This window comes from Vicia villosa, linkage group LG3 (genome assembly GCF_029867415.1).
Source record: "Vicia villosa cultivar HV-30 ecotype Madison, WI linkage group LG3, Vvil1.0, whole genome shotgun sequence".
NCBI classification, from domain to species: Eukaryota; Viridiplantae; Streptophyta; class Magnoliopsida; order Fabales; family Fabaceae; genus Vicia; species Vicia villosa.
Window position 1 is genome coordinate 178,856,252 of NC_081182.1, and position 72,089 is coordinate 178,928,340.

At 34.9% G+C, this 72,089-nt stretch overlaps 2 protein-coding genes and 1 long non-coding RNA gene across 25 annotated transcripts; all 3 read left to right on the forward strand.

Annotated features, from left to right (window-relative positions):
• Positions 1–9,247: 9,247 nt before the first annotated feature.
• Positions 9,248–30,573, forward strand: LOC131662624 (protein LEO1 homolog). 23 transcript variants are annotated; one of them, XM_058932467.1, is made up of 21 exons: positions 9,248–9,432; positions 9,648–9,946; positions 12,118–12,250; positions 12,343–12,528; positions 12,888–13,064; positions 14,140–14,271; positions 14,348–14,527; positions 14,607–14,735; positions 14,864–14,968; positions 15,098–15,343; positions 16,021–16,158; positions 16,355–16,515; positions 22,138–22,426; positions 24,107–24,667; positions 25,185–25,302; positions 25,385–25,577; positions 25,699–25,817; positions 25,931–26,100; positions 27,045–27,239; positions 27,316–27,945; positions 28,020–30,573. In XM_058932467.1, exons 1-11 carry the CDS (start codon positions 9,334–9,336, stop codon positions 16,150–16,152), a joined length of 1,818 nt encoding a protein of 605 aa, XP_058788450.1. In that variant the 5' UTR covers positions 9,248–9,333; the 3' UTR covers positions 16,153–16,158; positions 16,355–16,515; positions 22,138–22,426; positions 24,107–24,667; positions 25,185–25,302; positions 25,385–25,577; positions 25,699–25,817; positions 25,931–26,100; positions 27,045–27,239; positions 27,316–27,945; positions 28,020–30,573. The 23 variants fall into 23 exon arrangements, with proteins under 23 accessions (XP_058788450.1, XP_058788451.1, XP_058788444.1 ...); XM_058932468.1 differs by having other exon boundaries at positions 25,188–25,302; XM_058932461.1 differs by having other exon boundaries at positions 24,107–24,614.
• Positions 25,497–30,172, forward strand: LOC131659457 (protein LEO1 homolog). The gene is made up of 7 exons (XM_058928646.1): positions 25,497–25,577; positions 25,931–26,065; positions 26,925–26,951; positions 27,045–27,144; positions 27,295–27,482; positions 29,124–29,198; positions 30,038–30,172. The coding sequence occupies exons 1-7, from the start codon at positions 25,497–25,499 to the stop codon at positions 30,170–30,172; spliced, it is 741 nt and encodes a 246-aa protein (XP_058784629.1).
• A 25,636-nt stretch (positions 30,574–56,209) lies between the features above and the next one.
• On the forward strand, positions 56,210–59,423 carry LOC131656958 (uncharacterized). The gene is made up of 3 exons (XR_009300398.1): positions 56,210–56,665; positions 57,018–57,158; positions 58,979–59,423. It is a non-coding gene; the product is annotated as an uncharacterized LOC131656958 (long non-coding RNA).
• Positions 59,424–72,089: the final 12,666 nt, after the last annotated feature.

Genomic DNA, 72,089 nt, shown 5'->3' on the forward strand with positions numbered 1-72,089 from the left:
AGACTCCATGCTTCCTTTTTGTGTATCTTTGAGCATTTGAAAGTCAGATGGACTGAAATATGAATAAATATGATGGGCAAATTTTGGGGTATGACACCTGTAGAGTGAGTAAACTTGTCAAAAGCATGCATCATAATTTCAACTGATCTAGAATCTCCTCTTACAAAGAGGAGTATATCATTTGTAAAAGTCAAATGAGTTATCTTCATCTGCTTACACTTGGCATGGTGATTAAAATCTGGAACTTTCTGCATCTTCTTCATAAGCCTGGTCAGATACTCCATAACTATGACAAACAAGTAAGGAGATATGGGATCACCCTGTCTGATCCCCCTTTCTGCTAGCATCAGTCTAGTATGGCTACCATTAATGCAAGATCAATATGACATAGAGGTAACAGTTACCATGATCCACTTGGAAAACTGATCTGGTATACCAATTTCCAATAGAATGCTTTGCAATGAAAACCAATCCACCATATCATATGCCTTTTGTAGGGGAAGCTGCATCATACACCTTTGTGTGCCAGTTTTCCTGTTATACCCCTTGATCAGTTCATAGGCCAATAAGATGTGGTTGTGTATTTGCTGTCCTGGCACAAAGGCAGCTTGACAATTGTCTATAATACAACCAAGTGCCTTACTCAGTATGGCAATTAACACATTGGAGATGATCTTGTAGACTGTAGTACAAACTGAGATTGGTTTGAAAACTTTGATATTCTTTATTGTGGCTGACTTGGGAATAAGAGACACTACAGTACAGTTAAATCCTTGCATATTTTTCCATGTACAAAGAAGTCCATCACTGCAGCAATAACATCTTCCTTCACAATCTCCTAGCTAGCTTTAAAATTTTTCCCTAAAACCATGAAGCCCAAGTGCCTTGAGATCCCCTATATCCTTTAATGCCACAACAATCTCTTTTTTAGTCACTATTGCAGTCAATTCTTCCCTTTGCAGCATGTTGAGTTGGTTACCCTCTCTCATGTCCACCACATGTATGTGTTGAATGTTACTATCTTTATTCCCCATCAAGCCTTTCTACTAGGTCATAACGTCCTCTTCAATCTCATGTTGTTCAAAGATGCATGACCCATTGTCATACCCTAATTTTTGACCCCCCTGAGATGACATATCTTCAGGATTTTCATCAAGTCAAAGTAAGTACCCAGGGCAGTCTGGCATTCAATCGAGGGTGTTCAAAGACAAGAAAACTCAGGCAAAGGATCAATCAATAGAGGGATTAGTCTCTAATACAATCATAAGACTCAAAAGCTTCATTATTTCACCTATGATTGATTAGACACCCAGTCATCTAAGTACAGAATTACTCAGATCAACAGACTAGGGTTTGGAGCCTATCAAGGACTAAAATCAGGGATCACCTTTGGGAAACCCTAAAAAGCCCCAGGGAACCATTCAAAGACATCAATCATATTCAAATAACTCATATGACAAGATCCACTGGACATTACACCCCAGCTCAAAGTCTACAGTCATCATTGTCCTCTGGTCGACAATTAGGGTTTTTGACCTAATTCACCAAGATAGTTGACTTTTAATCAGGGCATGGATCCAAAACTCAAGACATGATTCAAGAGTCTCTACTACCTCAATATAATCCATTTACATCATTCATTTGAGGAGAAGATCTTGATTCTACACAAAAGTCCAAAATCTCACCTTACCAGGAAAAAGTCAACTGTACAGGATCACCATTGACTTTTGAGATTTTTGGTCAAACCATGACTTTCAAGGATCAATATCATCAATATATGGATATTAAAGTCATTTGACCAAAGAAATTCAAAGAAATTCATCAAGGAGCAAAAAGTCGGGAATTAGGGTTTTTTAAGGCATGGTGAGAACTCAAAATTTCACCTACACAACTCAAAAAACTTCCAACATGAAAGTTGTAGATCTTGCAAAATAAAACAACATCTTACAAAGGAACTTTTTTCAAAAGATCAATCATTTAAGAGTTTTGGAAATTTTGGAGTTTTAGGTCATAAATACTTAGAAATTTTTCTAAGTGTTTTAACCTAGTTTTCTTCCAACTTTGGCCTCATTTTTCACAAATTTGCCAAAGGATTCTGAAGAAACTCCAAACTAATGATTTGAAGTAGATGTTTAGGGCTTTCCAAATTGTGTTCAACCTTCTCCAAATTCAATTTGAGCTAGGAGTTATGCTTGTTCAAAGTTGGCCTCATGAAGTAAAATTATAGGTCATGTACAATTTGAAACTTTGCAATTTTGTGCATTTTGCTTCACTAAGTGATGCTACACGACCTCTAATGCATCTGAAACCATACCATACATCAATTTCCATCATTGCATAAGGATTAGAGAAGATTCCCAAAAACAAAGGCATGTGATTATGTAATGATTGCATTTTTGAATTTATGACAAATTGGTGATTCATCAAAGGAATCTTCTCCCAACCAATTGGAGCTCATTTCTGCAGCCATTTGGTCCCCTAAGATCAAGCAAAACCGATGGCTAGGGAGTGGTATCAAAGAGCTCATCATTGCACTTGGAATATTCTTTGAATTCCTTCATGGCTAAGAAACCAAACTCACTACACTAAGCAAGCTTACTATGATCAATTGCTCTGAACCAATTGCCTATAAATAGAGGCCTCTTTCTCGTTCAGAAAGCACACCAAAGCAACAAAATTCTTGCTTTCTCTCTTCTTTCTTCATACTTAAGGTTTTCAAAGGTTCTTTGGCAAGAAGACTCAGATTCTTCAAACCAAAGCTCTTCCTTTGGAATTAAGTATTCAAACACATTAGGGAAGTCATTTAGAGGTGATCCAGACCTCTGAAACACTTCTGTAAGTGAAGAATCATCATCTTCACCTCTCACTTGGAGCTGTTGCAGTTGGAGGTCCATAGAGTAATTCAGGAGGTTTCAAGCCAAGCCAATCATCCAGGCACACTCCTCAGGTCATAGTGAAGCTAACCAGATGGCTGCAGCTCGTCTGTAACTCCAAATTCAACAACCTCCATGTCTACTTGAAGCTCAAATCGAGGGAGGTCCACAGAGCAATTCAGGAGGATTCAAGCTCCAATAAGCATTCATTTAGCATCATTGAGTCTCAAGGAAGCTATTGAGATCATTCATTCAAGTCCAGGTGTTCTCCATCACCCTCACGACCTCCATTTTCAGAGGTAAGTCTCTGAACCTCACCTCTTTAATTTAAGCACTCTTTGAGTTAAAGCTCGATTCTATCTTGTTTAGCATCATCAGAGGATTGAAAACCCTCAGGGAGCCGCCAAAATCCGACAAATTCTTGTAAATTAAATTCTTGTTCCGACGTTTCTTACCCTCCTTTACCACTGTTACAGCTTTGTCGAAAGAACTAAGAATTCCCGCATTCGACGGAATATTGCAACAGATAGCGTTTCCACTTTCCACCGAGCACTGGCATTAACCGCTCCCCTTTCTGCAATATTCTTCGAATCTTCCAATAACTCCGAATTGCCACCAATGCTATCTAGAACAAAGGAACATGAAACCGCAGCCAAACCGTCCAACAAATCGACTTTGTTCACAGGAACAACATCCCCCACCGGAAACGTCATGCTATTCTGCTTTATCTGACCCAGTGAAGAAACTGATTCCTCCGAGAATTGGTGCTCACCCTTCTCAATCCTCTCAGGAGATAACACTTTCTTTCATGCCTCACCACTAACAGCCATATGACGAGACACCCCTTCGCCTTGTACCGCTGCTTCGCCTATACTAGACAAAACTTATATTTCGTCTTCCGACTCAGTTAAGAATTTTGTCGTGTTAGCCACCGAATCAAACGACACTGAACCAGAAAATTTGGATTATGAGTATACGTTAACCGAATGCTGACTACTAAATTCCTTCCTAATCACTAACTTAAAATCCTTATCATCTATCGTGACCATCAAACTCTCCTGCAGTTTGAAGTTGATGTGCACCAAAATTCTCATCTTAGCTACGTCATATCGTAAACAGAAACCATGACTTCATCTAAACAAACAAACTTACCCAACAAATTAGCTAACTGAACAAAAAAGTCAGCCTTCCAAGCTTGAGCAGGCACCCCAAAAATCCTAATCCACACCGATTTTTCAACATCAACCACACCTTCCTCCCATTTGGAAACTTTCTCAAAGCAATTGCTCCACCAAACTTCCCCTTCATTAACGAAATTGTCGATCACTCCACATTCATACTTTTCCAAAAGACATAACGAATCACCTAACGGGGTAACCTTGACATTGTAGTATTCCTCCATCTCCAGCTTAGTTTGCATATCATACGTAAAACCTAGGATATTCACCTTCCCCATATAAGCCTTTCGAAGCCTATCCTTGTCTGCCTTAGATGATGAATAACTCAGTTGGCTCCCATAATTCATCTCTACCTCTTTGCACTTGTTATTCACGACCTCCTCGAACGACCTATTCCAATTCCTAATCGGATTCCTGCGCTCCTCGAAGTGAACACTTCTATTCAATCCGACCGTGTTCCATGCTCTCTCCGCTCTTTCCGCGTGACCCCTCCATCCTCCTGCCATCCTTTTAGCCATCAATACCTTACGGTCAAACCTAGGCTCATTCGCGTGTATTTCCCTCCCCCTATTTGAACATTGTCCAAGGATATTGCCAACAACCTCGCATCTTTAACCTCGCGAAACCAAACCGTTTTCCCACCTTATTTCTTCTTGGGGCAATCGAGACTCCCACCATTTTTCCAATGCATCCGAATAGACCGTATAAATCCTTTGCCTTGGAAGAATCTGGGAACTCTAAGATGTAAAATGAAGAAACCTCCCCTGAGCCAGATCCAAAGTGGTTCCTGCTAACTAAAAATGTATCCCACAATGAAACCCAGTATCTAAAAGCTCTTCTCGTCACCTCCACCGAATCCTCCCCCTGTGTTGAACAACTCCCCTCATCCGAGCTTTAAGGTGACCCGAACAGAAAACCGGAAGACAACAAAGGAAACTTAGCTCGCAACACACACTGAACACTGAACAACTATCAAAAAGCGCAGGAACACAACATGCTAAAACTCAGAAAGCGAATAAGGCAGATCCAGGCACCTAAAGCCCAAAAACTACTCCTCCACCAAGGTCCCTGATCCTAAAACCAGAAGTTTAAACCAAAGATGAATGGGAAGAAATGGAAAGACTCTTGATACCTAGAAACAGAAAAAGAAAAAGATGAACCGGTTGGACACCACTAGCCGGAACAGGACTCACGATCTACATCACCGTGTTCGCCTTTCTCATCGCCAGATCCCGAATAAAACACTATTGTTTCATATTTTATTTCTAACAATTATTAACATTTATCTGTAAGCATTATCCATTTATTTTTTTCCCGATACAAAATGTCTATATCACTCAAATAAAATTCAAGTGTTTTCTTTTCAATATTTTTTTGCAACTAATATATTTTTCTCACTTTTGTAGTATGTTCTTATTCATTTAATACATTAATTTTAATATTTTGTTCTATACTTTTTTACACTGTTTTTTTTTTACAGTATTATTGTTGTTCTTACCACTCTTTGCAGCTATAATTTATTATATTATATTTAGTTTAATTGTATCAATCTTATTATTTTTCATTTATTTAAATATTTTTTAACTAATTAAAAGTTGTTTTTGATTTTTGACTAATTAGTTTTTTAATATTATTTCAGATAAATTATCCATTACTAATAAAAACTACTTACGTATACCTTATTAATAATTAGTTTCTGAAATATTTCATTATTTGATTTTTTATTTTATTTTCAATTGTATGATTTATTTTAGAACAATTAGTTTCCTTCTTAATACATTTTATTTTATCAATTATTACAAGAAATTATTATTTGATTCATCTAAAGACCATAAATTGGTTGTAAAAATGGCTGCCAAAATTTAGACCGTCAAAAATTCTAATTCTTCTGTGGGCACTAATTAGTAAGACCCATATTTTTTTAAAATTCAATATAACTTCAAATTTATTTATTATTAATTACTAGTAAAGGACCCGTGCGTTCGCACGGGTCGTGTCAATGAAATATTTTAAGAAGCATTTATAAAAAATATAGGGCCAACATAAAAAAATGATTCACGGCGTATGTATATAAATTTGATATTTTGGTGATTTATTATAATCAACTTGAAATGATGACAAAACAAACATTAAAAAGCGTTACAAAAAAAGAAAACTTAATCAGAGTCATCACTTATTACATACTTCACTTTGTCCTTTTTTACATGCTTAACGTAAAGCATCTCAGAATAAGAAAAATAATGAAAAAGCAAGACATCGCCAACACTTAAATTTCTTGAAGCTCCATACTCGTACCAACCCTTTCCAAGATACATCTCACTGTGTGAGTTTTCCTCTTAAGAACTTGACAATCAAGAGGTTGCAAATCATCGAAGTCCATCAATGTTAAGTTTGAATGATCAGCACGGAATCCCTTTCTAACAATGTCAACTGGAATATTCTACAACAATATATGTATTGTTAGTTGTGGTTACATAAAATATAGATATATAAAAAAATTAAGAATAAAACACAAAAATTCTAAATGAAAAATCACCATGCAATTTTTTCCTTTTTTATAGCATTTTGTGATTTTTTTTTCCAATGAAATTCTACATTGTAACCTAAACGATTGGGATGGGGATCGCTTGCTTCTCCACCATCATTTTTTTTCCATAGGTGCTGGAAAATAAAAGAAATATTATTAATGAAATATATTGGAAAACAATTTGTAGTGTGTAACTTATAAATTTTGAAAAGTACAATTAAAATATATAAAAACTTTTGAAGATGAATGTTCGTAAAAAGTATTCATGAAAAAAAAAACCTCTCAATTCTTAGACCAAAGATGTAGAGATTGAAAAAAAAACTATTCTAACCTTTGAATATAAATGAAATGTATTGGGAATATTGTGAAACTATATATATATATATATATATATATATATATATATATATATATATATATATATATATATATATATATATATATATATATATATATATATATATATATAAAAGAGGGCAAAATTTGTATATGTAATTAATATTTCTCTTTAATAAGGTTGAATTGATAAAATATATTGATTGGTCCTAAAAAAGTGGATTCTAAAAAAAGGCAGAATATAAATAAAAAATATTGAAACTTTGTTTTCTAAAACGTGGGAAAAAGAGTAAACAGCAAGCAATTAAAAAAATCAAAGAATAACTGAAATAAGAAACACTGCATGGTATCGGTAAAGCAACAAAAGAAATCTTATATGCATGTATGTTTGAAGTTAAAGATAACTTAAATGCATTTTTTATGTTACACTACAAAGCATTGTTTCAAAATGGTGTAGTAATTGCTTTGGTTACACGGTGGATCATGGGTAACAGTTTTGAGTGATTGAGATATGTGTCATTTATTGAACATGTCTAGGGAAAATGAAGCGTGCAGAGTTGTTAAACAAAATATTTCTGACTGTTCACTTTATCATTGCTCTCGTTTTCCTTCCTCTCGTTAGAAAATCCTGACATCACTACGGCCAGACGCAAGAAATGGCGACAATGAGGGGTGGAAGAAAACCAATGCATGGGTGGATATCAGACGACGACGAAGAACTCATGAGGTTAGAAACTGATTTCCGATTTATTTTCATTGTGTTGGGTTTTTCTTGATGTCCGATTTAGTTAGGTTTTAGGGTTTTTTGATTTGTGCTGCATGCTGAAATAGATTTGTGTAAGTTTTAGAGAATGATGTGAATGGAATTTTTTACTATTGAAAATTGTTGATTTCTTGAACTACACCAGTAATATCTACAAAAACAGAGTGAAAAATGAAGTTAAAATCAAGTTTTGTAATAATATAATAAATTTCATTAGGAAGAAAATAAATGGCCTAATATATTTACCTTCAAGTCGGTTCAGTTCACAGTTGCGTGCAAGTATATCAGAAAAGTCTTTGAAATAAAATCTTTTGGGAGGAAGGTTCTGAATATCAACTTCCTTCACAGTCGTACCACCAATAAACACAAACTTCTTGTCATGATCACAAAGCTTCCACTGGAAATCGTTATCATAAACAGTTCCATTGTTGATTATGCAAGACATGTTTTCACGTATTCGTTCTTTCCATTTCGGTGTATGGTCAGAACGAATCAAAACTTGTATCCTATCACCCTGATGATGACAAACAACAACAATATCATAACTGAAAAATATACTAAGCTACGAAACGATTTGAAAGAATACGAAGTATTACCGATGCGTCCATTATAACCATCTCCAGATGCTCCTTACCCTTGCTGTTGATAACACTCCATAGATCAACAACTAGAACGGCCAATCTCCATGTTTTCTTTGAATCGTTAAGCTCCTTAAGGGAGCTAAATTTTCGGCTCATCTTCTGTTTAGCAACAACATAGAAGACAAAAAATATCAGTATTCAGTTAAAGAGAGGAAGAAGGGAACTGGGGGAAGGAGAAACCAAATATACCTCAGAAGTATTGATTGAAAACGACAACTGGAAGGAGGAAGATTTTAGGCATGTAATGTTGGTTGCTTTGTATTGTACGACTATATAGCTGTAGGGAGAAAAAATGAAACGGTTTAAGATTTATTAAGATGAATGTTCCAATGTAATGAGTAGCATAGAACGTAGTGCATATTTTCCATATTCCAATAAATAATATTTGAATTAATCAAGTTGTTGGAATTAATTATATTTAGTTGTGTAATTACTCTCAGGGGTATGTAAAACTATCTTAAATTGACTTTGATTAAGGTAATTAGGGAAATTTGGTGGTAATTAACTTTTATATATTTTTTCAAAAAAAAAAAACTTTTATATATTAAAAGTAGATATATTAAAGTAGATTAATATAAATAAATTATTAATATTTAGTTCGTAACTGAACCAATGTCTGAATCGATATTATTACAACTTGGACAAAATAATTTGCTTAATCTTTTGGATAATGCTAAGATACGAGGACAAATGTTAAAAGATAAATGTAAAAACTTTTTAGGAGAAATTGTGTAATATTTTTATTAGAAATTTATAATTAATATTTTCGTTGTTTTGTTTTAAGACAATTTTCTATTAACGTATTTTTTAACACGTAAGCTTTACCCTAATTTTTTTTAATGAAATAACACTTCATACTTCATATCTGATGTGTTTTATTATTAATTAATTTATGTAACTTCTAGAAAATATAAATGTCAGTTGTTTTCGCTGAGAGCAACACCATCATTTTGCTTTAAACGGTGCTGCTGAAAAACCCCTCACTTTCCCTCCGAAACACAGAGCGCACAGAACGATGGCAGGAGAAGAAAAACGACACCAGATGATGCAGAATCTCTTCGGAGATGAATCCGACGAGGAAGATGAACTCGAATCCAATCCTCAACTCAATTCCGTAAGATCATCGTCCACTCCGTATTTCCATTATCAACTCACCATTTCCATTATCTCAATATTTTTTTCCATACCCTAGCTTAATTCCGTTTCTTCCTGAAGCATCGCTTAATCTATTTGCTTCAAATTCGATTGTATCTGTGTTGGAAGATTATATTCAAACTTTCGAAATTCAAAATTTTACAACTGAATTTTCTGGAATTTTGTTTTTTGCAGGATGAAGGAGAGGGAGAGGTAGGCCAAGACGGAGAAGGAGAAGGAGAAGTTGAAGGACAAGGAGAGGTGGAAATAGAGAGTGAAGGGGAGATGGCGCAGATTTCTCGGGAGATTGAAGTGGAGTTTGGTGATCAGAGAGAAGAAGAGAGTGGAGCTAGGGATTCGGATAGTGATGCTAAAGATGATTATAGTCAGCGCGTTGTTACTAGCCGGCGTAGGGATGTTGTTGAAAGTGGATCTGAGGAGAATCATTTCAATGAAAATGATGGCGAAGAAGTTGATGCAGCTAGAAGCCTAAGGTAATCCTCCATCTAGTTTTTTGAGGAGTTAACCACATTTTTGTGTATTTTTTTTTTTTTTTTATGGTTTAGTTAATCTTTGTTTGTGTGTTGTTGAATTTGTTTGTTTTTTATGGGATGAAATATTTTGTTTATAGCAATGATGTTTTTGCCACAATAGGGATCTTCCATAAGTTTATTTCCGAAGATGTATTTATTTGCGCAAATTTGTTGTCGGGATGTAAACTTTTGGATGATATTATGTTTGGAATTAAACATATGGAATGTACCGGTGTAGTGGCTAAAACAAGGGTGTCAAAAACTATGGGCCCTATTATGTTATGCTATTGAATGCGAGAGAATCCGTACTAAGCTTCGTTGGCGTTTATAAATCTACAATGAAATTGATGATTGACATAGAAGAAGATGGAGAGATGGCGGGCTACTTGGTTAATTGAACTAGGTTTTGTTACTCGTATATATTGTTGTTCTTAGTGTTTATGCAACTTTACGATGGGATCTAATAATGTTTTGTTATTAATCAAGACTTAGGCTTTGTTTGGATTAATGGGATCTGATAATGTTTTGTTATTGATGAAGACTTAGGCTTTGTTTGGATTGATGAAATCAGGTGGAGCGGGTGGTATGGAATGAAATGGAGTGGTATTCCATTGTTTGGATGGTTTAAAATCGGATGGAGCGGAACAAAATGAATTGGTATGCATTCCATTTCATTCCATCATTTATCACCATATTTCTTTCCCTTCGATTTGGGTGGAATGAAGAATTTGTCTCGTTCCGTCCTAAAATTTCCAAACAATGGAATGGAATTTTCATTCCGCGCCGCTTCATTCAACTCAGCTCCTTTCCATTCCGCTCTCTTCATTTTGTGATATCCAAACATAGCCTAAATTCAGTTGATTTTTTTTTTAAACAATTGCACGTATAAAAAAGAAAAGTTGAAATGTTACATTAACCAAGTCTTTTAAGATACAGAATTTCAATTTTCACACAAGTTGAAATTAGTTTTGAGCCCAATTTTTTCTAGAGTGCTATCTTATCGTAGAATAGAAAGTTGAAATGTCTTAAAACCACAATTAGTCTTCAAAAATATAGTGTTTGACATAAGTTGGAATCAGTTTCTAGAGCTCAATTATTTCTAAAGCGTTCTCATATTTTGAAATATTTAAGTTAATTTTGTAAGTTAGGAACTAGATATTTAAGAAGTTCCACAAATAAAAAACTGAGTATAAAAAAGAAGTGAAGTGATTTGGTCCCAATATTCCTTTTCCCCTCCTCAGCAAACTCTCAAACCCTAGTCGTTGTTTTGCTTCCCCGTGTCCTCTCTTCTCACCATCAGGAAAAAAATAACTTGCACACAATAGCTTTAGAGATTGAACACCCTGAGAATGAAAGATAGAGAAATAAACTTACGCGCAACACAGAGACAAAAGCCGAGAGGGGCTTCTGGGTTGCAAGGACTTGCAAACGCAAATGTAGAGAGCCACAGCGTCCGGCCCCCAAGGCTTAACATTACCAATAGTAGTCGATTCTATGTTTCCTCGAGGAAATCACACAAATTTCACCCGGGTAATCGCTCTTCTGCTGATTGGCCACGATCCTCGAGTGTGAGAGTTGCGCCTCAGAAACCCCCAACAAGAAGGTTTCACTTTGCGTCGAAGTTACAATCCTTCCAGCGACGGCGCGGGTATTAACTGTCTAGATTTTTATATGATTTCGATCAAGATAGATCTGATGACATTATTATTTTTGTAATGTGTAAATTTGCTGCCCCAAATGACCCATCAATTATTGCATTGAGATTTCTAATGGATGATGAAACTTCCTTTTCTGTTTTATATATTAGCAGAAACTCATGAATTTAATACCTAGTTATTGAAATTAAATACCAATGGAATCTATGATTTTGTAAGTGCATTTCATTTCAGTATTATACAATTTATAATTGATTATATCTGTGGGTGAGTCTAATTTGCAGGACGGGTTGGCTGTGTTGTTCTGTTTCTTATTCTTTGTGTTGATATGCATGTTTTAAAAAGTTATCCTGAATTAGAGGATCAAATAGAACATAGAAAATTACCGATGACCAAAAATTTATCATGCACAATTCTTTTATGTAGCACAACATTGACACTGAGAAATTGTCATTTTTTTTATCTAAAAAAATATAGCGGGTCACCTAGAGATGAGAATGATCAAACTCGTGATTTGCATTCTGCCCCGGAAATCCGTGATGTATTTGGTGATTTTGACGATGAAGAGGAGGGGTATGCAGCTCAGCAGGACATTGGACAAGATTCAAATGTGAGTGTTAGGTGTCAATATTGACGTATTTCATTTACATGCTTATTGTTCAAGTTATAAGAATTAATTATTTAGTTGATTTCTTGTTATAGAGATATCCAGCGGATGCAGAAGGGAGTTACGGAAAGAGTCTGAGACCAGAGGATATACTTGCTGATGAAGATCATCAATATGAATTAGAGGAGGAAAACATTGAAATGAAAACTAAAGATAAGCCCCTTGGGCCCCCCTTGGAGTTAGAGATTCCATTACGTGAACCACCAGCTCTTCCTAATAAGGTCTGCCTTGTGTGAGACCTGTGTTTTATATGTTATTTTTAAGATGAAGCTGGTTAAAACATTACGTTTCTACTCTTCTTTTGCATACTTTAAATTTTGTGTTAGTTTAAGGTTGTTATTTGTATCAATGAATGTATGTATTTTGAAATGTTTATAGGAACATCAAAGTTTTTTGATAAATTTCTGATGTTATGTTTGGTGAACGTGTCCCAAGTGATAAGAATTCAACAAGTTTCAATAAAAACGTTATAGTGAATAGATTTTGACATTTGGTATCATTCTATTGAGACCTAACTACAAATAGAACACATTTATTGTTTGATATGCATTCCTGTAAACATCTCTCATATCTGTGGCAGATGAACTTGATTAAAGTTTCCAATATCATGGGTATTGATCCAAAACCTTTTGATCCTAAAACATATGAGGAAGAGGATACCTTTGTAACTGATGAACTTGGAAACAAGAAGCGCATACACTTGGAGAACAATATTGTACGTTGGAGAGAAGTCAAAAATCCTGATGGCACAACTTCTGTAAGTAATTGTATACTATTTTAGTTTTTATATTTATTTTTATATTCCTTCTTTTACATCCATGGTAACATTTACTCTCTTAGTTGTAGCAAGAATTAGGTGGGGTTGGCTATATGGACTATACAATGCCACTGTGTTCTATCCCGGACCATTTCTAGATTTAAACCATTTAATTCCAAATCTTTTTTAGTGGTTTGGTCCAGTGTTATCAAATATCCGCAATTGCGGTGCTGCTATAGGTTGTCAATAGCGCGCAATAGCACTGCTATAGCGGCATAGTGTAACGGCACGGCCCCTCACGGATACGCTTTTGGTCTGCGAAGCGCTATTGACGATAGCGGTCATAGCCGCTGCTAAAATCGCTGTCGTAGTGGCACTAGGGTGGTGCAATAGCGGCGTCATTGTGATTTGATGGCTGCTATTCTCAATTTGGAGCAAAATCGTAAGCTCTAATATTTTGAAACATAATATTTTTTTTTTTTAGTCTTCACAATACGGTCATCCTGCTATCCACTATGCAACTATAGCATTTTAGGGGTTTGGCGCTACACGCCGCTATCCGAGATTAACAACCTAGATGCTATAGTTGATATACATAGCGGTTTTTGGCCTTGCCGCAATTGTAATTACCAGCCGATAATACGGGGTTTTCCGCTGTAATCCGCTATAACGGTGCCACAAATTGTCTGGTATGGTGGGATTTTGGCTCTCCGCCATCCGCCATGGACAACACTGGTTTGGTCTGTTTTTTTTAATAATTTTTTTATATTAATTATTCATCTCCCTTTTGCTAATGTTATAATGTCTTCTCACGAATCATATTTCAAGATAGTGACATAACAAATAGCAAATGGCATTTAATATGTATTACTGGTGATAATGGTGCAGAAAATCTACCTATTGAATGTGCAATACATTTTCTTTTGCATTAATGCTTTTTTTATTAGGAGTATTGGCAAAATGAGTTCATGTGTTCTTATTTATTGTTAAATGGTTTTCAACCTTTTAAGGGCAGCTTAGTTTCAGTTGCACTACATCACTTATTTTGTAGTAAAAAGATATTATTCATGATCAGGTTGAAAGCAATGCTCGATTTGTAAGGTGGTCTGATGGTAGTCTTCAGTTGTTAATTGGGAATGAAGTTCTTGACATATCAGAGCAGGATGCCCAGCATGATCAATCACATCTTTTCCTTAGACATGGAAAGGTGAATTTCATTTTTCTTATAACATGTTTGATGATTTACTTTTTCCCCTCAATGGACCATGTGTACTTTCTTACAGGGAATCCTGCAATCACAAGGAAGGCTATTACAGAAAATGAGATTTATGCCATCTTCCTTGTCCTCAAATTCTCATCGGTTGTTGACTGCTATTGTTGACTCAAGGCAGAGGAAGGCTTATAAGGTTAAAAACTGTTTTACAGACATTGATCCTGAGAGGGAAAAGGAGAAAAAGGAAAAGGTATAATCAATCATACAAATTAGTCACATACTTATATTTTGTCTCAAATACAATAGTCTAATTTCCCTATCATTTCCAGGCTGAAAGTCAAATTATTAGGGCTAGCGAACTGCTTAGCCGTAAGCGTGACAAGGTGAATAAAAAATATACTCCAACTGACAGGAGGCGTCAACTTTCTCCTGGGTTTTTAGAGGATGCATTGGACGAGGTATAAATTTAGGAATTGTTGCTGGAGACTCTACTGTCTTTTAGATGTTACATATTTGCTGCAATATTCTCTAAGCATCTACTTAAACTGTGTCAGTTCCATTATTTATCGACCTTCCCTTTCTTCAGGATGATGAAGCAGATTACTACGATCCTCGTCGTAAACAGCGTCACTTTGAGGACGAATTGGAAGCTGAAGTCCGGGCAGAGAAAAGGATTATGAATGCTAGGAAGGTATTATTATTGTCTTTCAGAGTTGTACTTTTCGTTGATGATATTTGTATTAACATTAGTAATGAGGGTTATATTGTTGATTATATTTGTATTAACATTAGTAACGAGGGTTAATATCTGGAATTCTAGTCACAGGGACCAAAGAACATCCCTCGTAAGTCATCTATTCCACCAGCAAAATCCTCACGGAATCCATTGGGTTACCCATATGAGAGAGAGGAATCTGAATATGAAACTGATGAAGACGAAGAAGAAGAAATACCTCATTCACGTACGAGGGATGATGATACTGAGCCGGAATATGAGGACTCCGAAGAAGATGATGAAGAAACCGGTCAAGCCGATGCTGCTGCTTCAGACGAGGAAGAAGAGGAGGTACTGAAATATTTTATTGTATAATAATTTTCTTTAATTTTGGACTCCATAGTTATTTCTAATTATTTTCCGTTTACTTCTTGTCAGTGCACCATTTTCCTTGGTTCGTAAAAACCAATTTTATCTTTGTTTAGTTGACTATTTTTGTATCTCCGGATAGGGTGAAACTTTTGTGTACATATGTTTGGATCCTTATGTGCCTTGAATCAAGTCGGGAACTTCAGAAGTAGGGGGTGGCCATGGGTTTGCATTGGCTTGGGTTACGGAAAACTCAGATCCAAACCAATCAAATTTGATTGCTTTTGATTTAAAAATGGGTAACTGACCCGCAAACTCAATATTCGAATTGGTTTGGGTCATCGGGTTTAATAATTTGAAGAGTATGATGAGAAACTGGCCCATACGAGATTTGCGATAGTATCAAGATATTATTATTTTTCTTTTTGTAAAGATACGTCAACCTTTGAATTAGGAAATCAATCAAAGGTTGATATATTAACATATCAATGATTTGTTAAGCATTAATTATTACACTATCCCTGTTTTTTTTGGTTCTGTTTAATTGTACATGTCTGTTAGGTTGCTATCTACAGGCATGCACTAATGCACTAATGTTGTAAATAAGTTATTAACTAACATTGTTATGGTTTTAATACTATTTTGATGGTTACTTGCAGGAACCGAAGCATAAGAGTCGGGATTTAAAAGGTAAGGTCAAAAGGAAGGGGTTTGGATCTGAAGAACACTCTCTTCCTAGAAAACCAACCAATCGGCGAATGACCATTGTGTCTGACAGTGACGACGAATGAAACTCTGTAAGTCAGGTTTTCATTCTGTGCTGCCTTAACATAATATAATTCATTATTGTGATTGCGTCCTTGCCGCGAGATGTGAACCATTTGTTTTGCTGGCATAAGAGAGAACCTTTTGCTATTTTCTCCTCCACATTTTCTATTCATTTTTGTCATCGATTTTCGGGTATGAAATTAGCTTCGCTGTTATTTGTTTCAGGTTATTGCTATTGGAATTTGGAAGGAGCAATGCTTTTTGCTGCAGCACAAGCTGAGATGACGACTCGTTTTGCTTTTTCCCTCTTCTATATTCATGCTTATACAAACTTAAGTTTTAAAGTTATAGACACATCAAGAAGAACCACAGGCACACATCAATTGGTAATTTGTCTCAGGTCTTGTTGTATGTTTATATTTCCAAAAACAATGGTCAAATCTTCTCCATAAAGTTGCTAAGCTATATGGAAAGTGATAGGGTGATCAAATCCAATAAAAACTGCAATCTGATAAAAAAAAACTGAATATTTTTTTATGTGTTTCGATTCTCTTTTATGAAAACCGTTTAGATCGGATTGGATTTTTGTTGTATGTTTGGATCCAGAAATGTAGTAAATCGGGGCCAAATTATTTGACTATATTTGTATGTATTTACATAAATGAGATGTGTTGAAATACGAGAGACTAAGAGACATTTGAATAAACCGTGTGTTTTGAAAAGCACTACGGAGACTTTATTATATATAGAGATTATAGCTAATTACATGATATAGTCGATGTGAGACTATTCTATATACAAATATTGTTAATACTATATATTTACAAATATCAACACTCCCCTTAAGCTTGAGCTTATAAGTCAAAAGCACCAAGCTTGTTACATATATAATTAGATCTGGGACTTTGCAGGGATTTTGTAAACACATCTGCCAATTGATCATTAGAGTTGAAAAAGCTTGTGACGGTGTCGTTTGATTCAATCTTCTCTCTGACAGTGACAGTCTATCTTAATATGTTTGGTCCTTTCATGGAAGACTGAATTTGAAGCAATGTGCAATGCAACTTGATTATCACAAACAAGTGTCATTGGTCTTGCTTCTTCAATTTGAAGTTCTTTGAGCAACTGTTTTTACCAAATGAGTTCACATGTTGCCATTGCTATGGCCCTATATTCTGCCTCGACGTTTGATCTTGCAACTACACTTTGTTACCTTTTTAGGATATAAGGTTTCCTCCGACAAGTACACAATACCCAAAGGCGGGTCGTCTATCAATGAGTGACCCTGTCCAATCAGCATCAGAGTATCCAACTATCTTAGTATGTCCTTTATCTTCATACATTAGACCCTGGAGCACATTTGATGTATCTCAGAATTCGGATAACAACATCCATGTGTTCCCGACAAGGAGAATTTAAGATTTGGCTTACCGTTGTGACAAATTTTCGGACGAGTGACTGTGGGATAATTCAACTTTTCAACCAATCTCCTATACCTTTCTTAGTCAGATAAAGACTCCATGATTGGATAGTAGTTTGACACTTGGATTCATAGGAATGTCAAGGGGTTTAACATTCAACAAACCTGTTTCTTTTAAAATATTCATAGCATATTTTCGCTGAAAAATCACCAAACCATCTTTATATTGGGCTACCTCAATACCCAAGAAATATCAGAGTTTATCAAGATCTTTTGTCTGAAATTGATTCGACAGATGCTTCAACTGGAGTATTTCCTACTGATCACTACCAGTTATAAAAATATCATCTACATTCACAATAAGATAAATACACCCTCGGGCTGAGTGACGATAAAAAACAGAATGGTCAGCTTCACTACGGTTGATACTAAACTGTTGTACTACAATACTGAATCTGCCAAACCAAGCTCTCGGAGATTGCTTAAGACCATAAAGAGACCGGTGTAGCCTACACACCATATTCAATGACTCCCCCTGAGTAACAAACCCAGGTGGTTGCTCCATATATACTTCCTCTTCAAGATCACCATGCAAAAATGCCTTTTTGATGTCAAGTTGATGAAAAAGTCAATGTCGAATGGTTGCAATGGCTAGAAGGTCTAACAGATGCCATCTTGGTTACAAGTGAGAAGGTATCACTATAATCCAACCCAAAAATTTTAGTGTAAGCGAGCTTTAAATCGATTAATCTTACCATCTAGACCAACCTTCACTGTATAAAGCCAACGACAATCTACTAAAAATCTCCCAGGGGGTAGAGGAACCAGTTCTAATGTACCCTTGCTTTGAAGAGCACACATATTATCAATCATTGCTTGCCTCCGCTCAGGGTGAGATAATGTTTCACCTATAATTTTAGGAATAGAAACAGAAGACAAAGAAGTATACTGCAAAAGGGAAAAATGATGATAACATAAATCAATATAATGTGGAGAAGGATTTCGTGTTTGATGCATACCTTTTCGAAGGACAATCGAAAGATCGGACTCAGGTTGTTGGATCGGGTTTGGTGATGGCGAGAACGTAAGTGAAGAGTCTGCAATGACCTCAGAGACAGGTACGTCCTCAGGGACATTTACGGCCTCAGGGACAGGTATTGGTTGACGATATGTTTGAAGTAGGCGAGAAGTGGGGGGGTCAACTGTAGGGGTATAGTGGGCCAAGTTCCCTAGTATGATGGGGAACAATGGCAGATGAGACTTCTAGAAGAGGCGTGGGAGTACTTTCTTGAAGAGGTTCTGAAGTTACTTGGCTTGAAATATGGAACCGACTCGAAGAAGGTAGCATCGGCCGATACGAGGTATCGTTGTAAAGTATGTTAATAGTAATGATAATTTTTTTGGGATCGATGATAACCAAGAAAGACACACTTTAGTGATCGAGCTGATAGTTTATCAAGATCAGGAGATGAATTATGTACAAAAAATGTATATCCGAAGACTCGGGGAGGAATTAGGTGAAGTGGAGAATTGAAAAAAAGGATTGAATGAAGGATTTTGTTGTTAAGGACATAAGAGAGCATGCGATATATAAGGTAACATGCCGTTAGCACATCATCCCCCAAAACCGAAGTGGAACATTACCATGGAGAAGTAGGGTCCGAGTGGTTTCTATGAGATGCCGATTTTTGCGTTCGGCTACCTTGTTTTGTTGAAGTGTATAAGGGAAAGATGTTTGGTGGAGAATACCATTGCTGGACATAAAAGTTTGAAATTGTTGGGATAAGTATTCACGAGCATTATTACTTCTTAAGGTACGAATAGACACACCAAACTGAGTTTTTATTTTCTTTATAAAATTATTCAAAAATAAAAAATAATTCAGATCTATTTTTCATTAAAAATAACCACATGCAACGTGAAAAATCATCAATAAAGGTGACAAAATACCTAGACTCTAAAGTGTATACGCGAGGGACCCCAAACATCGGAGTGAACTAAGGGTCCGTATGATTCAACGAAGGGGAGGTGGGGGGAAAGAATTTAATAGAGGGGAGGGGAGAGAATTTAATTAAATATATGTTAGGTTCAAAGAAGGGGAGGGAGGGGAGAGATTTTTAACAAATGTATGTTCGGCTCACAAGGGGAGGGGAGGGATTTTAAAATCAATTTACCTTTTTATTTTTATAAATATTGTTATTTGTACTTACTAAAAATAATTCTAAATAACGAGGAAATTTCACCAAATAAAAACTTGTTCATTCATAAACCATACTGTAACAATAAAAAACAATACACATTAGTTGATCGTGATGATTCATATAATCCAATAAAACAATTTCTATAATTAAAAATAGATAAAATAATATTAGAATGTTAAAAATATTGTACAAATAATATTAGACTTAAAATCTATATTTATAACATAAATATACTATATTTGTATATTATTATTACTATTAATAATATAATAAAAAAACCTTATTACTATTATATATTGTAAATAAGAACTGATATAAGTCTGTTATTATTATAAAAAAATAATAAAATATCAAAAAGGGAAATTCAACAAAATAAAAAGGAAAAAAATTCACCTGAGAGCAACGCACAAATAGCAACCGCACAATAGAAGAAAAATGAAACGTGAAATAACACGGAGAAAAAATTTAGTCTTTAATAATTCAATAAGGACAATCTTGAATTTAAAAAAATAATTGAGGATAAAATAGGGAAATAATAAAATTATGATTAATGAATCTTCCCTCCCCTCCAAATTCCTCCGATTTGGAAGAGAGCAAAAAGTGAGTTTAGGAGGGATTTTGCTCCTCTCCCTTCCACTTATAAAAAATGAACCAAACACATATATTTCTAAATATTTTCTCCCTTCCCCTCCCCTCCCCTCCATCTACTCCCAACCAAACAGACCCTAAAGCAAAAGAGGACGAAACTCGTTTATTGACTCGATTGGAAAATTGATTACGAGCGTATTTCCCTAACTGACAGGACTCAATGTAAGTTAGATACCTTCGATAAATTTGATACCAACTTATGTAGTTTGGGAAGATTGGAATGACCTAACTGAGCATGGATAGTGAGTGAAGATCTTTGGTTGAGCATGTCTGAGATGACACTGAAAGGTAATAAAGTTCTTGAGACTCATATCCGATGCCAACTGTTCGTCCCGAACTCCGATCCTGCAGGTTAACATTACTGTTAGTGAAGGTGACAATACAATCAAGAGAACGAGTTAAACGACCGATGAAAGTAAATTAAATGGACAATTAAGTAACATATAGAACAGAAGTAACACATAGAGATGATAGAATTTAAACATTACGAATTACTAGTGTGTGCATCAGAAGCAGTAGAATTTGAGTTCTAATATTCTGATACCACTGGGGGAAATCATTGTAGTTTGGCGTAAAGAGAAAATATCACGCGAAACGGGTGAAAAAGGATCTGTTTGAACTCGATTATAATTTTTCGTGAATCGAAAATAAAATCTGAGACTGGATCTAGAATAGTTGCACGGTGGCGAGTGGGGTGGTGGAAAAGTTATCGGGATTGGAGGAGGCGCTTCTGTCGGAAGGTCGCCAGAAATGATAGCGGCGGCGGCGGTAGTTTGGTGGTGACCGGAGAAATTCAAAAACTGATGCCGGAATGCGTCACGACAGTGTAAGGAAGGCAAACCGGAGTTATGACACAGTTTGTCAAAAATTTCTCACCGGAAGACAGTGGGTCAACCGGATAAAATACGGTGAGGGGTTGTCTCTCAATAATCTCTGGATACCATGTTAAAATACGAAAGACTAAGAGCTCATTTAAAAATATTCTTAAAATACGAAAGACTAAGGGCTCATTTAAAAATATTATAGTTAATTACATTCCGCATACAAATATTCTTAACTCTATATATTTACAAATTTCTAACAAAATGTATTTAATCTTAGTATTCTCTAATGATTTTTTCTTTTGAAATATTCATGGGATGATTTTTCCATAGTGTTCTCTAATAATTTTTTGATAACAAGTAACTTCAGTTCATGTCTCAGTTTATGTTTTTCTCTTTAAGCTTATTTAAATTGCGAGCTTAAATAAATAATTATTTCATAATGACCTCCTTAACAAATGATATCTACACATAATTTGCCTTTGCCCTTTTTTATTGTCAACTCTCCTTTAAAACTTTGTCTTTTTCAGTCCTACACTTCATTTTTTACACCATTCAGCTTTTAGCATTTAAAATAACAATCTCATTGTGATAGTAATAGTACAATTTGAGGCGTGAACATCTTCTATAATCTATCTTAATATAAGAAAAGGAAATGCTGTAGAAATTTCTATATTACCCCTTATTTGTTAAACATCATGTGTTTAAAATGGGAACATTTGATGTAATATTCTTACTTTTTGCCATAATCTCAGTATAGTTTTTCCACTACAAACTCACCATTTCCATAATCTCAATATATTCGCTTGATGTATTTGTTTCAAATTCAATTGTTTATTATGTGTTTCGATGATTATATTCGAACTTTCGAAATTCAAAATTCACAACTGAATTTTTCTGTAATTTTTTTTTTTGCAGGATGAAGTATTAGGGAGAGGTAGGGCAAGAAGGAGAAGTGGAAGGACAAGGAGAGGTGGAATTAGAGAGTGAAGGAGAGAGGGAGCAGATTTCTCAAAGAGATTGAAGTGGAGGTTGGTGACCAGAGAGAAGAAGAGAGTGGAGCTAGGGGTTCGGATAGTGATGCTAAAGATGATTATAGTCAGCGCATTGTTACAAGTAGGCGGAGGGATGTTGTTGAAAGTGGATCTGAGGAAAATCATTTCGATAAAAATGACGGTGTAGAAGTTGATGCAGCCAGAAGACTAAGGTATACCCATCTAGTGTTTTGAGTAGTTAACCAGATGGTTGTGTTTGTTGTTTTTTCTGGTTTTGTTACTCTTTGATTATGTGTTGGTGAATTTGTTTATTTTTTATGGGATGAAATATGTTTTTGCTACAACACTAGATCGTCCATAAGTTTACTTCCACAGATGTATTTGTTTGCACAAACTTGAGCAAGTCGGGGTAAGCAAAATAGCGCTGGAAGTAAACATATAGAAAGTGCTTGTGTAGTGGCCAAAACGAGGGTGTCAAAAACCGAGCCTCTATAATGTTATACTATTGAGAGCATGGTTATTAAAATCACGATCTAAATCTTAAAATCTTACGATTTTACGATCTCACTTACCCCCAACAACCTAGATCCTAAGTAGAATTGCGGTTGTAGTCAAATTATGAAAAAAAATGGTAGAACCAATGATTATGTGCGATTGACCAATCCTGGCCACCACCATTACAAGTCGAGAAGGATGACAAGATACAAAGGCGCAACAGTTTCAGTTCGGTGGCCTCCATTTTCTCTCGAATACACTTGCTTATGAAAATATCATGTAGAAATACTTCAAATATGTAGTATTATTTTCCGTTTAAGTAGCATCTTACGATTTTTCTTACCATCTTATGTTTTGCAATCTTGCTACCCCCTCTCGATCTTACAAAATTAATTGAGTAGGATATTCCGATCATAGTTACAATCTTATATTTTACGATCTTAGCATCACCTCCCGATCTTATGCAAGATCCCGATTTTGACAACCTTGATTGAGTGAATCCATGATAAGCACCGGTGGGATGGAAAAATCTTCAATGAAATTGACTATTGGCATAGAAGAAGATAAGAAGATGGGGAGACAACATGCTGTATAGTTAATTGAACTAGGTTTTATTAGTAGTATAAATTTGGTGTTCTTAGTGTATCTGCAACTTTATGGTGGGATCTGAACATGTTTTGTTATTGATTAAGATTAATTTCGGAGAGCCTTATTTTAACAATTGTATATATAAAAAAGAAAAGTTGAAATGTTACAATAAGAATAAGTCTTCTAAGATACATTTTTTTTTCAATTTTCACATAAGATAAAATTGGTATTATGAGCCCAAATTTTTCTAGAGTGCTATCTTATTGTAGAAAAGAAAGTTCAAATTTCTTAAAACGGCGACAAGTCTTCTAAAATAAAATGTTTGACATAAGTTGGAATCTGTCTCAGGAGCTCAATTTTTTCGAAAGCGCCCTCAGTTTTTGAAATACTACATTTAATTATTTTTGTAAGTTACAAACTAAATAAGAAACTGATCCAAACTGGACTAAGTTACTTGGCTGTGGGTTTGTGAGTCAAACACGTCCGATAAAATGAGAGAATGAGAATTTGTGGTATCCACTTCAATGCTAGTTGGATCTCTTTGCAAATTGCAACACGATACCAAACCTACACTTGGAATTTTGGTTTTGTGGTTAATGTGATTTAGACATCTAGTTAAATATTCTCGATTTCCTTGTGGTTTTGTGATTTTCTTTGGGATGATTTCTCTTGCCTGTGCAGTCCTTCTTGATTCTAATGTCTTTGCATGAATAAAATGTTATTTCAGTGATGCTGTAACTATGAGAATGTGATTTACTTTTTCTATTTGTCCCACCAAGTTTCTTATAGACGATGCCCTTTGTATGCAGGGTGTCTAGTCTATACAAATATGTCTTGTGTAGATTGTACAGATTGCATTAAAAATTTCCTTCAACCAAGTTGTCTGTGCACTTTTTTTCTATCATTGAATTTCAAATCCCACAAGCTTCAGATTAAGAGTATTAGAGTAATCCTTAGCAGCAGTGAAGTAAAAGAGTATAAAAAAGCAGCATTGATCTAATTTGGGCCAAAATACCCCATATTCCTTTTCTCCTCTTCTTTTGCTAACTCTCTGATCCTAGTCACTGTTTGGCTTCCGTATGCTATTTGGTCTCACCATCAAGAAAAAAAACAACTTGCACACCCAGAGAATTAGAAAGAGAAGGAAACTTGTGCAGAACATGCAAATTTCAGGGACTTGCAGACGCAGACACAGAGAGTAGCCACGTCCAGGCCCTGAGACTTAACATCACCAAACGGAGCCGTTTCTGATATTCTGCTGATTGGCCGCGATCCTCGGCCGTGAGAGTCGCCCCTCAGAAAACCCCCTGCAACAAGGTATAACTTTGCGTGGAAGTTACAATCCGCCCAGCAACGGCGCGGCCGCGCGGGTATTAACTGTCTAGCTTGATTTCAATCAAGATAGATCTGATGACATTATTATTTTTATAATGTGTAAATACAGAAAATATAACATGTGTATTTTGTCAATTTGCTGCTCGAAATGGCCAGTCAATTATTGCATTGAATTTTGTAATGAAAGATGAATTTCCTTTCTGTTCTGTGTTATATATATTCACATCATAAAAAATTTCATGAATTCAGTACCTAGTCATTGAAATTAAATACCATTGTAACCTTTGATTTTGTCGGTGCATTTCATTTCAGTATTTTACAATTTGTAATGATTATATCTATGTTTGACTATGATTTACATGACGGGTTGGCTGTGCTGTTCTGTTTCATATTGTTTGTGTTGATATGCATGTTTTAAAAATTTGTCTTAAATTAGAGGATCAATTAGAACATAGAAAATTACCGATGATCCAAGATTTAGCATGCACATTTTTTTATGTTGCACTACACATAGACTGATAATTTGTCCTTTTTTAAAATAAAAAAATATAGCAGGTCACCCATAGACATATATAAAACTCATGAATTGCATTCTGCCCTGGAAATTCGTGATGTATTTGATGACGAAAAGGAGGATATGGGGTATGCAGACAATGAACAAGATTTAAATGTAGGTGTCAATAATGCCATATATTTTATTTATACTTTTTCAAATTTTAAGAATTAATCATTTAATTGGTTTCCTGTTGTAGAGATATCCTGCGGATGAAGAAGGGACTTATGGAAAGAGCCTGAGACGTGAGACCAGAGGATATACTTGTTGATGAAGATCATCAATATGAATTAGAGGAGCAAAACATTGAAATGGAAACTAAAGATAAGCCACTTGGCTCCTCCTTGGAGTTAGAGATTTTATTACGTAAACCACCAGCTCTTCCTAATAAGGTCTGCCTTGCGTGAGAGACTTGTATACTTAAGACATTTGGTTTCTATTTTTCTTTTTGCATACTTAAGTTTTTTGTTAGTTAAAAGTTGGCATTTAAATCAGAGAAAATGTATTTTGAAGTGTTTACAGGAACATCAACATATCGTTTTGGGAGGTTTTTTGATAAATTTCTGATGTTGTGGTCGGTGAAAGTGAACTAGATGATGAGAATTGAGCTTGAACAAGTTTTGATAAAAAGGGTATGGTGAATAGGTTTTGGCATATGATATCACTCTATTGGAACCTAACTACAAATAGAACACATTTGTCATATGACATTCATTCATGTGACCGTCGCTCATATTTGTGGCAGATAGACCTGATTAAAGTTTCCAATATCATGGGTGTTGATCCAAAACCTTTTGATACTAAAACATACGAGGAAGAGGACACCTTTGTAATTGACGAACTTGGAAACAAGAAGCGCATACGCTTGGAAAACAATATTGTACGTTGGAGAAAAGTCACAAATTCTCAACTTCTGTAAGTAATTGTATACTATTTTTAGTTTTTTTTTAATATTCTTTCTGTGAGTATTGTATACTATTTTAGTTTTTTTGCATGCTAATACGATCACCCATTTTCAATTAACTCTTGAGGATTGGGATGATGAACATCCTGAAATTCTTGTGCATACTTTTTATTTTCTTCTTTTACATCCATTGTAACTGTTAACATCTTAGATGTAATAAGAATCAAAGCTTTTGACAATTATTTGGGGTTAGCTATATGGATTATACGGCGCCATTGTATTCTATCTTGGACCATTTCTACATTTGAACCTAGGAATGTTAAAAAAAACGCTGAACCAAGAACCGAACTAAAGTTAAAATAATCGAACCATTATGTTTGGTTAGTGAACCGAATCTGTGTTGAACTAACACTTCTAGAACCTTAAAGCAGATGGCAAATAAACCGAACTGGAATTGAAAATGAAAAATGCTAAAAACAAGTTTAAAATTTTGTACTAACAAAAGGTATAATGGTTTGCTTCTTTAACAAATGGTTCGGTTTGGAAAAAACTGTCTTCTAACAGTTTTGTACGGTTCGGAATTCCAAATAGATATACCAAACCAACAAGTGGTTTGGTTTGGTTCTAGGTAATTTGAAACGGTTCGATTCAGGTGACCTTTTACTATGATTCGGTTTGATTTGGTTTTGGTAATATAATATTTTCTCATGAATCATTTTTATAGATAGTGCGTTTAACTTTAGATCTTTGTTAATGGTTTGACTTATTGTTTGAGGCATCAAATAGCCTAATTATGAAATGGCATTTAATGTGTATTACTGTTGATATGATGCAGAAAATTTACATGTTGAATGTGCAATATGTATTCTTTTTGCATTACTGTTTTCAATTAAGAGTGTTGGTAAAATGAGTTCTTGTATTCTGATTTATTGTTAAATGTTTTTCAACCTTTTAGGGCATCTTAGTTTCAGCTGCGCTACATAATTTATTTTGTAGTAAAAAATATTGTTCACGGTCATGTGAAAGCAATGCTCGTTTTGTAAGGTGGTCTGATGGCAATCTTCAGTTATTAATCGGGAATGAAGTTCTTGACATATCAGAGCAGGATGCCCAGCATGATTAATCACATCTTTTTCTAAGACATGGAAAGGTGAATTTCATTATTCTCATGACATGCTCAATGATTTACTATTTCCCCTTATCAGACTATGTGTACTTGCTTACAGGGAATCCAGCAATCACAAGGAAGGTTATTGAAGAAAGTGAAATTTATGCCATCTTCCTTGTCCTTGAATTCTCATCGGTTGTTGACTCAAGGCAAAGGAAGGTATATAAGGTTAAAAACTGTGCTATAGACATTGATCCTGAGAGGGAAAAAGAGGAAAAGGAAAAGGTATAATCAATCATATCATTTCCAGGCTGAAAGTCAGCCTATCAGGGCTAACGTAATTGGGCAGGGATTAAGTAACTTTACTGTTACCGTGACTTTGTGACTTTAGGCGATTATAAAGAATGGAAGATTAAAATATCTTATTTATTGAGAGAGAAAGATTGATTTAGTGAAAGATAGAAGAAAAGTTATCAAAGTTACAAAATGTCAAAGTCACCCAAACCCGGCCAGGTAGGGCAGCTGCCCAGGCTCCGCCCAACCTATTCCTTTATCGTCTGTCTTGAAGCAGTTGCCAATAGCTGTTAAGTAAGTCATGCTCGTCTTTTTCCTACCAATTTCATGAACTTTCAAAGATTCTTTGTTGCCGAGCTATTTCCATCGAAAGCAAAGATTGGCGTAAAATGTTTAAGCATCTTCTTTGAAATTATCTGATCACAATGACTAAAGCAAGAGTGGTGTAAATTGTGTAAGAGTCTTCTTTGTGTATTACTCAGAAAGATTTTTAGCTTAACAATCTAAAAATTGTCTCTTTTTAACTAGGGCTGGATGAAAAGCAAATTCAATGAAAGATTTTATAGCTTCAATCAGAGGTTCTTTGCCTTGGACGAATTGATGGAGAATTGGTGCTGAATTTGTCGTTTCGCGCTATATATGCCCACCAAGTGTTTGATAAAAGTTTTGAACCAAGGTTCTTCTTCTTTTATTTTGTTTTTGCTTTGCTGTATTTTTGATAATTGAACCTTGATTTGGGATGGTGCTTTTGGTATTGAATTCTTGAATTGCCACACTTGATGGATGTTGCTTTTTTTTGTTGATTTTTGAAGGTTATGTGAATTTGCTTATGGAGTGCTATTGCTATTTATCTTAGTAACATGTAGTTATAATTGTTGTAATTTATAATTCTTTAAGATTAATAGTGGATAGTGATTCAAGTTAATTGAATAAATGTTTCATTATCGGCCTACCAAACATAGTTTTGCTTAAAAAGTTGGCAATTACAAACAGTAGGCATTAGAACATCACATTAATTCATTAGAACATCACATTAATTCTTGCCTTGATGTAAATGACTAGATGTTCAGCATGATTTTTATGGTGTGTGTGAGATATGTTTCAAGCCCATGAAGGTTTTTAGTGCTAGAAGAATGCAGTAAAATATGTAGATTGTTTTGTACCTCTTTATGAGAATGTCAATTCTGGAGTGCAGAACTTTCCTTCTGTCGAAGAATAACCGTGTTCCTACTCCCTCCCTACAAAGATCATTCTCAGCTGAACCATACCTTGTGAAGCTGCAGATATAACATTAGATAAGGCTCATTTAATTCAAAATGCACCATATTAGGAAACAAAGAGGGCATATATCAAATACCGTCTTGGTCGAAAATTATGAAATCAGTAGCGGAGCCAGTGAAAACTTGCCCAGACTTTATAATTTTTCTAGCTTCGCCACTGGTTCCAACTGAGAAGAGGCGCCAACTTTCTCCTGGGTATTTAGAGGATGCTTTGGACGAGGTATAATTTTGAATTGTTCCTGGAGACAGTGCTGTCTTTTAGGTGTTATATAGTTGCTGAAATATTCTCTAAGCGTATCTTCCTACTTAAAGTGTGTCAGTTCCATTATTTATTGATGCTCCATTTCTTCAGGACGATGAAGCAGATTATTATAATTCTCGTCGTAAACGTCACTTTGAGGATGAGTTGGAAGTAGGGCTGTTCATGGTATGGTTCATAAGAAAAATTGAACCTAACCGAACCAAACCCTAGTAAAAATTAACTCGAATTGAACTGAACTGTTTCAATTTACTAAGAGCCGAACTGAACCAAAATTATTGGTTTGGTATACCGTTTTGAAATTCCGAACCGTACCATGACTCAATTTTTTGCACAGGACTTGCAGTTTTCTTGTCAGTTGTTACAGTGCGAGATAAAGATTTTTGTACATATATTGGGATCCTTATGTGCCATGATTCATGTCGGGAACTTCGGAAGTAGGGTGACCATGGGTTGGTTTTGTTTGGGTGGGAAAACTCGTATCCAAACCAAATAAATTTGACCGTTTTGGATTTGAAAATGGGTGATTAACCCACCAACCCAATATTCGGGCTGGTTTGAGTTGGGTCATCAAGTCTAATAGTTTTAAGAGTATGATGGAAAACTGGCCCTATGAGATAACTTCTGATAGTAACAAGATATTATATATATATTTTTATTTTCAAAAGATATCTCAACCGACGATGAGAAAATCAATGGTTGATATGTTAAACATATCCATAATTTGTTAAACATTACCTATTATCGACGGCTGATTTATTCATCTATCGTTAAGATTACTTTATCCTCTAAGTGAATTACTCCCTTAGCAAAATCACTTTATGTTATTGATACGGTAATATTCACGTGGGAGTATGGTTATATAGAATAGGAGAGGTATTTGTTTTGTTTATTTTTGGTAGAGTGACGAAGGACCACCTTTCGGCCATAACTCAATTTAATGCATGAATATTACTCAGCATTTCCATTTTGTTCAAATTCAATACTAATTCGATGGTTACTTGCAGGAAATGAAGCATAAGAGTCTAGATTTAAAGGGTAAGGTCAAAAGGAAGGGGTTTGAATCTGATGAAAAATCTCCTCCTAGAAAACCATCAACCAATCGGCGAATGACTGTTATGTCTGACAGTGATGATGATTGAAACTTCGCAAGTCTGATTTTCATTTTGTGTAGCCTTGACCTTAAATATATTGCATGAATTTGTTCCAAGTTAGTCATTCACTTTTTGATTCATATGTAAATTCCTCTATGATTCAGGATCTTGCAATTGGAATTGGAAGGAACATTGCTTCGGCTGCAGCACAAGCGAGACGACTCATTTGTTTTATCCCTCCTTATATTCTTGCCTATACAAACTAAAATTTTGAAGTTTTGGACACATCAAGAAGACCTTGAGGCACACTTTAATTGGTATTCTGTCTTGGGGCTATGTTGTTCACTATATTTGTAATGTTGATTAGAATAGCAGTGTAAATATATTTGTTTTCTGCATATTTTATTCCAAGGGAACCAGCTATAGCTGAGGAGTTTCTCAGTTCATCCCTTCCGCAAAAATAATTTACAAAAAATAATGCTATTAGTTTGTAAATTTCTATGGTTACATATGGTTTTCTATAGACTAAAGAATTGGTTTGAAGAATCTTAAAAAGTTCATATTTTTTGAAGATAAGAAGATACAAAGTTTCGTACGTTTGTTTCCAAAAGATGGTCGAATCCTCTCCATAGAAGTTACAAATTTATATGGAATTGCATGCCAACTTTTATGAAATTAAAGGGTCGCTCTAGTATGAACCATCTCAAAAGTGGTTTATATTTGACTCTTGATATTTAGATGAGTTTTGAAATTTTTTATTTATTTAAATTCCAAGTGGTATTTTATAATATTATTTAATCATTTTGGTGTTAATGGTTAAATTTCAAAGCTTAAAAAATTGGTCTCATGGGATGTTGAACCTAGGAACCAAAGCAAGCATAGAGAACCCCTTACCGCAAGGCATGTATCTTGGTTTTTGTCGTTGGCATATCTTTTAATTTTGACATTTAACACCCAAACAATAATTTTTTTTTACAGGGGTGATTTTTCAAAACTGAGTTCTGTTAAATAATTCATTTCTTTTAATATTGATGGATGCTTCATTCTTAATGCTTGTTTTAGATTAACTATCTAATTTTCTTAGTATGACATGATATTTGAAAGATATTGATATCAATAGATACAATGATTACATCTTTTAGATATAATAAAGTATAGACGTAGATTTAGGTTCAATATTCATTTCAAAGGTTGAAACTTAATGCTGACGTATTGATCAATGTGCTGAGAGATTGTCTATTATGCAATACGACTGATTTCATGTCGTTGACTCATACATGAGTTGTGATAAGAGCTTCGGGCAGTAATATTAATATCTGATTAGAATTGCATATTACTAGTAAAGAATTTTACATGTTATTAAAATCTAACCCTAATAAGTTTCATCACTATTAAATACCGAGAATTCAATTTTATGTTATGTTATTTTAAATTTTAGTATTCACAAACAATAAACCATATGATAAATCAAGCTTAAAGTAATATAAACATTGAATGGTCTTCAAAACACAACCAGGTCTAATGGAGACGATAAAAACTACACTTACTATCTTTACTTCCAACATGATCCTCGTTGCAAACTAAGGATCAAAAGATCCTGATAAGCTTCCACAGAGATGTCTTCTACTTAATTCATCGTGTTAAAATCATAATTGTGGTACATTGAGTAAGCTGGTGCATGAATCTGTTGATCATATCCCATGGGTTAGGAATCTTGGAGTCATTGCACTCCTTAATGGATTAGTAATCCCTCTAGGTCATGGAAGCCTTGTTGATGACCATCTTAGAATTTGTCATAATGTGGCTGACTTCGAGAGCTACCTTCTTCTTTTTGCAAACGCAACATTTAATACCTTGGTAGTTGAGTTTTCAAGAGAGTTAATGTTATATATTATCAACCTTTTAACATTAACTCCACCTCATAATATCCAAGAGATTCAAACACTATATCCAGGTTGTAGTCAGAATAGTTGGAAGAACTCTCAATGTTGAAGATGAAAAATAATGCCCAAACCTTTTGATATCGTTTGAGGTGAGAGATAATGAGCTTAATGGGGTGGGTTCTTAAGTGATTTTATGATCCAAAATACTACTTCCTATCTATTTCTACCAAAATAAAATCCCATTATTCATTGCCTTCAATTTTTATCAACATTCTTCTTCAATGCATGACACACTTAGTTGGGGCACCTAAGCTTAATGATGGTTAATAACACCGGGGCTGAAATCTATAGCCTTTGCCTCACATAAAAGACCTTTATATGAATAGAGAATTGTGAGTGTTATCATATAAATCAAAAGCTAGGTATGGTTTCACCACTTCTACTAACTCATTTATTTGTTTTCCATTTCCTACTTTAAAATTCTCAAACAATACTAGAAAATGCCACAAATTATCGATTTCAAACCATCTCTCACCATTAAATGTTTTGTTTCTAATGGCTTCCCAACTATTGGTAATCTTTTGAAAACTGGTTTGAAGCAAACGACTGGTTCGTACTAACTTGGAATCTGAGGGGTAATTGGTTTGAGTTGGCTATTGACTCAGTCATGTAATAAAACCGGTGAAAACTGGGGAACGAGTTTTCATTTTTTATTTTCCATTTCCAACTATAAAAAGTCTCAAACAATACAAGAAAATGCCACAAATTGTCGATATCAAACCTTTTTTCACCATTGAATGTTTTGTTCCTAATGGCTTCCCAACTAGTCCACTTCAGGTAAGTTTTGAAATCTGGCTTAAACCAAACGACTGAACCGTACTAACTTAGAACCTGAGGGGTAATTGGTTCGAGTTGGCTATTGACTCAGTCATGTAATCAAACACATATGATTGGTCAAACACATTAAAATTTGTTTGATTTTTTATTTTTTCGTTTATTAAAATTGTTTTTAAAAACTATCACTAAACACAATCTCTTTTTAAAATTTTGTTCTTAAAAATACTTTTTAAAAGTGATTTATTAAACTGATTTTAAAAACTAAATATGAAAAATCATTCAAAGGACGTATTTAACCACTAACTAGAATTCAAATTTTTGAACTTTAATCATTACTCCCAAATTGAAAAGTTTGTTTCTTTTTCTTGTTGTCCATTTGCTCCCTGCCATGGTATCCATAAAAAACCCACCTCTGATCCCAAGAAGGTTCCGAAAAAGAAAACAAATCAACAAAATCGTGCTTTGATGAAACGAGCAAGAAAGAAACGCAGTAAGCAAACTCCTGGTCCCAGAAGGGAGGGACGAAAGAGAAGAGCTCGTAATTAATGAAGGTGGCGGGGAAACTCAGTCTCGTTTGACATACTCAGAATGGAACATCTTGATTCAGAGTGTTCTAAAGTAAGATTACTCTCTCTCCGGATGTTATGGTTTTACAGCTGCTAAGATTCGAAAGTGATTGTCAAGTTGAATGACTTAGTTAACTTCTTCACCAGATTTGATATAAGCCATTACACGTCAGCCCACAAGTGAGTTCCTTTACATTTTTGTTTTACTTATAAAAGTTGTGATATTCTAATCATGGTGAGTCCCGATGTTTTAATCCAGGCTACATAAACTTTTCAGATAAAGTCCACCTACAAAATCTATGCGATTATGGAGCATAGGAGACATGAGTTAGAAAAGTGGTCACTACATGGCATATATACAGTGTGATAAGGATGGGTGGTTTTTATTCGACGATCATCAAGTAAGTCCACAACATTAGAGTCAATTGACATTTAACTATATAGTCTACTAAACAATTCTTTTTTTAAGGTTTCTCTGGTATCGATTGAAGAAGTGATGAACTCTAAGCCCTATGTCATGTTTTATGCCAAAGAGCTTAAAGAAACTAAAAACTTATTGATTTGACAAAGTGCACAGCAAAAGAATTTCCAGACTCTGAAAAAAATCATTGATTTGACAAAGTGTGGAGCAAAAGAATTTCAAGACTCTAAAAAAATCATTGATTTGACAAGGCGTGGACCAAAAGAATTTCCAGACTCTCAGACATTGATATCACAAAATGCAGATCAAAATGCAGACAAAAGAGTCCGACAATCGATTTAGATAAAATTATAGATCTAAAGTAAGATTATGCTAGAGTCATTGACTTGAAAAAAGAACAGACAAATAAAAATTATGAATATTTAGATTAAGATACTTTTAGAGCAACTTGAATGTATAACTAAATCAAGTGGAATACTATTGGGCTAACACTTTGTGTATTACCGGCTGAAGAAGTAACAATGCTATGAATTATCAATGAGACAATAACTCATAATTACATGTTGTTTATGCAATACATGCATAAACAATGAAGCAGAGAGAATGAGAATAAACTGGTTATGTTATTGTTGGTGTTCATATGTTTTGTTGAGTGTGGATGCTTGCTTGAGTATGTCCCACTTCGTTTTGTATACAACAAACAAACTTAATTTTTATAAAGCAATTAGTTACACCTCTAAACTGAAAGTAAGCCACAAATACATTGCCTTTAGACATGTATTTCTATTTAAAATTAAAAATGCAAAGTTAAATTTATTTTTAAAAAATTTAATTGAATTTATTTTTTATTTTGTAATATAATTATTTATAATATAAATAAAAATATTGATTCATAATTTTTTTTTTTTGAATTTTTTCTCCCAATCAACAATGTCGCCTCAATAAAAATAAATAGTTTATTAAATATTAACAATGAATATCTAGAGTTATTAAATATTAAAATTAATATTTTAATTTATAGCAAATGAATTTGAAATGATTTTTATTTATTTTAGTTAGTTTTAATAAAATTTATTTTTAAATTATATTAAATTAATATTTTTAAAACTATAAATAGACTGTTTATATTTTCAGTCTCAACAAAACCATGACCTTTTAAGTTTAAATCTTTCAAAAAAAAAATTGTGTGTTATAGGAATTAGTTTGATGATTAAAATAACCCTCTTTTCATAGAAGAAAAAAAATGAAAAGTAGTTTAATATTACAACTTGCATTAACATAGACGATAATATTTAAATTTAACTTTAATATAAACTAAATTTCAAAATTTAGTAGAAAATAAAAACATATTTAATCTTTTAGGGAAAATTTAGTCATACAGCTTTTGGTTATGAGATAATGTTTTTGAATGAATGAGACTTAAAGACAAGGAAAGTGACTAATAAAATACAACACTTTGATTCGTTGGTGTTGATAGATATAAAAAGGGAGTCTTTATAATTAACAAGGCAATGTGATGAGTTATGAATTCTAGAACAGACTCACTCATTTGTATGAAGTTGTATATCAGCATGATCCACCTTCTCAATTTAACACTAAAAACTCTTCTCTCTTAATTATTTAATTTCTTTTTCAATTATTTTCATATCAAAAACATATTTTCTCTCTCTATTTTTAACTTCAATTAATATATGCAGCTATTGAGCATGGTATAATTTAAAAATGACAAAAATGACACATATAAATTAAAAAAAATTCTAATTCCTCAAAAATAAAGAGTTAAAGAAAATTTTATAAGTTGTTTCTGTAAAAAAAAATTGAAAACATTTTTTTTTGAATTGTAATTTGGAAAAAGAAAAGTAAGGGTATTTTCTTTTTATTATTTTTCTTTTATCATACACTACAAAGTTCCAGTAAAAAAATTGAAAACAATTTCCTTGACTGAATTTCAAGAAAATAAATTACAAATTTTTTTTTCATTATAAATGAATGTTATAAAAAATAGAGGTTAAAGGTAGTGCACTGACAGTGTAAAAAAGTTTTACACTGTCAACCAATAGAAACAAATCGTTTTGCCATGTCATATAAATTTTTTAAAAATTAAAGTCTGATTTATCCTGATTCATGGTTGTGATTGGTTGACAGTGTAAAACTTATTTACAGTGTCACTGCATCAACCATTTTCTCTAAAAAATATGCATTAATATAATTACAAAAATGTTTTTGTCAAAAAATGAGAATGAATAGAATGGCAATGAGCAACGTTAAAGTATTTTTACACGCGCACCAAATTGAAGTTAAATGCCAAATAGCTGCATAGCTGCATATATTAATTGAGTGCAAAATAGAGAGAGAAAATGATATATATATATATATATATATATATATATATATATATATATATATATATATATATATATATATATATATATATATATATATATAAATGCACGTTTGATTCTTGTAGTTTTGAAAGTTCCTCAACTCACTCCATAGGTATCTTACACACCACACAAATTTTCATTTTTACCCCTGCTTCCGTAGATGCATATCCGGAAGCACCCCATTTAAAAAAAAATTAGATTCCTTCCGTAGATGCATCTACAAAAGCGTATAAAATAAAAGAAAATACAGTTAATTTCACCTTATTTTCATTTTTATAATACTTCAGTAGATGCATATACGGAAGGAGGTGAAATATAGTGTTCTGTAAGTGCATCTACGGAACAATTTGTTTTTTTTAATTCATGTCATTTTCATGACGAAAATCCATGTTTAAAGGCACACATTTTCAGATTCAGTAACGCAATTTAAAGACAACAGCATGTAGACCAATAAAAATACAATATATAAATAATGTCGGTTAAAGTGTTGAGTACATCATGAAATACAAACAAAAATAAAATATAAATACATCATCAAATAAAACTACTGAGTATGTCGGGCGTCCTCCTGCGTACCATCAGGCCCATCCCCTCCGAATCCACGAAGGGATCTGCTGGCCTTACCCCTAGCATCAAGCGTCCCACGGATCCTGGCACGATGTTGACGATACAGAAATGCACTCTCTGCCATCCTGATCATATCATCCAACACACACCTAGAAACAGTACCCTCAGGGAATAAACCCTCTGCAATGGCTTCGATGCCCCTGTCAGCTATCTGACGACACAGAGGAAGAAGATCCTCAGTATGGTCCAACTAAGCCTGATGCGCACAGAGTATCTCCTCGTGTGCTGATCTGGAGGACCTCCCTCTGCAGCTGGAAGCATGTATGGATGTGAGACTCTATACTACCATGTGATGTACCCCTCGACAAAGCTCTAGTCGTGCTCTGCTAGCGTTGCCCGTGCCTCCTCAGGGACCATGTGATGCTCCCAGTCTGCAAATATCTCATCTAACTGCCTGCGGGTCATGGCGATGGGAGCTGAACATGAGGATCGCGAGGTACTGTCTGCTTATATCCAAACTGACGCATGACGCGCTCTAGAAGGTAGCGTACAACAATGGTCGAGCTGGCGTCCAACCATCCAGAATATAGACATATCTCGTCAAACGGAACCGCCTCCCGGTGCTCATCATAGCAGCAGTACCTGATGTCCTCAGCGGCCATGCCGTCAAGAGAGCGCCTGTAGGGATCTGGCACATTGTTCCCTCTAGGGGGTGAAAGCAGTGGCACATGGCATGACCTATGTGTACTCCTCTACCTCTCCCCAGCCAATAATGTCTGGGAAGTGTTGTAGTATCCAACCCTGAGAAAAATACAGCTATTTTCAAGTACAATAAATAAACTACAAAAAAATAGAAAAGTGTAAGATTGTTACCAGCAAAAGAGTACAGCTTCCGACAACTGTCATTGCCTTCCACATGCATCCCTCTCCAAGTCTATGATAATTGTACGCCAGTACAGCCGTTCCCCAATTGTACTCATGGATACGTGCTATATTAGATAAGAACGTCAGATAGACGACGTTTGTGTACGTCGAGCTCGTGTCCACAAAGAGCTGAGTGCCTATCAAATATAGGAAGTAGCGTCTCAGCGCCCGCTCTCTGTGTGTAGCTTGCTCCAACTCATCCCCCTCAACCTGCTGTGCCGCAGTGAGCTCCGTATCATACTGTCTCTGCAGGAATCTAAACCTGACGTGGGCCCCTTGTGTCCTCTCCACCTCCTCAAGGGCGTCATCAGGATCAGCCCCCAGCTCAGCAGTCAGCAGCTCCTGAGCTTCCGCCTTCGTTAGCCTACTGTGACAAAGGAGGGTACTCATGATAGGAAGATGAAGTAGGCATGCCATATCATTTAGGGTGATGGTAATCTCATCATGGAGTTGATGAAATGAGAATGTGTCATACCCCAAAATTTGCCCATCCTATTTCTCTTAATTCAAATTCAAAGTCAAGGCACAATGCTCAAGGACACTCCTCCTAAACAATGGTTCAAATAACTAAGGTTGCTGATTTCTCTGAAGAAAGTGAATGAATAAAGAGCTCCAGGGCACCTCATATGGTTTATGATATTTCAGACTATCTCCATGACAAAATTCAGGCTCTAATTCAAAAGGTTTCCATCTCAAGCATGTTCATGACCCATTATAAGACTCATGAAGCCATTCCTCTATTTTTTTATCATTATTATTTTATTTTTATTTGGAATTTATATATTTAAATTCTTAAATAAAATAAACGAATAATGAAAAAACATAAAAGATACAATATTGGTTTGTTTTGTGATCAAATCTCGGGTAAATATCTAAGTTTATTAGAGGGAAATGCGTGAGGAATGGTTGGCACAAGTTAGGCTATCTTGAAAAAAATAATAATAAATAAAAATGGAGCAATATTGAATGTTTGAGTAAATGGGCCTAATTGATGGGGTGTAAACATGAATTTGAATAGCAAGAGACCTCCAAGCCCATTTGTGCATAATTTTGATCTTGGTTCTATTTATTTTGATTTTTATTTAAAATAAGTCAAAACAAATCAAGTAAAATATCAAATGTGGAGGTGATACGTGGATTTGTTTTCCTAATCAATAATCAATCAAAAAAAGTCAGACCTGAGAATCAAAGAGTGATTGGTACATATTTGGGTTCAAAATGGCAAATAGAAATCTTTTCCAAATCAAATCTCCAAAAGATTCAATCACAAGGATTCACTCAAATCTTCCTGACCTAAATGGTGCCATTATAAATTCCAGACCTGAAGGCAAAGAAGGGGACGGAAATTCGCAGAGGGTGCAGCCAAAACCACCGTGTGACGCTTGAAAATTCAAGAAAAAAGTGATGGATCAAATTCAGATATAGAGGCTAATTCAAAGGGATTTGTGGATCTGAATACATTCCTGATAATTCACTGAAGCTGTTCCTAGCGTCATTCACGATCAAAGCCGTCAGAACCACCCCCATGTGCCTTACGGTTTGCATCACCTTTTTTAGTTTTCGATTCGGATCAAATACGCATCATAAATCATGTGTGAATCCGCGTTTGTGTTTAGAATTTTGTTTGAAAACTATCTGTGCCGTTTAATTTGATTTTGATTGCAGATTATGGGATCCACCATGTTTAGGTTTTGTAAGCTTCGAATTGGGGTTTGTATTTAAGGACATAATTATCCCAAATCAATGATATTTGTGTGATCAGGAGGTGATGTTGGACGGATTAGAACCCCTAATTGCGATTTATTTGGCTTGTGTGATGACATTGTTGATTGCAGGAATTAGTTATGAAAAAACTGTGGCCAAAACATGGTGAAACCGTGGGTAAAACGCGCAGAGCCACTGGGGAAGATGAACAGTAGTTGGCGGTTTGTTTTGAATTTGTTTCTTGAAAGCGTTTTATTATAATATAAATTATGGTGTTAATTTTAACAGCGGAGATAAGATGTCCCAGTGGAGGGAGCGTGTCCTGAGTGCGTATACGCAAGGGAGGGAGTTCGAATCCAACTCCCAACGTTTATTTTGATTATTCTGTGACAAACCTTGCATGCTGATCGCGTGCATACAGTCTCACGTATGCTATGGTGCAACCTCTCCATCTACTATCAGATGTACGTATTGATGAATCTAACACCCACCAGCTTGCAGGATTATCATGGACCCTCGAGCCGCGCCACACCGGATCCACAGCTAAGTCCCTTCAATTTTTTTTTATTTATATCTATTTTGCTATATATTATGTATTTGTTTTATTTTATATAGTTTCTTTCTAAAAACCTTTTAATTAAACATTTTTCTAAAATAATTTTTTTTTCCTTCATAAAAAATATTAAGAATAAAAATGTTTATTCATTTTAAATGATTTTATTTTATTTTTAATTGTTAAAATTAATTTAAATCATTTAATTAATTATAAAAATATTATATTAATTGATTAAAATATATCTTAGGTTTAGGTAATTTGCTCGAAACCTGATTTTCACTGATTTAATTAATTGGGCTGAAAACCAACGATTAATTTGTTTTATTCTATTAATTATGGCTAACTTGTGCCCTAATCAGGGTTTACGAGGATCGTGCGTACACTCAGAATCTGCTCTTTTCTTTTTGTTCTGTTTGTAGATTCAGGGTTACTATCAGGTTTTCCGACTACACGCCATGCCAATCCAAAAGCTAAGTTTTAATCTCCCTTTTTATTTAAATATTAATTTTGCCTTATAGATTAATTTAGGGTTTACTTTCAAATGTCAATGAATCCCTCCTACACTCACCGTTATCATTTTTCATTTAATTCATCAGGATCAATCGAAGGTTCGAGGAAGATCAAGGCTGAAGACTGTTAGAACAAGATTTGTTCTTATCAATTATCTTAGTTTTGATGATAACAATATTATGAATTTTGCTTAAAGATAATATGGTACTCTAATCCAATGCAATTTCCTTTTCAGGAAATATATAAAGAGTACGCATAATTCAGCGCTCAGAAGTTGTGTCTCAAATGGTTCAGCATGCAACATCAGAACATGGTCTGGCAAGACATCAGAAGATGGTCGAAGCAGAATCAGAACATGGGTCTATGAAAGCATCAGAAGAACATGAGATCAGAAGCACTGAAGATCAGAAGATGGTATCACGCTCAGAAGCACTTCAAGGTCAGAAGATCAGAAGATGCTGTGCACCAAGCTGTTTGACTCTGATGATATTCAAACGTCGTATTCACAAACATCAGATCAGAAGGAAGTACACGTGGCAGACTACGCTGACTGACAAAAGGAACGTTAAAGCTACTAAAGGCTACGTCAGTAGACACAGCGTGAACAAGGCTCGAGGTAGTTGACAAAAGCGTATAACATTAAATGCAAAGCTGTACGGAACACGCAAAGCATTAAATGCATTCAACGGTCATCTTCTCAACGCCTATAAATATGAAGTTCTGATGAGAAGCAAGGTTAACGATCCTGAACAAAGACAATTCAAATTAACTTGCTGAAACGCTGTTCAAATCTAAACTCAGAATCTTCATCTTCATCAAAGCTCACTACATTGCTTTTGTAATATCTTAGTGAGATTAAGCTTAAACGTTAAGAGAAATATCACAGTTGTGATTATCGCTTGTAAGAAGCATTTGTAAACTCTTGAATTGATTACATTAAGTTGTAAGGAACTAGAGTGATCGGTTGATCAGTATACTCTAGGAAGTCTTAGCAGTTGGCTGAGCAGAAAGTCTTAGGAGTGAACTAAGCCTAGAGTGATCGTGTTGATCAGTAGACTCTAGAGAAAGTCTTAGGAGTGAACTAAGCCTAGAGTGATCGTGTTGATCAGTAGACTCTAGAAAAGTCTTAGGAGTGAACTAAGCAGTTGTTCCTGGAGTGATCAAGTTGTGATCAGAAGACTCTGGAAGACTTAGTTGCGGCTAAGTGGAAAACCATTGTAATCCGTGCGATTAGTGGATTAAATCCTCAGTTGAGGTAAATCATCTCTGCGGGGGTGGACTGGAGTAGCTTCGTTAACAGCGAACCAGGATAAAAATAATTGTGCAATTTATTTTTATCGTCCAAGATTTAAAGTCACACTTATTCAATCCCCCCCTTTCTAAGTGTTTTTCTATCCTTCAATTGGCATCAGAGCGCCGGTTCTAAGGTGCAAGCACTTAACCGTGTTTAGAAAAGATTCAGGAAGAGAAAAACGCTTCATTTAAAAGATGGTTGATGAAAGTGAAAAGACTACATCTACATCTGGCTCTGCTGAGCAATACAACGGTAACAATGGTTATACTAGACCGCCGGTATTTGATGGTGAAAACTTTGAATACTGGAAAGATAAACTGGAAAGTTACTTTCTGGGTCTAGATGGTGATCTATGGGATCTTCTGATGGATGGTTACAAACATCCTGTGAATGCCAGAGGCGTGAAGCTGTCAAGGCAAGAAATGAATGATGATCAGAAGAAGCTTTTCAGGAATCATCATAAATGTAGAACTGTTTTGCTGAATGCTATCTCTCATGCTGAGTATGAGAAGATATCTAACAGGGAAACGGCCTATGACATATATGAGTCCTTGAAAATGACTCATGAAGGAAATGCTCAAGTCAAGGAGACAAAAGCTCTAGCCTTAATCCAGAAGTATGAAGCCTTCAAGATGGAGGATGATGAAGACATTGAAAAGATGTTTTCAAGATTTCAAACTCTGACTGCTGGATTGAGAGTACTTGACAAGGGATACACCAAGGCGGATCATGTTAAGAAGATCATCAGAAGCTTACCCAGAAGATGGGGTCCGATGGTGACTGCATTCAAGATTGCAAAGAATCTGAATGAAGTTTCTCTGGAAGAGCTTATCAGCGCCTTGAGAAGTCATGAAATAGAGCTGGACGCAAATGAGCCTCAAAAGAAAGGTAAGTCTATTGCATTAAAATCTAATATCAAGAAATGCACTAACGCTTTTCAGGCTAGAGAAGAAGATCCTGAAGAATCAGAATCTGAAGAAGAAGATGAACTGTCCATGATTTCCAGAAGGCTAAATCAACTCTGGAAGACCAAGCAAAGGAAGTTCAGAGGCTTCAGAAGTTCAAGGAAATTTGAACGCGGAGAATCTTCTGATGAAAGAAGATTTGACAAGAAGAAGGTCATGTGCTATGAATGCAATGAGCCTGGACACTACAAGAATGAATGTCCAAATCTTCAGAAGGAAAGTCCCAAGAAAAAGTTTCATAAGAAGAAAGGTCTTATGGCAACCTGGGATGAGTCAGAAGATGATTCAGAAGATGAGCAGGCCAACTGTGCGCTGATGGCGACAGAAGATGACGGATCAGAATCTACATCAGAATCAGATTCTGAAGAGGTATTTTCTGAACTTACTAGAGATGAGTTGGTTTCCGGTCTAACTGAACTTCTGGAACTCAAGTCTCAAATTAGTCTCAAATACAAAAAGCTGAAAAAGCAATTTGAATTTGAAACAAAGAAGCTTGAGTTGGAAAATTCTGAATTAAGAGAAAAACTTTTAAAATTATCCAATAATGTTGGATCTCCTTCTGATTCAGAAAAATCCACTCCTAGTCTAAACCATATTCTGAAAGAATATGATTTAAGTTTCAGGAAGTTCTTATCTAGAAGTATTGGCAGAAGTCAGCTAGCTTCTATGATATATGCCGTATCTGGAAACAAAAGAGTTGGCATTGGTTATGAGGGTGAAACCCCATACAAACTTGAACCTGTTGATGAAATGAAACTCACATACAAGCCATTGTATGATCAGTTCAAGTATGGCCACTCTCATGATATTAGGCACACTTCACATGCACAAAGTTTTCACATTACACACACTAAAAAGCATGTGACACAACCTAGGAAATATCATGAAACTCATATTAAAAATTATAATGCTGTTCCTCCTATTGCTTATAATGTCAAACCCAAGTTCAATCAGAACTTGAGAAAATCTAACAAGAAAGGACCCAAGAAGATGTGGGTACCAAAGAAAAAGATTATTTCTTTTGCAGATTCTCTTGATAACAAAGAAGACAACATTCAACATGACATGACACCTGGACTCAAGTTGCTCTCAACACTTGAAGGGAAGAAAGATTGTCTTCCAAGTTCTGGTTCTTAAATCTGTTGAAGAAACTATGTTTGTAGGAATTCTGAAAAGAAGCTTATTAGTCTTGGAACCATCTATGATGTTTGCCTCTAAGGCTTTGATGTTTCTTTCTTGTTTATTCTGAATGCTCTAAATGCTACAGAATATACAACATTGAAACATTGATTGTGGACAAATCAATAAACATCTGTTTTGATGATAAACTTGTTTCTAATGAAACAAAGAGCTTAAGAATTTCTGCAGATACAGTTGTGTCTTATCAGAAGCTGCAGAACAAAGAAGTGAACCTCCAGAAGCTGTGTACATCAGAAGTAATGGATCAGAAGATCATTCAGACTTATATCAGCACACTTCAGAAGGAGTATTTCCAGAAGAGAAACCTGATCAACTCAGAAGCAGTGATCAAAATCTGAAGGCATAAAATCTCTCTGATATTTACAGCTGTCATCTATTATCTGATGATGAACACGTATCTGTACGGTTAGTACAAAGCGTGCAGTTGAAAAGACGCCGACCTAGGTAACTGTATTAAATCATTTCATTTACTGCGTTCTCTCTCCTAATGTCATTTCTCATTAAATGCATAATGATTTTTTTTTTTAAAATCTTTTGAATAACCCGCTTCATCTTCATTCCCATTTTTTCTCTCTTTCTCTCTCTTTTGTGCATTCACCTCGTTGCATCTCTCTTCAAACCCTAGTTCTTGATTTGATCTCAAAGCATTATCATAATGAATCCATCTTCTCGTTCATCAATCTCTAAAGATAGTATCACTTCCACACAGAACCGTTTAAGCAAAAATGATGCTCCGTTGAAAACATGCTTAATACCCACGAAAGAACTGGAAGTTCTATGTGAATCGGCTGTGGACGTCAACAACCTTAAGGCAAATGGCTTTCAGTGTGATGCAAGAATCTTTGAGCAAGGATGGTCTAAATATCTTGATAGATTGGTTGGTCCAATTTATCCTGAACTTGTAAAGGAGTTTTGGGTACATGCAACAGTTACCCCAACTGCCATCATCTCATTCGTGCTAGGGCATGAAGTGACTATCACTGAGAAACTCATCAGAAAGCTGTACAATCTTGATGATAAAGAAGGTTGGTCTGAGTTTCAACCCCATACTGTTGACTGGACTTTAGTTGAAAAACAAATCTCTACGGTTGTTGGAACTGACTCTGCTTTTACGGGCAACTTAAAGCCTTTTTATAAAGTATGGGCTGAGATTATTCTGGGTTCTCTTCACCATAGAAAAAAGATGCGCTGCTCCTCCTACATCAGTCCGACTCACAAGTATACTCTTTTCTGCATTGGCAAAAAGATAGAGATCAACATCTCTCATATTCTATTTGAGAATCTGAAAACCTCTATCTTTGAGTCAAGAGAAGATGAAAGGGCGAAGTACCCTCATATTCCAAGAACAACCATTCCTTTCGGAAGGATGATTTCAGACATTCTGATTGAAAGCAAAGTGGTGGACTCCATCAGAAATAGTAATGCCTCGCATTTTCTTGGAGTAACTCAAGGTCCCATCTTCAATGGTGTTGATCTGTTCGGACTGGAAGTCATTAAGAATGTACCTGTTATGTGCACAAGCTTTCCTGACATTCTGTCTAGAAGAATTGCTGTTAAAGGGTTCATCTCTCTGTTTCATAAAGAACTTGATCAAGTTGTCAAGTTTTACTTGGAAGATTGCGTGAGGAAGCAATCAGATGTTGATCCTGCTTGGATCCGTGGCAGAGTACTTCCGTCTAAAGAGGATATTCTGAAGAAGGATAAGAAGGAACGACAGGCGAGGTTAAAAAGAAAGGCTGAAGAAGATGAGGCTGAAAGAGCCAAGAAGTTAAGGGTCACCTATGATCCTGACAAGGTGGGATCTTCTGAATACAGAAATAAGAGGATCAGAGACTCCCTACACAGAACCAGATCTTCAAGGCAGGTTTATACTCCACCTCCTTCTGTCCCTAAACCTTCTCCCCAATCACCTCCTTCTGGACCAAAAGTAAACTTCACTTTACAAAATCCTTCTCCATCATCCTTCTCCTCTCCCATTCTAAACCCCACACCGTTGAGCATTCTTCCACCAACTCCTTCTGATAATTTCCCCTCACCAATTCCCTTTACAAATACTCCACCCTCTCCTCAATCCATCCCATCTGACACTCCAACCTCATCAATCGTTCTCTCAGATATCCCCTCCTCCTCAACCACCGCACCTCCACCTTCTATATCTCATCCATTACCTACCAGAAAATCCCAACCCTACTGCCTTCTCTATCCTGACTACAAATTCACCTTCAATCCGCCTGAACCTGAACCTTCTTCATACCTGGAACTCTTCAGACATGAGGTGATTAGCAGTCTAGACCTTCTGAAGGATGCATTCCTAAATGGTCTGGATGATGTTTCTACAAGAAATCTCTGGAGAAGATTTCGCAAGGATTTTCAAGTAGAAGCAATGGGAGTTCAGAAAAGACTAGTGGCTGCTGCCCCTGGTTACCCTGGTTACCTTCTGGAGGAAGATAATGGTATATACTACCATCCTCTCAGAAATTGTGTTGCTGCTGAGGAGAAGCCCTTTGTGGATGAATTGGAAGTATTGAGACTGGCTGCTGCAATGGAAGCAAACCCATGCAGGGATATGGTTATCTGGATTCCTGAGTATCCTGTTCTGCTTGGAGACTTCAAGACCTTATTTGACTTTCTGAGGGAAAACCCTTCTAAGAAAGACCCTAGCTTGGTCATTCCAGAAGTTGTTGACCCACCAGAAGCTGAAGGTCCCTCTGCTCCCAGGAATTTAGCTGCCATTCTTCAGGCTCTAGAGAATGGAGACTCTGAAATTCCTGCTGCAGAGTATGGAGATGCTTCTATGCAAGAAGCAGATGCTGAAGATCATGTTGCTAAATCAGACCCTGTTGAGGATATCCCAGCAAATGATACTTCTATGGAAGTTGCAGATCAAGTTGTCATTCCTGTGGTGGAAAGCGGTGAAGCTTCTTCTGATGAACCTTCTCGTCTTGCAAGGACTCTAGAAGCGATTCAGAGGAGACAGGATGAGCAAAGCTCACTCAATGACAAGTATGATGCTTTCATTGAAAGGCAAGAAGGACACAACAACGATGTTAAAGAGATGCTGGCCAAGATCTTGTCAAGACTAGGGCCATCTTAGATTGAGTCTATGTTGTTTCTTTCTTTTCTTTGCATCTGTTTTGTTTCTGTGCATCTGATTTTTTCATCCTGTACTTTTGTACCCATTGGTTGAACCTTAATGAAATCATCTTCTTCCTCCATGTGTTCTGGTTCTATTCATCTGAATCTTTTCTATTTTTTTTTTTTTTTTTTTTTTTTGATGATATGACAAAAAGGGGGAGAAATACTGTGATAAATGATTTGATTTAATCAGTTGCATTCACTAACAAGAACTGCAAGTTCTATATGGTTTAAGTGTTTTGCAGGAACAGAGAAGTGAAGTGAATCTTCAGAAGCAAAACCATAAGAAGCGTTATTCTGTAAAAGGAATAAGCTCATGGAAACTGAAGCAAGCTGAGTGCTGTCAAGCTTCAGAGATCAGAAGCAAGAAAGAAGAATGAATCAGAAGCACTGATAATAGAATTTGAATATCTTTGTCTATCCTGTTATGACAAAATTCTATTTGCTTTGATACATATAATGTTATGGCTCTGATACATTATTTGCTCTGATACATTATTTCAGCCTATATGGCTCTGATACATATAATGTGTTCAAACATACATTTTATGTTCTAACTCGTTCATGCTGACTTTTGTCGTTTAGTTTTTGTTCTGTAACATTTCAGGATGTAGAGATGCTCAGATGATGCTCTGGTACATTCAACAATGTTCTGATACAAATCTAGCATGAAGTGATGTTGGTAGACATTCAAAGTTCTGAAGCTATCCGAGGGAAGCAGAAATCAGAAAATGTGAATGTCCTAGAAGATCCAGAAAATTCAAGTTCTGAAGCTGTCCTGAATGGAAGCAGAAATCAGAAGCTGTGAATGTTCTGAAGATCAAAGAAATTCAAGTTCTGAAGCTGTCCTGAATGGAAGCAGAAGTCAGAAGCTGTGAGTGTTCTAAGGATCTAAAGAAATTCAAGTTCTGAAGCTGTCCAATGGAAGCAGAAGTCAGAAGCTATGAATTCTCTGAAGACAGAAGCTTATATGATCGTCTCTACCGAAATAATCAGGGAAGTCTTTTCTTAAAGTTCTTCGAGTATTTATTTCAGGGGGAGATTATTTATCTCAGGGGGAGATTGTTAATCTCAGGGGGAGACATATTCATATGCTTATGCTATAGCTGTGTAATTTGTCTTTTGCCGTCTACTCTTTCTGATCGCAAATTCATATCATTTATATATGTTTTTGTCATCATCAAAAAGGGGGAGATTGTTAGAACAAGATTTGTTCTTATCAATTATCTTAGTTTTGATGATAACAATATTATGAATTTTGCTTAAAGATAATATGGTACTCTAATCCAATGCAATTTCCTTTTCAGGAAATATATAAAGAGTACGCATAATTCAGCGCTCAGAAGTTGTGTCTCAAATGGTTCAGCATGCAACATCAGAACATGGTCTGGCAAGACATCAGAAGATGGTCGAAGCAGAATCAGAACATGGGTCTATGAAAGCATCAGAAGAACATGAGATCAGAAGCACTGAAGATCAGAAGATGGTATCACGCTCAGAAGCACTTCAAGGTCAGAAGATCAGAAGATGCTGTGCACCAAGCTGTTTGACTCTGATGATATTCAAACGTCGTATTCACAAACATCAGATCAGAAGGAAGTACACGTGGCAGACTACGCTGACTGACAAAAGGAACGTTAAAGCTACTAAAGGCTACGTCAGTAGACACAGCGTGAACAAGGCTCGAGGTAGTTGACAAAAGCGTATAACATTAAATGCAAAGCTGTACGGAACACGCAAAGCATTAAATGCATTCAACGGTCATCTTCTCAACGCCTATAAATATGAAGTTCTGATGAGAAGCAAGGTTAACGATCCTGAACAAAGACAATTCAAATTAACTTGCTGAAACGCTGTTCAAATCTAAACTCAGAATCTTCATCTTCATCAAAGCTCACTACATTGCTTTTGTAATATCTTAGTGAGATTAAGCTTAAACGTTAAGAGAAATATCACAGTTGTGATTATCGCTTGTAAGAAGCATTTGTAAACTCTTGAATTGATTACATTAAGTTGTAAGGAACTAGAGTGATCGGTTGATCAGTATACTCTAGGAAGTCTTAGCAGTTGGCTGAGCAGAAAGTCTTAGGAGTGAACTAAGCCTAGAGTGATCGTGTTGATCAGTAGACTCTAGAGAAAGTCTTAGGAGTGAACTAAGCCTAGAGTGATCGTGTTGATCAGTAGACTCTAGAAAAGTCTTAGGAGTGAACTAAGCAGTTGTTCCTGGAGTGATCAAGTTGTGATCAGAAGACTCTGGAAGACTTAGTTGCGGCTAAGTGGAAAACCATTGTAATCCGTGCGATTAGTGGATTAAATCCTCAGTTGAGGTAAATCATCTCTGCGGGGGTGAACTGGAGTAGCTTCGTTAACAGCGAACCAGGATAAAAATAATTGTGCAATTTATTTTTATCGTCCAAGATTTAAAGTCACACTTATTCAATCCCCCCCTTTCTAAGTGTTTTTCTATCCTTCAAAGACGTGTAATTTAATTTTATGTTTTATTTTTCCCCATCCCCGCAGGTGTTTATTGTAATAGCGTAGGGCTTTAATTCTGCTTTTACTTTTCTGCTGTGGTTAGTAATCCTAGGGAGTGCAAGTTTCGTTAAATTAATTAGATCACTAACAATACAAGATAAATATAATCGAATTGAACCACGTGATTGGTGCACACACTCACCTTTAGGGTAATCCCTCTTGTTGCCTTATTGTTGCCTTATATTGTTGCCTTGTTGCCTCTAAGTGTACTAAATAGTCAAAGTCCCTCGATTCCGAGGATACCTAAAGCAATGCTACCTCAAAGTTATTGAAACTCCCTCGAATTCGCCTAAGAAAAAATAAAGATGATTGTCCTATTGCTAAGGTATCCTCGCATGATGCCTAAACTGATAAAATGACTATTATATCCTTCCCTTAGACTACCTGCCCTCTTTATGGCAAGGGACAGTCTTATGGCGAATGATTACTCGATGACCCTTTCAACATCCAATTGAAAGACTTCCTGCCCTCTTATGGTATGGATAGATCCTTTCACTCGAAAGACTAAAAGAACAACTTTTCTAACTTAGGGTAGTTGCTATTAATTGCTTGCTCTAATTCAAATTACTTTTCACACCTCTTTTCAAAAATCAGATTCAAAAAGACTACGCTTATTTACAAGCTAAAGTTCTTCTTCGAAAATTATTTCAAACAATTCAAAAGTGAGCTAAGCAATTAAGAGCCCATGGATAACCATGGATGCAAAGGGTGCCTTACACCTTCCCTTTGTATAACTTACCCCCCGAACTCAAAATCTTTCAAAGGTCTTTCCTGTACTTTTTGCCTTTCCTAATTGGATAAAATAAAAGTCGGTGGCGACTCTTGCTAACCGCGACATTTCGATATAAAAGTCAGTTCACCGTATTACAGGATGTCTCAGGATGCCATCTCTCCGCAAAGGCCGCAAGCATACCATTATGTATGGTATCGTAGCCGAGCATGCAGAGGTCCCTCATGCCTGAAGCTGCTAGTACCTCCTGAAACCATGCTCGTCAGGCTGTGCGAGATCTTTAATCTTCCGCCCATGGTTGTAGAACCTCTAGGGATCCCTACTCTAAAATTTTTAAAAACTTAAAACAATTAGTAATAAGCAAGGTAAAAAATGACGCAAATAAAAAGTAATTAACAAATAAAATGCACCTCTCCATCCCATATACGTCTAGCTGCATGCTCGTCATACCTTGTCAAAAGGGATGCGTCTACAAGACTCCCATGGTACCAAATAGGCTCTAGCACCGGCTCATCCTCGTGGCCCTGCGTAGGTGGCACATCAAATCTTGCATCTGGAGTAGAAGTAAAAGTAGTGCCACGACGACGTCTGCGGGGTGGTGGCATCTGTGAGGAACCCTAAGGTTCGTCCCGAGGCCTCTGTGGTGCAGTAGTAGAGGGGGAAGGAGATGGTGAAGCTCTGACAGGTGAAGGAGCAGGCCTAGTTGAAGCGGGTGATGAATAAGGTATGGCTGAGGCGGGTGTATGAGATGTTGTAGGTGACTCAGGTGGAACAACTTCTCCATCAATGGCTTGAGATACTATACGCGACCGTTCTCGTTGGTCGGATGCATGGTGTGCGGTCCTCCCATGAATGTCTCTATCCGGGCCGTGGGTCATGATGTCTACATTATGATACAAAAAAGTTCGATTTAGATACTACGTATTTATAAATAAACATCAAAATAAAAACAGAAAATTACTCTTCCGTAGATGCATCTACGGAAGTATGAATTTACAAAACACTGAATTTTTCCGTAGATGCATCTACGGAAGTACCTGTGTTTCAAAACATTGGGTGCTTCCGTAGATGGATCTACGGAAACAACTGAAACTCAGAAACGCAACAATGGCGTCTGAGTCAGTCCAGCCAGTACAAAACCTATTTTTGGTGGCTTGATCATCCGTTTAAAACTTTAAACAAACCCTACATTGTCTCTAAACACTATTGTTAAACCTATCAATTCATTTCTACACCTAAATATCACATTCCAATTCAATTTCAAAACTACTCTAAATAAATTAAAAATTCGAAAAACTTAGCGATTAAAGTTAATGTTGATGTAGCTAAACCTTGTTTGAAGTTGATGTTGACAAGAAATTTGAAGTAGAACTTGGAAGAGATTTGAGGTTGAACTTGAAAGAGATTTGAAGTTGAGAGAGTATGAGGAGAGTTTGTGTTTGTGTTTGAGTTTGAAATGAAGAGAATGAGGGAGGGAAATGTCTGACGCGAGTTATAACACCAAACCTTTCCGTAGATCCACTTACGGAAGACTTCCTTAAATGCATCTACGGAATAGAACAACGTTAAAACAAAAAAGGGGTGCTTTCGGAGATGCATCTACGGAAGCACGAGGGTAAAATAGACAATTCGGTTGAGAGAGAAATTCTCCTATTTTTTAAGTTTTAGTCCCTCTATTTTAAAACCCAAAATTTTCACTTTTGATTTCGTTGGCCCAGTGACTGAATTAATATATTAATTAATATTTTTTTGTTAACTTATAAATTAATGAATAATTTTAAGTTATTTTTTAAATTAATTAGTCAAAATACTTAATATAATATATTTGGCTAGTCTCTTGCAAGCCCACTTCATTTAGTCATTAGCCTAGCTCTCATGTTATCAATGTGAATCCTACTATTTAGATATATAAACACTACTCATATTTAACACAAAATCGATGTGGGAGTTTAATCTAAAATAAAACCAACAATTGCACTTGCAGCTTGGAACTATCTTTAAATTGTTCTAATTTTTTCTCTTGAAATTAACAAAAAATTCAAGTTGCTACTTTGCTTTAGAGAGACACCAACACTTGAGACCAACTTTACTAAACCAAAATCACTCACTTGTGCTACAAGCGTGTCATTAAGAAGAACATGTGCAGGCTTTAAATCACAATGAATGACAGGTTGCTCGCATTCGTAGTGAAGATAAAAAACGCTGAGGCAATGGATTGATGCGATACTACCGCCGTTCTACAGTTTAGTGTATTTTGAGTTAAGGTTGGGTAAAAGTTTGGTTACATAAAATGTAGAGAGCATGAAAAGTAAATAAATACAGTAAAATAGGGTTTGAAAACGATTTGAGAAAACTGTGCCAAGATTAGTGTTCATTAGTTTACTTTATATGTACTCTAATGATCATGTATATGAACCTATTAATGATTAATACAACCACGTATTCTCTCGATACCGTTTATCTCTAAAGCAATATCGTGATTATTATCATATTAACCATCAGATGATCTCTCATGCCGACAATCAACATGATAATCTTAAAAGCTTGATACAAGTGATTATCAACTCACAAATCTATCTCTAGAGTTTGTTTATTGATAGATGAATATCCTTTAGGTCAAGATTTGAAACATATCTCTCAATAGTGATCCAAAACAACAAATAAAACATGAATAACAAGATATTCACCATATATTAATCATCAACCAAGTTCATACACAAAAGATAAAAAAAATACATATTTACAAACTAACTACCTCTAATCTTGACACAAGATGAAACTTAGCTCTCCATAGCCATGGAAGCTTCAACAACAAGCAACAAAACAAGATTTGGTAGCATCAAACTCAAAGAGAGATGAAGGAAGATGCTTTGAAATCTTGAAGATTCACTTGAAAATGCTTTTCTCTACTTTCTTCTCTTGCCCTAGAGTGTGTGTGTTTGGTAGGAATGAGAAAAAGATAAGATTAACCCCAAAAATATATCTAAGTGCCTAAAAGTAGTACACTTCAAAACGTAACCCCTCTTAGCGCACAGACGGCCGCTAAGCGGACAAGCAAAATATATTCTGCCACGCAAGGGCCCGTTAAGCGGAATGAGGCCACTTAGCGGAGCTGAAATCATAATTCGCCACTGGATAGCCCGCTAGAAGGCCGCTTAGAGGACCTTGCTGAACAAAAATTCTCCCTTGCCACTGGAAAGCGCGCTAGAATGCCGCTTAGCGGCCCTTGCTCAACACCACTTCTTCAAAAAGGCCTTCAAACTTGCTCCAAAGTGACATCTTGCCCATCTAACATCCAAAGCTTTCTCAAAATGCAAAATACCTTCAAAACACATGAGAAAAACTAGTAAATAACATATTTATTACTAAAACTCGATTTTATTTATTTACACGAGTATAAACGTAATTGACTTAAAAAATAAGGAGAAAAGTTATCGAAATACCACAAAAGTAATTACCAAACTATCCATATTTTGGATTCTAACAAACATCAATAATAATATTGAACCTTTGCTTTAGATTGAAAGTAATTGGTCTGAAATAAAAAGAATCAGTAAGTAATAATTCAAAGCATTTAGTTGATTAAGTAACGAGGTTGGAAAACTGTAGTCATATTGAGAACTGCTTATTGTTCTTAGTAGGAAAATCATGGTCAAGTGGGATATTAATTTGAAGCACATTTATTCTTTTGAAGGGTAATTTATGACAATTATCAACACATATGAAAATGATATTGCTTGATTTGTGTTCAGCAGTAATGCAATGTTGTAAGGAAAACAAATAGATTTTGGGTAATATTTTGATAATGAAAATAAATAACTTTAATGAATTGTAAATCCATATGATATGTAATGTGGTTAGGTGTTCAAAACCAGTTTGTTGTGAAATTGGATTTTGTCTGAGTTCTGTAAACGTGTTTCATACATGAGGCTTATTGTAGCTCATGAGTTTCTAGTCGGGGAAAGGCTGCATCCTAATACCCAAGAGTAAAGGCATGAAACTATTGCTATTCAGCTATAGTACCAATGTCAGTATATACAGATACAAATAAAGGTATCAAACTAAAGTCCTTGAGAAAATCCTGATAAAAAACTTATGGTGGACTATAATGAAGAATGTGTTTTGTATGTAACTCGTAATAAAGTCCCATATCGAGTTTTTTTCCATAATATTTAAGACTTTATAAATGGTAAACATGAATAGAAGAATAGTTAAATGAATTAGAGTAATAGTTGGCCACTCAATGTTAGACTAATGTGATTTTGGTCTAGTAATTTATTTTCAATAAGTTAAATTATCCTAATTACATTAATTTAAAAAGTCGTTATTAAATTAAAAAATAAAAAATAACATTAAATGGAATTTAAAAAGTCATTAATAAACTACAAAATAGAAATTAATTAAAATTAAAAATCAGGTAAAATATGACATGGCGCTACTGTGGCAGTGCCACGTCATTAATAAGGATGCCAACTATGCCACATTGGAGGGGGCAACAAGATCTCAAGTGAACTAAAGTTTAGGGATAAAAAGCAACTAAAGTTTAGGGATAAAGTTTAGGGATAAAAAGCCTGGATTTTAAACCGGAGGGAATAAAACTTAAAAAATATGAAAATAGGGGGATCAAAAGTGCATTTAACCATTGGATTTGAATTAATGGCTCAGATTTATCTTGTTCACTTAAGCATTAATTAAATATTTTAAAATATGAGATCTAGAATGAATTAATTTAATAATGTCTTGTTGTTGATACACGTGTGTTTGAATATTCAATTAAGGGAAAATATATGTTTACTATGTTTTTGACACCTACACCGTAATAGTATAGCCAAATTCTAATTGTTTTAATTTTTTAATAGTTTAACTTACATTGATTTATGTGCAAGAACGTTTTGCAATGTTATCATATACGGTGTACATACTAGTGTATGTAAATATAGTGTTAAAATAGCACGCCTATTCATTTAAAAGCCAAGAGGCATTGTAATAATTGGGAATGTTGTTGACACTTTTTTTAATTGATTAGCAAACAAAGTGTCAACAAATATTATCGGTACTTGTCGCTACCGCGAAAAATAACCAGAGTCGCCACTAATATATTTATCCCATCAAGGGAAAGGAATATCAGAGAACCTAATAGGAATAAGAACAAGGTCTTATAACCAGAGAATAGGGTACGAGAGTTGGTTACGCGAGGGGAAGGTATTAGCACCCCTTACGTCCGTCGTACTCGACGGGAGCCACTTATATTTGTTTCTAACCAAAGGGTGTCTACTAATGGTTAAATCTAATGCCAAAGGGAAATGCATGCAGAAAGAGGAAAGGAAAACACGGGGAAAAGAAGGAATGTTTACAAAATTGTGCTCGTTCAAGCCCCGCGACTTTATGCCTATGTATCCCTTTCAGGAATCTGAGCGCCGTAGTTCGGATCAAATGTTTTTATTTGTTTAGTATTTTTTAGTTGGGCGGTGTTAACGTTCACACTCTTGCATAAGGTACGACCTACGATGCGATCAAGCGGAAATAACATGCCCTTAATGAAAGAAGAGTTGCCGACGAGGCGAAAAGAATTAGTTTGTGTTTTCTACTATCTACTATCTAACTAATACTATTAGATTGACCAATCTGACAAAAATGCCCTTTGTTAAACAATTATTTACATACAAAAATGTACAATTTAGTACAATCACTTTTTCTATTATCCAATGAAAATCAAGACTTTTGCCAAGTGTCACGCTATTACTGACACAATTTCAAATTTCACTTTTTTTTTCTATTCCCCTCTTTTTAGATATGTTTTTGTGAAAATTGAAATAAAAAAACCAAACCTTAAACTTCTCACTCTTTTTCTTTCTTATCCATATTCATCTTCTCTTAACTCTAACAGAAAAGAAATTTCCCAACAAAACTTTGCCCCTCTTCTCTCTCTTTTGATTTCTGCTTCAAGATGACCATACCATAATTCTCTCTCATATTCTCTCTCTTTTTCATCAACAACAACAATCTCTCTTCTCTCTCTGGTCTTCAAACCCAGCACGGCCGAAATTCACCGTTAAATGGAAAACAAAGTGAAACCCTTCTCATCTTCCATTGTAATATCTCTTTCACTCCTCATTTTATTCGTTCTCTCCATCTCTCATTAGCATAGGGTTCAATCCCTCTCATTCTCCAAACACATGAAAGAAGATGAATAGGGTTTCAGAAACCAGTTTGATTTTGGTTATCAATTGTGAAAAGTTTGAGTTATCCAACATTGAACCATCAACCACTTTCCTTAGTTCTTGCGCACTCAAACCCGATTCAAGTGTTTCAAACTCTATTGTGGTGAAGGTATATTATATTCTATTTTTCTGCTTGATTTGGATTGTGAATATCTTTTTTAATCATTTTAATTTTGTCTATGTTTGACTCTGTTTTGTTTTCTTAACTTTCAGCAATTCTGATAAATTTTACTTACTTTCTGTTTCAATAAGATTGTTTAATATAAGAATTTTTGGGATTTAGAATGTTGATTTGCTGAAATAAACAAATTAGAGAAAAATAATATAATACTTTTTGTGATTCAGATTCTGAATATTGAATTGGTGAAATAAACAAATAAGATTTAAATACTCTGACTTGGATATATGCAAATTGAAGTTAATTCATTATGGTATCGATGTGGTTTATATAACTTATGCAGGTTTAGGGGCAATCATTTGAAGCAAATGAATTACTGGTGTGTCAAGGCATAAAGAGACATCAAGCAATTTTGTAGTGCTTTGAAGTTTAAAGTGCAAGGCATGAACTTCGTCTAAGGTCTTAGATTAGACACAACTACTATGTAAGTTTAATCTTTATCATGTTTCTATATTTTGGCATCTGTAATATTTGAGTTGTTTGATTAATGATGAATATTTTTCAGAGATATTGACTGTTGTACGTATTACCAAGCAGGGCTGGACACAAAATTACCGACTGAATCTGTGCAGATTTGGTTGGTTTATCTTATTTGAGCTACTTATGGTTATAGTTTTATCATCTGTGCAGATTTGGTAAACTTAGAGTGTGTTTGGATGGAGTAATTTAATGAGGGAATGTATTTTAATGAGGGAATTTAAAATGATTTCATCCAAATCCCTTGTTTGGATAAATAAGTGACAGAAATGTTAAAATGATGGAATTTTATTAAATATTTTACAATGACTAATTTTGGAGAATTTACAATTCCACCTAATTTGATAGAAACCAAGCATTTGTGACAACATTGTTATAATTTTTATTTGTCGATGCATGTCTTCGCATGACTGTTTTATTTGTCCGCACTCATATTTCAAGTTATTGACAATATTGTTTTATTTTGGTTTTTAAGTCACATGAAGAAGCCAAAAGGTTCCGATTTAAGGTTATTCCGAATTGGAATGACATTGTAGACATATGTGCGAAAGATAGGGCCAATGGAGTTCAAGTAGAACATGCATTTGATGCAGATGATGTCGTGAGCAAAGAGGTAATTGTAGATGAAGAAGGGTCCACTGCGCATATTGATTTAGAGGAACCAAGCTCCACAACAAAGAAAAAAGTGCAATATACTCGTGCTTCCAAGGGTAGAGACAAAGAAGGGATGATAAGCTCTATTCGAGAAGTGGCTGAGTCATTGAAAGATTTTGTGCAAGTTAGTAAAAAAAGGATGGAAGGAAATGCTCAAGAAGTGGTGCAAGAAGTGTTGAAAGAAATGGAGATGATTGTTGATTGTGATGACACTTTACGCTATGGAGCAATAAATTGGTTGACTGAAAATCCGAACAAAATAGCGATTCTCAAAGCTCTTCCATTGTGGGAGAAGAAAAAGTTTCTATTGGGTTCCATGCCTTGAGACCAAGGTAATTTTTTATGCCTTGATATTTATTTTAGTTGCTAATATATTAAAAGTAAGATAGAATTTTGCTAACTTTGTATTTTTTATATTTTTGTAGGGAAACAATTGAAGGATGAAATTTTAGTTGGACTCTCTTTTACATGTGTATTTCACATTTGTTATGAAATTATTATATTAGTAGTTTATATTTTAAAGTTGAGTATGATAAGATTTATAATATATTGTTTATGTTTTTTATGACATTTTCATGATAGACATTGATATATGTTTTGTCATATTTAGACTTTTATAATACATAGAACAAAGTTATTTGAGTTATTTATATGTCTTAATTTTTTATTTTTTTATATTTATGATTTTCAAAATACAAAAACAAAGGCTATAAACATTAAAAACATATTTTATTAACATTTTAAACTTGTTTTTTTCATAAATTAATTTTAACATTTTAAACATTTTTATATACATGAATGAGATTAAATTTAAAATTTTAAACATTTTTTAAACATTTTAAACATAAATTAATTTTAACATTTTAAACATATATTTGTTGAGATCAAATTTAAAATTGTTTTTTTTCATAAATTAATTGAATTACATCACTTTATCCAAACAATAAATTTTGAAAATGAAACAATTCAAATACTCCATCCAATCAATATATTTTGAAAATGAAGGGAATTCAAATGCTTGGATTTGAATTCCATGAAATTTCAAAATTCTTTGAATTTCCAATTGACTCATCCAAACACACTCTTATGGTTATTGTTTTATCATTTGTGCAGGTTTGGTAATACTTCAAGAATCAAATGCTATATGATGCATAAGGATTCTCAAGGATTTTATGGAATTGTTTTCCTCTAATGAGAAACATGGTTCAACATATTCTTCAACTACAATGAAGGATTTCTATACTTCTGCGATGGACGCCGCTGATGATTCCACTGATGAAAAAGACTACAAGGATAAAATCAACCCATTCATACAAAATTTTACATAATCATTGGCGGTGGAACCTGCCGGAGGCAAATTAATCATCGACGATATTGACATATACGCCTTAGGCAAAATTCTGTTATTCTGTATCATTATTGGGTTGATAACTATAATGTCCTTCTATTATCTTCTCATATCAGTATGTGAAATAATGGTTGCAGGTGGCACAAGTTTTATCATAGGACATAAATCTTAATTAGTATGTGAAATAATGTGTTTGTTACTTTTTAGTTTCCACTGAAATTGATTTTATTTTACAATTTTTTAACCTCCTTATTTTACTCCACTTGCTGTTACTTATATGTGATTATGTTGTTTTTAGTCATTCTTAGTCAATAACACATTTGTTTTGCTTTAAATTTAATTTTCTATGTGCTGGACTTTTAGAAGATTAATTAACTATGTTGAGTTATCAAATCGGCATCGCTTCAAAAATTAAAAAGTGAAGTATGGTTTTTGAAATAAGATAATAAAAAAGTGAAAACTAATCTAATAGTTAAAGTATATATTTGTATTTTTTAGTTAATTGCTATAGTCACTCATTATGAATAATGAAGTTAGCATCATTACTTCACTGCCCCCTGTGCTGTTTTTCAGAAAAATTTGAACCAGAGATGCTATACTATTTCAGATTTGTGATTTCTCATTTAGTAATTCTTTACCGGAAGTATCAGTTTTGTTTATGAAGTTACAAATTGTATCTAATAGAATTCAATACATAGACCAGTCTTTCTTTTCTTTTTGTAATAGTAGCTATTCATTTCATTCTTCATGTAGTAGTTTTCATTTTTTTTGTTGGATGTCTGCAGGCAGCAAAAGATGCAAGGTATGATAAGGAGACATATATAGCAAAAGATGCATTTGTGCAAATCTACCGTATTTTATTTTATCTTTTCCACTAAGGAGACATATAGTTGAAATTATTTAAATTTTATAAAGAGAAGAAACAAATTAAAGATTTTGAATTATGACTGTGTTTATCATTCATTTTAAATTTGCATGTTTTTAAATATATTTTATATAATATTAAATAGATTTACATGTTAATAGGCTGTATTTTACGAAACACTATCAATAAATACATATTTTATTTATTTTTTCAAATGTTAAAATTCATTTTATTCTCTTTTTATATCATGGGTCAATTTTTTTCTTTGTATAATTATTTAATAATTAAGTAACTCATTTCAAATTTATTTGTATTTAAATAATTTTATACCATATCAATTGCATGATAGTATAATGTATTTTTTAATTTTAATAACGTTAAAAATGCATTTATCTCACGGGTCACTAATAAGACAATATTTATTTTAGTTTAATCAATCATTATTTTAATTTAAGAGACAAATTCTTTATTTTTTCTCCATCTCACAATTATATTTTTCCTTCTTTGTGTATAATTATTTAATATAATTAAATATATATGATTATTGTTTATTTTTTAAAAAATAAATTATTTTGAATTTTGCATTTATATCTAAAATTTTACATTTATATTTGATACTATCTAAGTATGATGACATTAAGACTCATTCATGTGTTGTCACATTAACAAATATTTTATTATTATTTATTTATTTCATGATTATTATTTGAAGATTCTAAATTACTACATACTTTTTTAGTTATTTACAAAAGGTTTAATAGCTATTTACCCCCTACCATATGGGGCCTTTACGAAAAAACCCCTGCAAAAAAAAGTCACATGAATGACCCTATAATTTTGAGAAAGTTACTATTAAAACCTTCCCAATGCCAAGTCATCCAAAATGCTGATGTGTCATTTTTTTTCTATTTTTTCCATTTTCTTTAAATGCCACATGTGTTTATTCATTTATGTAAGGACAATTTTACCCTCAACCCTCCACTACAATTTTGCTGCATATTAGTCCAACTTCATTCTACAGAAATTAAAACGACCTTCCTCCAAAATATGTCACCATAGATCCAATCTTCATCTGCATAAAGATCCTTCATAGATTCCAATCTCTATAAGCATAAATCATACCATATATGTCATCTTCATCACCATTTCCAAGCACAAAAACTTAACTTGAAAATATCATCACTAGTTCACCTTCAAAAAACTACTTCAGAACTGGTCCACACAATTTTCAATCCATATCATTAGCTCAACCGTAACTTCATCAAGTTCTTCATTACCGATTCCTTTGAAGCAACAAACATAAAGACGCATCTCAAAAAGACGAATCCGAAATTTGCACTCAAAGTTTCAGGCGAGCTATTCACGAATCGATTTCGAACAGAGGAAAGACGAATTGAACGACGTACCGGAGATATCCCGAATAAATCTTCATCTTCAAGAAGAGAGATGAGCAAAGAGGAATGATTCAAAGCTTTGTATTGAAGTTTAGGGTTCCCAATTTTATTTGTATTTCATGATTTCTGTGTTGGTTATTTGTTCGTGCGTGTTTGAGGAGACCGAGTGAGAGCGTTTGAGTTTGAATCCGAGAGAGATGACGTTTTCTCGGTTGTTGTTTGTTTTGTTTGAGTGAGATTCAGAAGTACAGAGAATACAGAGAGTGAATCAATTGAGTCATGATGAGAAGAGAGGGAGAGAACCGAGTGAGGCCGAGAGAGAAAGCTGAACTGAGGATTTTTTGTGTGTGTGGTAGTGTTCTATTTTTTTGGTTTGGTTACAGAGATATAGAAGCAGAGAGAGATGACGTTTGGGAAGAACAAAGGAATAGTGTTGTTGTTGAAGCAGAGAGAGAAATTGAAAAAGGTATGAACAGTGAGAGGGTTAAGGGTAAAATTGTCCTTACATAAATGAATAAATACATGTGGCACTTAAAGAAAATGGAAAAGACAGAAAAACAATGACACATCAACATTTTGGATGACTTGCAATGAGGAAGGTTTTAATAGTGACTTTTTCAAAATTATAGGGTCATCCATGTGACTTTTTTTTTACAGGGGGTTTTTCGTAAAGTCCCCATATGGCAGGGGGTAAATAGCTATTAACCCTTTACAAAATATCATAATTAAATTACCCGTGCGGGAGCACGAGTCTCTTACTAGTTTAATGTAGATAAGTGATGAACAAGTCCCACTACCGGGTCACTCACCCCCTCTCTACTTTGTTTTAACTCTGAGATTTGAACCACGTGAGTGTGTGAATGGAAGAGAAACAGATTAGGGAATATACCCACTCGCTTCTTTCCATTGTGTAAATGAAAGTATGGTTCTCATCAATATTTATTAAGTGTTTTATGTGTTTTGGGTTGGTGCCTTTTAAAGGGAATTAATTTGCGATTTAAATCAAACAAAAGTATATAAGTGGTAGAGAAACAGAATAGGAAATACACCCACTCATTTCTCTCCCACTAAGGCAAGTTGTAGTGTGATTCACATCATTATTTATTAGATGTTTTGAAGGTTGAAAGAAAAAGAAATGACAAAGGGGGGACTTTCCTAATGATTCTAACCTAATGATTGTTGTTTTATTAAGAAAAGAAAATGGGAGCCTAAGTCTAATTAATTGAACTTAATCAAAAGATTAATATTGAACTAATATCCTAAGGGAGATGAATAAGTAGAAGAAGGTGGAAAAGTCATTTAAGTTGACCAAAGTAAACTTTAACAACTAGGGATATTTTGGGGATTTCACAATATAAAGAAAATATTCACAAAATAAAAAAATAAATCCTAAAATAACAAGAAAATATTCTCAAGCATTTTGGTATTTTTTATCAAGCTTAAAAACTATTTTTATGACTTAAAAACTAAAACTAGGTATTTTTTAATATTGTGAACCAATCAAAATTAGAGAAAAATAGCAAACAGTAATTAAAAATTCTAGAAAATATACCAATAGTCTCCTAAAATTTTAATTGGTCAAGAAAATATTTTTATTATTTTCTATAATACCTAAACAATTAAAATTGAATTAAAGTCTAAAACTAATAAAAAATTAAATTGAAAAAAACCTAAATGGGCCTTGGGGGTGAACTAGCAATATGGAATGAATTGGAAATCAGTTATAATGCTACTTGGGCTCAAATATGGGGTGTGCGAAAAGTTAATACGTGCCAGGCCCAATGTTATTCAACTATTATTTCAATTTTCTGAATTAAAACTAATAAAAAATAAAAAGAAATGAAGTGGACCAATAGAAACGTGACACTCCGAATATTCAAATTCAGAAAAAAAGCGCCAACTGCCACGTCAGCTTCGTCTCCCTCCTTCTTCCCAGGCCACCGTCCACCACCGTGAGTGGTGGTGGACCTTTCCAGAAATGAGAAATAGCTACATCATTATCCTCGACACAGATTCTAAATATGGAACCAGATTCTACTAATTCAACATCAATTTCTCAGATTGAAGCAAAAACTCTAAGAACCCTAAGTATTTATTTTATAGTTAAATCCTTAACACGCATAATAAACAATCATACACTTAGGGTTAATGATCAGCATGAAATTCTACACAGAATAGCATCAAGAATCACTCAAAACAATGATGATTTCATGTAGTTAGGGATTGAGGTTCACTTACTGATCGGAGCACCTCCGATGGGCCTTCAATGGACAAATCAAGACAAGATAAAGATCCAATTAGCTTAAGAGAACACCGATAAAGCAAAATAAATGCTTAATTGAACTTGAAACTTGCTCCAATGTGCAATCCGAATCCAACTACCTTGTGAAGAAGATGAAGATCGAACTACTTGAATTCGTGATTACAGAAGTATAATAATGTTTCCAATAGCTTGAGGATGATGATTAGAAGGAAATTGAGTCATTAGATCCAAGAGATATGCACTGAATCAAGAAAATCGAAAATCCACCATTGATGAGCATAAGCAAGCTTCAAATTTGGAAATGATGGAGAATTTGCTATGAATTTTCATACAGAAGCAAGTTTGTAGTCTATTGATGATGATGGAGTGGAAAGAATTCAAGGAAATTGAGATAGAAGTTCAATTTGAGGAGGTGGAGTTTGGATGTAAATTTGAACAATTATGGTGAAATGGTGGGTTAGAGCAATTTTGGAGGGAAGAAAGCTTTTATAGATGATCAATAGCTCGCTGAGGAAGCTTAAATTAGGTTCATGATCATTAGGTAATTTTCAGCTTGATTCAAACAGGTTTTTGGTGATGATAATGGATGAATTTGGCTTAGAATTATGAATAAAAGTTGTTGACAATTTGAAAATGAACAAATTTGTAGTTTATGACTTTTTCATTTGAGGTAATCTTGAGGTCCAAAACCTGGTCAGAAACTAGGTCCAACACCTGAAATTGGACATGACCTATTATTGGCTTGCAAGGTCCCTACTTTGATCAATCATATAACTTTTGACTCAAAACTCCAAATGATGCAAACCATATATTCTTGGAAAGATCTCATCAAGTACTTCAATTCTCAAATTTGAATTTTCTTCATATCTTGCCTTGGAAAAAAGTTATTCATGTGCAAAGTAGCCAAGAAAATACTAATCTTGTGGCCTTAGGCAAATTTCCAATTTTACCAAACTTTAGTCCTTTTACACGCAACCTCCAATTTCTTGATTTCCTTGAATAATTATTTATCAAACATCATATCAACATAAAATATGACTAAAAATGGTCACGTTGACCAAAGAAAGTCCACAATTGACTTTTGTGTTGACTGATAGTTGACTTTTGAATGTTTTGACCAATTGAGAACCAATTCTTGATCAAAGCCTCTTGAAATATTTTGCTAAGCTTCAACATAGATCCTTAGACACCTTGAATCATATGGAAGCCAATGGAATCAATTTTTGCTCAAAAAGTCAACCAGAGATTGCCTTTGACCAAAACCCTAATTGTATGCCCAAATGAGTTGAATCTTGTGAACAACCTTGAAATCCTAGAACCTTGGGATATTATTGAGCGATCATCAAATCAGCTTTAGGAGATGATAATGATATTTAGAGCAAGATAATCCCCTTTGTGCTTGAGAAACCCTAATCTTGGCCCTTGACCCAACTGCTAGAGATTAACCAATGAATGCATGATGTGAAATGACCTAATGGATGAAATGAATGCAAGTTGTCATACCCCAAAATTTTCCCTCTTATATTCAATCAAAGGTTCCTCTATGCATATTCAATGGCTCAAGTTTCAAAGGCTTATTCAGGTCACTCTCTCCTAATCAAAGATCTCCAAAACTAGGGTTTTCACTTTATCAAAGGATTGTGAATATTCAAGACCTCAAATGGATCTCAAGGTGCCTCACATATATCAAAGTATATCCATGTAAATTATCAAACTTCAATTCCAAGGCTTTCCCATTCAAAGGCTCAGATGATCAATAATCGACTATGTTGACCTAAAGGTCAACGATAGTTAAAGTACAGTCAAACTTTAAGGTTTTTGGTCAACATCAAGTATGTGAGGTTATATCCATCATTTGATCAAAGGTTGATCATGATCTATCAATAGAAACTCAGAAATGAACAAATGCAAAAAGGTTCAAATTAGGGTTTCTTTAGGAGAAAGTCAACTCAACTTTGACTGGCCATAACTTTCACATGGAACATCAAAAATTCCCCACTCAAAGCCCATTTGGAAGGAAATTGGATTCTCTACAACTTTGTCTCTCACAAGCCAAGGCTAGAAATGCTTCATTCAAGAGATATGGTCTAAGAGATTATAGGTCCTCCAAAAAGTCAATAAAACATACCTTTTGGGTCAAAGCTCATAACTTGAGCATGGAAACTCCAATTGAGATGAAACCAAAGACATCATTTAGAGGACTCTCTAAGCTTTCTAGATTGATCAAGAACACCTCCATAGTGTTAAAATTGAGAGAGATACGAGGCTTAGAAATTGAGTAGTTTTCAAGAGAAGTATGAAACCCTAATTGACCAAAACTTGGTTTTTTGAACTAATGAGCCTAAGATTTGCACTCCAAACATGTCCATGACCCATAAAAGGATTCTTAAACCTTTTATTTCATTTTTATTATATTTATTTTTACTTATTTGAATTTTCATTCATTTAAACATTCATAAATCATATAAATATGAAATAAATAGGTTTTAATCAAAGATTCAATTGCCAATCAAATCCAATCATCCAATCATCATAATATGGATCAAATTTCGTGACATTTGAGATTGGAAAGAGAAGGATACAAGATTGGACCAAGATAGAAAGTTTTAATAGAAAATTTCCAATCAAATTTGATTTTATTCAAGGGCATGATTTTATTCTATTAACCCTAATGCTATCATATATATATATTCTGAAGACACCACAAGAGAGGGGGGACGGAAATTTTGGAAAAAAGAATAAGGGTTCCAAGCTTGGAAGAAAACAAAGGAAACTAGGGCACGCAAAAGAACTCACTCCATCCAGATTTAACCAATTCCAATCATTGCATCTTCTTCCTGAGGTCATCAAGAAGCATCTACGGCCGTCACGCAAGCTTGGAGCGCCCTAGAGCCCGTCATCTCAAGAGCTCCGACTTGGTGAAAGTATTGAATTCGATTTTGGTTATGTATGTATTGTTAACACGTTTCAGGTCTTTATTCATGTTCAGGAACTTATTTAGGACGGGTTTGACGTGTTTCATGTGAGCTTTGAAGCCCATGGCGTGTCACGCCATTGTTAGGGCATAAGGTATCTTGAAGCTCGATTCAGTAGTTGCAGGCGTTTTCGTTCGAAACTGACATCACCACTAGACTCGCAGCCCCCGAATTAGCAGGACTGGGTGGTTTTCTTTCTTGTTTCACTGTTTTTTCGCAGGTTCTGGTGGTGGAATCGGCCGGAGAAGACGAACGGCTAACACTGTTCCAGCGAAGGGCTTCTTGTTTGATTTACAGGGATGCTCACGTGGCCAGTCCCGTGGATGTCATTGGTTCCATTCCAAAGCCTGAATATTTGACCTCCTGCGTGGCGAAGTGGAGAGAGATAATTGGCCCTGGTTTAAGTTGTGGGTCCCACTTTGACTATTGTTTGAAATTTCCAGGTTTTTCTCTTTGTTGTAAATATATTTTAATGAATGTATATATTATATGACTAACACGGCGTAGCTCATCTGGCAAAAGTGGATTTATGAGACATGGAGAGCCTGGGTTCGATACCCAGGCATGACGCTTTATTTTTTATATAGCAAACTCAAGCAGCGATCCAGTGCGCCTCAAGAGCACACGCCCAGGATGATCCTCTAAATCTGAGCCATACAATCACACCAATTGCAGATCTGACGCCCAGCAGCTGCGGTCACACCATAGACCTTCAATAGCTTACCATACATGATTAAAGGCCAGGTTCTTCAATATTATTTATTTATTTCATCATTTAACTATTTAGATTAAACATTAATTAATTATATTTGAGTTAATTAATTAATTTATATTATGATTAGAATATAAATCAGGATTAGGATAATTATTTTCCCGATTTATATTCCCGATTATTCAATTATTTCAGGTAATTTGTTTAAATTAATTTTAATTAATATTATAGATCACAAAAACCCTGGAAAGGTTATATATATTAGGATTCGCCCAATCCCACACTGGCCATTTGGCCAAAGTTTTAGGATTTAATTTGTTATCCGTTCCGACTAAATTTATTGGTCGCAATGATTAACAATCGATTAATTTAATTAATCAAATCCAATAATATAATTTATATCATATTTATTTTGCTAAATGGTTGCAACCAAATCTATTGGTTACGATGATTAGCACTTCCTCTTTATCAAATTCGTTATTATTCGTAATCAAAGCTATTGATTATGAGGGATAACGATAAAATTAAATTATTTAAAATACACACATTTGCTATTCGTGATAATCGAATCTATCGATTATAGTGGTTAGCAATCCTCCCTTCTATCCGTTAGCCTTGGTAATCAAACCTATTGATTATCGCAACTAACGGTAACATATTAAAATCAGGGTTGTACGCCCAAATCTTAAAATACACTAAACCACGAAACTACAGATTTCCATCTCTGCGATTTTCAAATCTACGATAAGGTAATTCAAAATACCTTCGAACTTCGCATTTCAAAACTACGATAGGCCATTCAAAAAGCCTTTAAAACAACTTCCAACCATATCAAATCAAATTCGAATTCTAAGGCGTACAACCCTGTCCCCGAACTACGTAGACTCTGATCCTCCATAAGGAGGTACGTAGGCACTTGGCAACAAGGCGAGTCCCCTTCCCCGTAAATCTCATTTTCTCCCGATTTTATTTCTTTAATCATAAACCTTTAATCTTATTATTTGCCTTAACCCTGTTAACTGTCTGTCATCTTTCTTTGTGTTAGCCATAAACCTTAGCTTTATAATGCAAACCTTAGGAAAGGGTTGAGGGTGCCTAACACCTTCCCTCGACCTGAATATAGTATCTTACCATGATCTCTTAACTGCGCGAGGTTTCCTATTCGCCTTGGTAGAATAGGTGGCGACTCTAATCTTTAATTTTTAGGGCAGGTTGCTACACAAGTGAATGCATAATCCAAATATTTTGATAGAGGGTAGGACAAATTTGGGGTATGACAGTACTCAAAGATTTATTGGAAAATTTTGAAGTCTTTCATTGATTAGAGTCTCTACAAATTTATATATAGTGTTAGTACTTTTTATTTTATAAAAAATAATTAACAAATAATTAACGATGTTCATCAAAATCATTAACAAATATAAAAAGGAAATTATTTTATAACTAAAAGATCAAGTAGAGTACTATTTTGTTAATGACATAGTAAATCAGCTTAAAACTATTAGCTTAAGTATTCCTAAATGTATTTGTATTTGTATTTATACTATACTTTCATACTTAGCTATATAAACACATTTCTTGTATTATTGAAGTTAATCAATGAAACAGTAACTCTTTCCTTTATCTCCTTCTTCCTTTCTCTGTACTGTAACTATTTTGTAACTGTTTTTTGATGTTCATGATAAGTGGTGCTGTCATCATTGACAAGGCATCAGAGCTTCAAAAGCTCTGGTAGCCATTTATCTTTTCCTCTGCAATTCACCTATTCTCCTACAATTTTATTCCCTTTCTACAATCTTGCTTTGATTGCGTGTTTCTTTGGTTGCTTCTTCCTCTTTATTTCTTCGTTTTATTTTGGTTTTATCACACCTCTTGTTCTTTCTCGTATCAATAATGGCTACACTGAACTTCACTGATTTCTCCACCAATTCCGCAAACCCGTACTACTTTCATCCCAATGAAAACCCCACTCTTGTTCTTGTTTCACCAACTCTCGGTGATAGAAAATATCTTACATGGTCCAGATCTATGCAAATCGCTCGAATTTCCAAGAACAAAGAAAAATTCATTGATGGAACCCTAACAAAAACCTCTTGTTACCGATCCTTTGTATTCACCTTGGATTCGCTGCAATACAATGGTGCTAGCTTGGATTCAACGATCCATTTTGAATCGATTGCAAAATCTGTTTTGTGGATTGATACTGCAGCTGGAGTATGGAAGAACTTGAAGATGCATTTCTCCCATAAATTCATTTTTCGCATTTCAGATATTCAAGAAGAGTTGTATAAGTTTTGGCAAGGTACCCTTGATGTTTCCAATTATTTTACACAACTGAAAGTATCGTGGAATGAGCTTGAAAATTACCGTCCCCTTAAAACATGTTCTTGTGCAATTCCGTGCTCTTGTGATGTTGTTACATCCATCAAACGCTACAGAGGACAAGACTATGTGATTCTATTTCTTAGGGTTTGAATGAAAATTTTATTCATTCAAAGTCCCAAATCATGATGATGAATCCATTACCTGATATTGGTAAAGTGTTTTCCCTTGTTATTCAACAAGAAAGGGAAATAAACAACTCTCTGTGACTATTCTGAGTGTTGGTAATTCATATGAAGCAACAACTCAACAAGTTCAAACTGTTAAACCTGCACATAATGCTAATGCTGCAAAAGGGAAATCACCTTACAATGCTTCTAAAGGACACACTCGAATCTGTACACATTGTGGATGATCTAATCATACAGTTGATACATGTTTTATCGAACATGGTTATCCCCTAGGTTTTAAAATCAAAGGCAGACCAACTACTTCTGGTGCATCTCCTCCAGCTATGGCCAGTGTCAACAATACTGCAGAGACCACTTCCCCCAATCTTGGCTTCACTTAAGACCAATATAACACCATATTGGAGCTTCTTCAACAGTCCAAGATCAATTCAAAGGCCAAATCAGTATTAACATCACCCTTTGTCTTAGCTTCACATGCTTCAACTGGCAATGGTAAGCAACCTAATATCTGGATATTGGACATAAGGGTGATCAATGCATTTTGATGCACGTTCTTCCATGTTTGTACTCAAGCATTTCTTCGATTTGTTTTAATTATTTTTATGTTTTAATATGTTTTAATAATTTATTTTATTTTTGCACTTAATTGTTTTTCGTATTAATTTTTCAGCATTAGCAGCCTGCACGAATAAATTCATAACTGGAGCTTGGAGTATCGGATTGAAGTGTGCTACCAGTCGTTGGAAAGCTAAGAAAAAGATCTACGACTTTTGTTCAGAAGTCAGAAGCTAATTCGGACTCTAGCAAGGCCAGAAAACTCGTTGAAGATGCTACATTATTTTTGTATTTTTGTTTGGGTTAGTTGTATTGGGCCTGGATCGTACATTTGACCCAATTAGGTTGTGAAACGGGTTTGGTTGTTTTTACCTAGGTTAGGCTGCCGAAACACTATTCACGAAACACTGTTCATGTTACACTATTGACGAAATATTTTGAAGCTTGTACGAATTCATGGAGAACTAAACATCCAGGGTCGTTCTACTGTAGTTGCGTTTCTAACGCTTTGAGGTTTTTGCTTTACCAATTCAATTTGTTTCTCTTTCAATCCTGTTGCTTGAATTTTATTTGCTTAATCTAATCTTCATTGGAACAGTTTTGATTAAATTTGTTGATTACATCCTAATCCTTGATCGCTTTTGACGTAGCTTTTTCGTTAAATCGCGTAAGCAAAATCGTGTTTGCTTAATTCATGATTGTTTTTAATCCGTTTGCTTTATTCAGATATTAGGTGTGTTAATCTATATTATATCTTTTGCGCTTGTTAATTGATATAGTGATCGAATAGAGAAAGAAGCCGCTTAGGGAATTGGTGAGGTAGAACTCAATGATTAGCCGAAACGTGAAACAGTAGTTCGACTTATTTTCATAAACAGCTTATTTTTAGAATCACTTATTTTAAGCACTTTTTGTTTATCAGAAACCAAACCAAACCCACCTCAATTTGATTTCAGTTAGTAATAACTAAGAATCCTTGAGAGACGATATTCGAGTTAAATTGTCGCTGTACTACGTTTTTGAAAAACTACTCGTTTTTGATCCGCGCGCGACAGCGGATCAAGGGGCTACTGATCATATTTCCCATAACATATCCTTATTCACTGAATATAAAAACATATCTCCCATATCAGTCAGTCTTCCTGATAGATCTCAAATCCATGCTTCTATTTTTAGAATTGTTCATATTTCCAATTCCTCGACCTTGGATAATGTTATGTATATCCCTAGTTTCTATGTGAACCTTATTTCTATTGCTAAGTTAGTTGCTAGCAATAATTATATGGTTCAATTGAATGATCAATCTTATCACATCATGCAGAGTCATTCCAAGGCAATGATTAGTATAACTGACCTTCAGCGAGGCTTATATGTCTTTGACTCTGCAGGAAGAATTCCTCTCACTCTTCTATTGCTAATAATACTTGCAATCTTTGGAATTTGCATTTAGGACACATATATGGTGTAGGTTTACAAAGTTCTTCTAAAGTTTTCCCTTTTATTTCATGTAATAACAAAGTTGTACCATGTGATTCATGGCACTTTGCTACGCAAAAGAAGCTTCCCTTTCCTACTAGCATTACTCATTCTAATTCTCCT

What these genes read in the sequence shown, in the direction of transcription:
- LOC131662624 (XM_058932463.1), top strand. Translation starts at nt 9,334, where the DNA reads ATGGCAGGAGAAGAAAAACGACACCAGATGATGCAGAATCTCTTCGGA. An exon ending in ATCCTGATGGCACAACTTCT is followed by an intron (nt 13,065 to 14,139) that starts GTAAGTAATTGT and finishes ATTCATGATCAG; the next exon opens with GTTGAAAGCAATGCTCGATT. An exon ending in TTTTCCTTAGACATGGAAAG is followed by an intron (nt 14,272 to 14,347) that starts GTGAATTTCATT and finishes ACTTTCTTACAG; the next exon opens with GGAATCCTGCAATCACAAGG.
- LOC131659457 (XM_058928646.1), top strand. Translation starts at nt 25,497, where the DNA reads ATGGAAACTAAAGATAAGCCACTTGGCTCCTCCTTGGAGTTAGAGATT. An exon ending in CACCAGCTCTTCCTAATAAG is followed by an intron (nt 25,578 to 25,930) that starts GTCTGCCTTGCG and finishes TATTTGTGGCAG; the next exon opens with ATAGACCTGATTAAAGTTTC. An exon ending in TTTTGTAAGGTGGTCTGATG is followed by an intron (nt 27,145 to 27,294) that starts GCAATCTTCAGT and finishes TCCCCTTATCAG; the next exon opens with ACTATGTGTACTTGCTTACA.